The sequence below is a fragment of the Taudactylus pleione genome, unplaced genomic scaffold, assembly GCF_031769625.1.
Source record: "Taudactylus pleione unplaced genomic scaffold, aTauple2 ptg000189l, whole genome shotgun sequence".
Taxonomy (NCBI): Eukaryota; Metazoa; Chordata; class Amphibia; order Anura; family Myobatrachidae; genus Taudactylus; species Taudactylus pleione.
The window spans coordinates 3,919,026-3,991,114 of record NW_028284591.1 but is presented as its reverse complement, the minus strand read 5'-3'; positions in this window follow the sequence as shown (position 1 = coordinate 3,991,114).

Sequence of the window (72,089 nt, the reverse complement as noted above, 5' to 3'; positions counted from 1 at the left end):
TCCAACTTCTTGCCGCTGGACTTTCAAGGGCATTATCCCTCTGACTTTGATATATAAATAAATAACCTCCGTGACTTTACTGGGCATAAGCCCACTGTGTGTGCTCTGTGACTGGGCTATATAAAAGCTCCGTGACTGGGCATATAACTCTGTAACTTTACTGGGCATAAGCCCACGGTGTATACAAGTTCTGTGACTGGGCATAAGCCCACTGTGTGTGCGCTCCGTGACTGGGCTATATAAAAGCTCTGTGATTGGGCATATAACTCATTTTTGGGTGCCACTCCCGGCCCCCCGGAAAGGCAGGCAAGCCTCCCAGAAGCTTGCGACCCTCCCGACCTCCCCCCTAAAAAAAACGGAAACCCCAGCAGCGGGGGGCCCGGTGACGCGATTCGTGCATAATCGCGTCATCGTGGCCCCGCCCCCTGCTTCACAATGCTGAAATTAATGGCATTGTGAAGAGGGGGCGGAGTCACGATGACGCAATCGTGCGGCCCCGCCCCCAGTGTGCCACCAAATGGCAGCCTCCGCCCCCAATGGCCGTCCCCGTCCCCTGCTATTAGCCGACAATCAGCTCCCTCCCGGAAGGCTGGAGCTGATTGTCGGCAAGTATGATACAAGCTCCATGACTGGGCCTAAGCCTGCAGTGTGCATACAAGCTCCATGGCTGGGCATTAGCCCGCAGTGTGTATACAAGCTCTGTGACTGGGCCTAAGCCACAGTGTGTATACAAGCTCCGTGACCTTACTGGGCAGAGCCCACAGTGTGCATACAAGCTCAGTGACTGGGCCTAAGCCCACAGTGTGTATTATACAAGCTCCATGACAGGGCATAGCCCACAGTGTGAATACAAGCTCTGTGACTGGGCATAAGCCCACTGTGTGTATACAAGCTCTGTGACTGGGCATAAGCCCACTGTGTGTATACAAGCTCTGTGACTGGGCATTAGCCCACTGTGTGTATACAAACTCTGTGACTGGGCATAAGCCCACTGTGTGTATACAAGCTCCCTGACTGGGCATTAGCCCACTGTGTGTATACAAGCTCAGTGACTGGGCCTAAGCCCACAGTGTGTATTATACAAGCTCCGTGACAGGGCATAGCCCACAGTGTGTATACAAGCTCTGTTACTGGGCATTAGCCCACTGTGTGTATACAAGCTCCGTGACTGGGCATTAGCCCACTGTGTGTATACAAGCTCAGTGACTGGGCTTAAGCCCACAGTGTGTATTATACAAGCTCCGTGACAGGGCATAGCCCACTGTGTGTATACAAGCTCCGTGACAGGGCATAAGCCCGCTGTGTGTATACAAGCTCCGTGACTGGGCATTAGCCCACTTTGTGTATACAAGCTCCGTGACTGGGCATAAGCCCACTGTGTGTATACAAGCTCCGTGACTGGGCATTAGCCCAATGTGTGTATACAAGCTCCGTGACTGGGCATTAGCCCACTGTGTGTATACAAGCTCCGTGACTGGGCATAAGCCAACTGTGTGTATACAAGCTCCGTGACTGGGCATTAGCCCACTGTGTGTATACAAGCTCCGTGACTGGGCATTAGCCCACTGTGTGTATACAAGCTCCGTGACTGGGCATTAGCCCACTGTGTGTATACAAGCTCCGTGACTGGGCATTAGCCCACTGTGTGTATACAAGCTCCGTGACTGGGCATAAGCCCACTGTGTGTATACAAGCTCCGTGACTGGGCATAAGCCCACTGTGTGTATACAAGTTCCGTGACTGGGCATTAGCCCACTGTGTGTATACAAGCTCCGTGACTGGGCATAAGCCCACTGTGTGTATACAAGTTCCCTGACTGGGCATTAGCCCACTGTGTGTATACAAGCTCCGTGACTGGGCATTAGCCCACTGTGTGTATACAAGCTCCGTGACTGGGCATAAGCCCACTGTGTGTATACAAGCACCGTGACTGGGCATTAGCCCACTGTGTGTATACAAGTTCCGTGAATGGGCATTAGCCCACTGTGTGTATACAAGCTCCGTGACAGGGCATAGCCCACATGTGTATGCAAGCTCCGTGACTGGGCATTAGCCCACTGTGTGTATGCAAGCTCCGTGACTGGGCATAAGCCCACTGTGTGTATGCAAGCTCCGTGACTGGGCATTAGCCCACTGTGTGTATGCAAGCTCCGTGACTGGGCATAAGCCCACTGTGTGTATGCAAGCTCCGTGACTGGGCATAAGCCCACTGTGTGTATGCAAGATCCGTGACTGGGCATTAGCCCACTGTGTGTATGCAAGTTCCGTGACTGGGCATTAGCCCACTGTGTGTATACAAGCTCCGTGACTGGGCATTAGCCCACTGTGTGTATACAAGCTCCGTGACTGGGCATAAGCCCACTGTGTGTATACAAGCTCCGTGACTGGGCATTAGCCCACTGTGTGTATACAAGCTCCGTGACTGGGCATAAGCCCACTGTGTGTATACAAGCTCCGTGACTGGGCATTAGCCCACTGTGTGTATACAAGCTCCGTGACTGGGCATTAGCCCACTGTGTGTATACAAGCTCCGTGACTGGGCATTAGCCCACTGTGTGTATACAAGCTCCGTGACTGGGCATAAGCCCACTGTGTGTATACAAGCTCCGTGTCTGGGCATTAGCCCACTGTGTGTATACAAGCTCCGTGACTGGGCATTAGCCCACTGTGTGTATACAAGCTCCGTGACTGGGCATTAGCCCACTGTGTGTATACAAGCTCCGTGACTGGGCATTAGCCCACTGTGTGTATACAAGCTCCGTGACTGGGCATTAGCCCACTGTGTGTATACAAGTTCCGTGACTGGGCATTAGCCCACTGTGTGTATACAAGCTCCGTGACTGGGCATTAGCCCACTGTGTGTATACAAGCTCCGTGACTGGGCATAAGCCCACTGTGTGTATACAAGTTCTGTGACTGGGCATTAGCCCACTGTGTGTATACAAGCTCCGTGACTGGGCATAAGCCCACTGTGTGTATACAAGTTCCGTGACTGGGCATTAGCCCACTGTGTGTATACAAGCTCCGTGACTGGGCATTAGCCCACTGTGTGTATACAAGCTCCGTGACTGGGCATTAGCCCACTGTGTGTATACAAGTTCCGTGACTGGGCATTAGCCCACTGTGTGTATACAAGCTCCGTGACTGGGCATTAGCCCACTGTGTGTATACAAGCTCCGTGACTGGGCATTAGCCCACTGTGTGTATACAAGTTCCGTGACTGGGCATTAGCCCACTGTGTGTATACAAGTTCCTTGACTGGGCATTAGCCCACTGTGTGTATACAAGCTCCGTGACTGGGCATTAGCCCACTGTGTGTATACAAGCTCCGTGACTGGGCATTAGCCCACTGTGTGTATACAAGCTCCGTGACTGGGCATTAGCCCACTGTGTGTATACAAGCTCCGTGACTGGGCATTAGCCCACTGTGTGTATACAAGTTCCGTGACTGGGCATTAGCCCACTGTGTGTATACAAGCTCCGTGACTGGGCATTAGCCCACTGTGTGTATACAAGTTCCGTGACTGGGCATAAGCCCACTGTGTGTATACAAGTTCCGTGACTGGGCATTAGCCCACTGTGTGTATACATGCTCCGTGACTGGGCATAAGCCCACTGTGTGTATACAAGTTCCGTGACTGGGCATTAGCCCACTGTGTGTATACAAGTTCCGTGACTGGGCATTAGCCCACTGTGTGTATACAAGCTCCGTGACTGGGCATTAGCCCACTGTGTGTATTCAAGCTCCGTGACTGGGCATTAGCCCACTGTGTGTATACAAGCTCCGTGACTGGGCATTAGCCCACTGTGTGTATACAGGTTCCGTGACTGGGCATTAGCCCACTGTGTGTATACAAGCTCCGTGACTGGGCATTAGCCCACTGTGTGTATACAAGCTCCGTGACTGGGCATTAGCCCACTGTGTGTATACAAGCTCCGTGACTGGGCATTAGCCCACTGTGTGTATACAAGCTCCGTGACTGGGCATTAGCCCACTGTGTGTATACAAGCTCCGTGACTGGGCATTAGCCCACTGTGTGTATACAAGCTCCGTGACTGGGCATTAGCCCACTGTGTGTATACAAGCTCCGTGACTGGGCATTAGCCCACTGTGTGTATACAAGCTCCGTGACTGGGCATTAGCCCACTGTGTGTATACAAGCTCTGTGACTGGGCATAAGCCCACTGTGTGTATACAAGCTCCGTGACTGGGCATAAGCCCACTGTGTGTATACAAGCTCCGTGACTGGGCATAAGCCCACTGTGTGTATACAAGCTCCGTGACTGGGCATAAGCCCACTGTGTGTATACAAGCTCCGTGACTGGGCATAAGCCCACTGTGTGTATACAAGCTCCGTGACTGGGCATTAGCCCACTGTGTGTATACAAGCTCCGTGACTGGGCATAAGCCCACTGTGTGTATACAAGCTCCGTGACTGGGCATTAGCCCACTGTGTGTATACAAGCTCCGTGACTGGGCATTAGCCCACTGTGTGTATACAAGCTCTGTGACTGGGCATAAGCCCACTGTGTGTATACAAGCTCTGTGACTGGGCATAAGCCCACTGTGTGTATACAAGCTCCGTGACTGGGCATTAGCCCACTGTGTGTATACAAGCTCTGTGACTGGGCATAAGCCCACTGTGTGTATACAAGCTCCGTGACTGGGCATTAGCCCACTGCTCACAGCAGCCCAGCACACGCTGCTGTATGCTGGGCTGCAGTGGGAGACTGCTCGCGGCTGCTAAGAAGCAACCACAGCAGTCTCCTGTGCCTGTGGGGGGAAGCGATCAAGCTGGTTATGCGCCCCCTACTGGTTATGCGCCGGGCTGTGGGGGCTCACTGTGCCCACCTTGCCAGCGCGTAGCGCCTCTGCAAAACTGTTTTTTTTTTTAACCTAAGGGGAGTGACCACGCCTCCCATGATTAGGCCACACCCCCTTTTATCCGGGCCTGACGCGGCTCTTGGTGGGCCTGGGCGTATAGCGGGTTACACTTACCTGCTTTCAGCTGGGCAGGTCCTCCTCCGGCTTGCTCCGTCACTCCCTCATCCCTCCTCCGGCTTCGGCTGCTGCTCCTACTGTGTTCTCCCGGCAGATCACAGTAAAGTTTTTAAAAAAATATATATATATATTTATATATACTATGTCTAGGTTTATTTTATAAATATTTACTAATATCTATGAATTTTCTATTTTAGCTGTTGTGGTGAAATTTTATCAATGTGGTGTATATATATAATTGTAAATGTATAGTATACATCGCTATTGTAATGTATCATGTATAATCAGCCTTAGTGAAAAAATCCCTGTTCTTTAGAAATACCCATTAAACTATGAGAATTTGAATCTTATAAAATGGCGTCACCCATTGAAACATAATAGGCTTCCAGAAAATGGCCACCGGCTGGTTAGAACTTTACTAGTGGTCATATGGATACTAGAGCACGCACTAACAAAGGCGTGTATGATTCGGAGATCGGTCATGCTGACGATGAAAGAGGTACAGTATACTAAAGCTGGGCATCCACTACACAATTTTCTTTCAGATATCTGTCCAATTTGGCTGGTTGTAATGAAAACCTGGTAATATATGTGAGCAAATGACAGTCAATCATATGGTTTTAAACATTGAAAACAGGACAAAAAAAATGTTTCTAATTGGTTAAATTTGTGTGTTTTAACCAATTTGTCTGAACAACCATTTTTGGCTATTTTCCAGTGTTTGTGAGCAAATGGACGATTGTCATTAACTCCCATACATTACCAGGTTCTCATTCCAACCAGCCAGATTGGACAGATATCTGACAGAAAATTGTATAGTAGATGCCCAGCTTTAGAGATACCTCTGGAACTTGCGTAACATTTACGAGTCCCGCACATGCGCGGTGACTATCAAAATGGCAGTGCCCACCGGACATCAGATCCGGCCATGTATGGGCTTTCTTTAATTTAGTATTAGGGTATATAAGATGGGGATAAGTTCTCTTACACTATCCTCCTGACGAAGTCCAGCTATATTAGCATCAGAGGCGAAACGCGTTGAGGACAGAGTGACCTTTTGCTTACTGACATGGTCAGCTATCAGATAAGCCTATTGAAATTTTATTGAATGTAATTGTGCATTTTTTGTGCATTTTTGTACTTGTAATAAATTGTGTGTACTACTACTACACCATGAGAGTGTTAGTTATATTTCCATATATTGACTGGGTCCTGTGACAACCTTTATACTGAACTATCTGAGGTACCAGAAGGGATATCCTTAAAAGACCACCTATCACATGCTCATGTATTAGGGCAACACGGTACGCTGATTATATATGTGTGTTGCGTGTCACCATTACTATAACGATTTACACTATTGTCCGCTTGTTTCCATCTTTCTATTGTCATATATATATATATATATATATATATATATATATAACAATCCAAATATCCGGCACTCGAGTCTTAGAGCTGTATACTTGCCGGGTGCCCTCCTCAGTCTTACCACAAATAAATGGGGGAAGCTGTATATATCGTTCAAATGGCGGCACTCCGTAGAAAACAGCACACAAGTCAGTGCATAGTATAAGCAACGTTTCAGCGCTTTATTTCGCGCTTCAGCGTCGCTGATGGGTTTGTCTTGTGTATATATACTGGTATGTATAATGTGTTCTTGTATGTTATGTTGGCTTGACAAAAGCGCGAAATAAAGCGCTGAAACGTTGCTTATGCTATGCACTGACTTGTGTGCTGTTTTCTACGGAGTGCCGCCATTTGAACGATATATATATATATATATATTAATATATATATAAAGTCAATATAAGCTGGCACTCCACAGTGTAATCAAGTTATTTGCCCTGGTGCCATCCGAAGGTATGGAAACCCAAAGTCTACAAACAAGCATACAGCGGCACTCACGGGACTTTCAAAGGAAAGAGACTCCTGGACACAGCAGTGTAGTTCAACGTTTCAGTCTTGGCAGACTTTTATCAAGTTCTTGATAAAAGTCTGCCAAGACTGAAACGTTGAACTACACTGCTGTGTCCAGGAGTCTCTTTCCTTTGAAAGTCCCGTGAGTGCTGCTGTATGCTTGTTTATATATATATATATATTATTTTTTTTACTTTACTGTTTTCTCCTCTTCAGACAGGAGGTCGGGGTCCGCGGCTGCAGCGGCCAGGTAGGTGGGGAAGAGGGAGGTGAGCGGAGGGAAGGGGGTTGGGGGGACAGAATTACCGCAGCTATAGGCAGTGCATGAGCCGATTTTGTGAATGTAACGGCGTATGTGATTACAGCTGCGGTAAGTTAGAGTAGAGAGGGAAAAGTATCTATTTTCTGAAAAGCTGTCATTGCAAAAATGACAGCTTTTCGGAATAGATACTGATGGAGAGGAAGAATGATGAATTCCTCCGGTAATTAGGTAGAACTCCATGCCAGTTCTAAACCTAATTACCTCCATCAATTTTTTTAGTGTTGATGAATAGGCCCCATAGTGCACTAAACTCAGAGAGCTGCCATATGACACTGCAGCTGTTAGTGGTATCTCTGTATATAATATACCACAGTTCCGGAGCATCCTCCAAGCTTTGTGCAGTGTAATAACCAAACTACACACACAGCAACAACATGACTGTGCAATTTGCACAGGACCCTGACAGTCAGGGGCGTATCTGTAATGGGTGCAGGGTGTGTTGGGAACATGGGCCCCTCGGTCCAGGGGGGCCCCGCACCGCACACCCTGCACCCATAATATTACTTACCTCTCCGAAGTGCCACGTCGGTGCGGGCGTCCGGCGCAGTAAAACGACTGAAAAATGGCTGCGGCGGCCATTTTCCTGTCGTTTGCGCATGCGCAGTACAGGGAAAATGGCCGCCACGGCCATTTTCCCGGTGACCTGTGAAGACACTATAGACTCTGGGCACACTCTAGTGCCCAGAGTCTATAACTCTGGCGCTGGCCGCGCACAGCTCAGTGCGCTGCCGGCCGCCAGGCGGAGAGGAGGGGGCCTGTGTCGGAGACTGCACACAGGCCCCCTCCTCTCTAGAAACGCCCCCTGCTGACAGTCATCTACTAGCAGGATTTGATATGCATTATAAGGGGCTCGCAGAAAGGTCTGAGGGCATGTAAGGGGTATGTGGGGTGATCTGATGCCATGTGGGGACTCTGAGCGACATTTAGGTTGCATAACATGTGGAGAGGCCCGTGGGGCATTTACAGGACATGTGGAGAAGTCTGTGGGCATATGGGGGACATCTGACAGGCATATAAGGGTGTGACGGCATTCAGCAATTTAGCAGCGATGATAAAATATTCTTGACCTCCCAAACCTAAAGAAATCTCACTAATTTTCCTGTACACCTCTATGGGGAGCATGTGAAACTGGTCACGTTACTGGTCACAAAGTGTCATCACCTGACTGTTCCGGAGACACATCTCAGCCATCGAAGATAATTTCATCCCCCCCCTTCATAGAACATAATTTCTCATAGGAAAGAAACTAACAATGAAATGGAAATAGTTTCTCTGCTATGCAGGGCTGCTGAAAAGGGTGGGGGGTGGGTACTCTTTCCCTGGCTTGTTGGAGTGCAGTCTCTCTCCCCACCCTAGCACACACTGCTGTGTGCTGGGCTGCAGAGTGTCCAGGGTGGCATCATTTTGGGGTATTTATGGTCTTTTACATATTAATATAAAAGAAACACTATTTTGCTATGCTATAGATATATGTGTAAAAGGGAATGGGCTTAATTCAGCGGTGCACACAGTGTCCATGCCACACGCTAGTGGCCAATGTTCTCATTCTGCACATGCGTCCGAGCTGCGGTGGGCATGCGCCCCAATGGTTACCACCGGGAGCTGCAGAACGAATTTGAATGTAGGGAGAGGCGATATCAGTGGGCGCTCCTGTATGGTAACAGGCGGGTGGCTTGCCAGACACAGGCAGGTCACAGGCGTGCCACGGTCAGGGGCACCGAGAAGGGGCGGGGGGGTACTAATTACCCAGGCCTAGGCTGCTGAAGGGGCCCATGGGGGGGGCCAGCTCCGGCGCCGCTCCCCCCCCTCCCTCTTAAATCACAGCAGCCCAGCACACGCTGCTGTGTGCTGGGCTGCAGAGGACCACTGCTCACGGCCGCAGTAGTCTCCCATGCGTGAGGGGGAAGCGATCACGCTGTTATCTCCCCCTGCAGCGGCTTTGCTCATAGTGCCTCCCACCGCTGCGCACAACGGCGCTGCAAAAATCTTTTTTTGTCGAAAATCCTAAGGGGGCGTGACCTGCGATTAGGTAGCGCCCTCTTCACCCGGGCCCGGCTGGCCTCTCTACACCCCTGGTCATGGTCAGTGAATGCATCTCTTGCCTCAGTTGCACTGACACTGGCGGCCATGTTCACCTCAATGGGGCTGGTGTAATATTGGATGGTGCAGCCGATTATCGCCGCAGTCAGTGGGCATCTCTGAATACCATTGGCTGTGGTATTAGCATAAAGGTGCAGTTACGCTGAGTTCAAAGATGCAGGTGTGACTGTAATAGTGTTCTCCTCTACATCAGGACCACTGTGTACAGTCAGAATCTATTGTGATGAAGTAGGTTAGGTTATTGCATTTTCTATCATTGATAATTAGGGAAGTGCTGCAGCAGCTAAGGTTAAAGAAGTATGTTTTGAAGATTGACAAGAGAGACGCAGTTTGCTGGTTACTCATCGTAGAGAATTTTTTATAGGAATTTAGAGCATATTAATATAATTTCATTTGTGCAGAATTATAGGCCATTTGCATGGTAATAATTAATCGCTGCTATGGTCGTTATTGTGTAAAGCTTCCTGTAATCGGACATCTGTGCAACCCTAACATTACTCGGAATGTCCACCACAAGTAAGCTGCCGAGGCCAGTGAATCTGCATCGGAAGACACAATCACTGGCTTTGGCACAACCCCAAAACAGCGACAACACAGCTCCATTTTCTAGAACACTCCCCCAAAAATGTCAATCAGTGTGTAAGTAGCACAGCAGTGGGCCTGAAGCAGCAAACACCATCGGCGCACGTGTGCACTGTGGCACCGATGCATGCACAGAAAACATTGGGTCATTTGCAGTGCCGGATTTTGCCTAGGGGCTGCGAGGCTGCAGCCCCTCCTAGTAAAATCCACCACCTCAGTGTAGTCAGTGCAGTCCGTTCCTATTGGAAGTGCCACCTGCCAGTCACGTATACAACAGGCAGCCCCAGGGGGAGTTGTCTCCTCCCCCTGGGACTGCCAGTCCGGGCTGCTATTAGCAGAGAACGGCTTCCAGGAGGAAGCCGCTACTCTGCATTTCCGCAAGCCCTAACCGGTTCCTAAGCGCCGCCTAGAGATTTTGTTACCAGCGGGCGCCCTGGGGCTCCCTCCCTGCAGCCGGAGGCTGGAGCTCACTCCTGAGCTCCTCCTTCTGGCTCTCCCAGTGGGTGTTGGGTGAGATGTCATGATGTCTCTCCCGCAGTGCCCTGCTCAAGGAGCTGTTGGACAGTGGCGGGCACAGGAGTGGGGCTGTTTGTGTGTGTGTATGTCATTATGTGTAAGAGGCACTACTAGTATGGTCATTGTATAGGGGGCACTACAAGGGGCACTACATCTGTGGGCAATGTATAGGGGACACTACTACAAGGGGCACTGCTACTGTGGGCATTGTATAGGGGGCAGTACTACAAGGGGCACCACTACTGCGGGCAATGTATAGGGGGCACTAATACAAGGGGCACTACTACTGTGGGCATTGTATAAGTGGCACTATTACTGTGGGCATTGGATAGGGAGCACTATTATTGTGGGCATTGCATAGGGAGCACTATTACTGTGGGCATTGCATAAGGGGCTCTATACAGTGTGGGCATTGTATAAGGGGCAATACTACTGTGGGCATTGTATAGGGGGAACTAGTACTGTGGGCATTGCATAGGGGGAACTACTACGGGCATTGTATAAGGGGCACTACTGTGGTTATTGCATAAGGGGCACTACTATGGTGGGAATTGCATAGGGGCACTACTACTGTGGGCATTGCATAAGTGACACTACTACTGTGGGCATTATATAGGGGGTACTATACTGTGGTCATTGTATAAGGTGCACTACTATTGTGTGGCATAATGTGTATAAGGGCACACCCCTAATGAGTGACCACACCCTTTTTGTCGTGCGCATAAGTGCTACCTAAGATTTTCCATACCCCCACTTCAAAATTTCTACTTCGACCACTGCTGCAACATATGAGAATAAAGTGGATATTGGAAATTTGATATTTATTAATCAGTGAGGATTATACTGCTGGCTAGAAGGAGTTGCAAGGTAGGTGAAGCAGCAGCTTACTTCTTGGCAGATTTGCCCAGGAAATGTAAAGTTTAAATGCAAAACACATTTGAGTTTTGCACTTCTGCTCCAAATGGCCGCTGTGACAGTCTCAAGGCATTTGTTACCACTATTAACCCTGTTTCCAAATAAACCCACCATCCTGGTTAAGGACATCTGTGTAAACTAACATCCATTTCACATTCTGCTGATACCTATTGTAACCAAACAGGTTCTACCAATAGGTTATAGGCCCAGCATCCCGAGTATGAAGAATACAGGAAAGTCATTTTTTTTAATAAAGACAGAAAATTCAAATTTCATTAGCAAGCATGTGCTTTGTAAAACTGAGAGGCTCAGAGAATTACACCATGTGGAAATTCGCCATAGAGATGCAGCTAAAGCAAGACAAGTTGTGGAAGATCACAAAACAATCCAGGTGACAATCCAAAACCTGATGAAGTGGATAGATCCATGGAAACCATTGGCCTAGTTGTAGAACAGTGAATGCATTGCATAATTCACCAGAAAGTGTCAGCACATGACATATGGATAGCCCTGCAGGCAGCGTATGAAGATAAAAATCTGATGAGGAGGATAAACCTGTGGTGTAAACTGCACAGTACCAAACTCAGTGCATGCAGAGACATGGATGAGTACATAGACAAGAAATTATCCACATCTCAACAATTTACATCTGTAGGCGTTCAGGTGGATGACGAGGAGGATTCAGTGGATGCAAAATCTGAAGCCTGAATTTAATGTTTTGGTAGTTGCTTTGGGCGTGCAGCAAGTTGGACAACAGGGGACAATGGGAGAGGAATAGGAAGGAAGTAGGAGGAGCCCAGGAGGAGGATGAGCACCCGCACCTGCGAATCACAATGTGAGCCAGTGTTTGACTTGGGAAGGGTGGAAGGATGTCAGTGGGCTGGGCTTCGGCAGGACGGCTGCTGTAACAGCACAGCAGCTGTTTAAAAAGTATTAATAGGTGCTGCTGCCCCGTTTTTTCTGTTCCTGGTCCTCGTGCCCCTCTGATCCTTGGGGCCCAGCATGGGTCCCCCCTTTGTCGCCGGGCCTGCCAGACCATGCACTTGAATTATACATTATTACTCTATTAGAGGGTCAGTTACATGGTAGAGTCGGAATATGCAAGAATATGGGTGCTTGGCTTGTCCTCTCTAATGGTTGGCCATGCCATGGTGGTGGTTGGCAACAACCTTTGTGGTGACTGGCCACAACCCTTAAGCATGGGCCTCTGCTTTTGCAGTCATGCCCCAGACCAACACTGCTGTTACCTACCACCATGTTACTTTGATGTTCCCGATGTATACGCAGGATTGCAAAGTATTACGGATGTGCGAAAGTGGTAGTGGGCATCTCTATGCTGGCTTTGGGCATCTCTATGGTAGCTTTGCGATTGTAGTCATTAGCATATTATTGCAGCAGACCTGCGTGCGTAATCGCAACTGCGATCGTAATAGCGATCCGCAATGAATCAGGCCCTAAATATAGTACTGTTAAGACTAATGAGATGTAATTTCCCTTTAATAAGTCTGAGGCAATCACGCTGGCCTCAGGAGACTCAGGAGAACGAGACGTGTCACATCCTACGCAATCCTGCTGATGCCTTTCTTTTTTTTTTTTACCAGATAAAAAAGTATTTTATTTGTTTTATTCTTGGACCACCGGACCCTGCAAAGGTCAAAGCCGCCTCCCAAACGCTTTCAGTAGAGAAAGTGGCCGGGAGTTCATCAGACTATAACCTAACGTTCTTTGGATTTCTTTCCTTAAACAAACTAGAGATAACGGGACATCAGAGATAGCCGTGTGTGGTGCACCTTACCCCAGCTTCTCGCAGATAACGGGCTTTGCACCCAGATGTATTCTGTATTGTACTGTGTCAGACATTTCCATTCATAGCTGATCTACAGACTCCTGAAATAAAAGTCTCGGCAATAACAGGGGGATCATTGAGGAGAACTCAAGGGAATACAAGTGATGGGCTCTAACACCTAGGTGACTTCGGGTAAGGTTAGGGCATCGCAAGGATCAGTGAAGGCCCTGGCCTAAAATCTCAGCAATATGCCCCACATGACTATGAGTTAGAGCTGTCCGCTATGCCGATATTTACGCATCTCAGCAATTATCGGTAAACTGCGCATGCGTCAAGGTACATTACCGTAAGTCGCTCGCAGCGACTTTTTACTCACAGTGTGATTGACTGTCAGGGAGTGTTTGGGAGATATAACATGGAGTGGAGGCAAAGAACGCAGGCGTGTTGCAACCATTTTGGGGGCATGTCACAGGCTGCGTCTGCGAACACGTAATCAGTGAAGATGGCTCTGGTGTCTCGGTTCCCGCTAACATTTTGTGCGACCAGAGGGTTCTTCAGAAGACCGACTATCGTATGATCGGTGACCGATGCTGTCAGTGCGCGGGATGCTTGGATTTGCAAAGCTGCAGGTCGGCGTCTCAATACAAATTCTGGCTTCTGCAACATTTGCGTATTTCCACACACCAGCTGCGGCATTAGCGTACAACTGTGGAACCGGCACTATATACTGTAGAACCTGCTGTATTGTGATGCTCAGGGGCAGAACTAGCGGCGGTGCAACCGGTGCCTTGCAGCCGGGGCCTATAGCCCCTGCATCCGACAGTGCCGCTGCCCGCCGACCCTGTCCCCATTAAGTAAATAGATGGAGCCAGAACTGTCCCGCTCCAGCCACTCCGTCTCCACCAACATGACAAACACCCGCTGCGGCCCGGCCCTTGTTTTGACTAGGGATGTGCGCCGGAACATTTTTGCCGGATTTGGATTTGGTTCTAATTCGTCGTCCGGATTTGGATTTGAATTTGCCAAACTGCGGTGACTGACTTTGGATTTGGATTTGGATTTTTTTATAAAAATTTACAAAAAAAGCTAAAATCACATAAATTGGTCTTTTTTTTCTTCCTAGAGTATTATTAACCTCAATAACATTAATTTCCAGTCAATTAAGACCATATAACAGCTTATAATATTGTTTTCAACATTATTGGCCAAAGGTTGCAGTGAGCTGACTGTTACTAAGCGACAAAGCAGCGGCACAGACACCACAGTAGAGACCCCAATACACAAAGCCCACAGTAGTAATGCCTCTTATACAATGCTCACAGCAATAGTGTCCCTTACACAATGCCCCCAGCAGCCATAGGCAAACGCAGGGGGGGTTCCGTCTGCCTGGAAACCCCCCTCCCCAGCCCACACTATGACCACAATAGAAATAGTAACATAATAGATTGTTACTAGGGATGTGCAGTGCTGCATGTTCTTCTCTGTATCACAAATTAAATAATTAGCACCACCTGTGGATCTTTTAACATGTATCAGCCAGTAATAAATAACCTGTGCACCAACTACAAGATCTGGAAAACATGCACTGCTATAGAGCGCAATATGTACATATACAGTATGTCCAGGGCAGTGCTAGGTTCTCCTGCTGCTCCTCCAGGCTCCCAGACTTGCTCTAATACTCTGGAATGGTGCCCACATCTAAAATAAATACGTTCAGCTCAGGCAGGATGGCCCTACTGCCACATCTAATGGCTTACTGTGATCACTGGTCCTGTATATGCTGGAATTATTACACACAATACACTTTGTATGATGCTTATTAAAGCTGGTTAAGTACTAATTCTGCCCTCTTCATTGACAGGCCACACCCGCTCTAAAATAAAGCATTTGGAAACCCCCCTCTGGAAATCCTGCGTTTGCCACTGAGCAGTGGTGTCCTTTACACAATGCCCCCAGTAGTGGTGCCCCCTATTCAGTCCTCTTAGTAGTAGGGCCCCTATGCAGTGCCCCCAGTAGTAGTATGCCCCCCAGTAGTATGCCCCCCCAGTAGTATGCCCCCATAAGCAGGCCCCCCATTAGCTGGCCCCCAGTAGTATGCCCCCTTAAGCAGGACCCCAGTAGTATGCCCCCCATTAGCTGGCCCCCAGTAGTATGCCCCCATAAGCAGGCCCCCAGTAGTATGCCCCCCATTAGCTGGCCCCCAGTAGTATGCCCCCATAAGCAGGCCCCCAGTAATATGCACCCCCCAGTAGCAGGCCCCCTGTAGTATGCCCCCCAGTAGTAGCCCCCCCCAGTAGTAGGCCCCTCCATTAGCAGGCCCCCATACAGACATAAAAAAAAGTAAAAAAAAAAACCTGTATCCCCGCTCCAGCCGCCGTCCGCTCTGCTGCCACGCGACAAGGAGAGAGCCGGAAGACGGAGCTCCTGAGTGAGCTCCAGCCACCTCCCTCCGTGCAGCAGCCAATGAGAGTCTGTGTGACTCTCATTGGCTGCTGTAACAAACACACAGCTGCCGCTGGCGGCTGTGTGTTTGTTCTGTGTAGGGCAGACTGCTATCACAGCGGTCTGCCCTACACTCGAGGAGCCCTGATGTCGCATTCTCTAGCAAGAATCCGACATCAGGCGGCCGCCGTTTGGCCCCGAACAGGGATCCGAGTCAGACGGGGAACACCCGAACAGGGTTCGGGTGGACTCGGATCCCCTATGTTCGGAGCGGTTCGGATTCCACAGAATCCGAACCGCTCATCTCTAGTTTTGACACGGCGCGTGTGACGTCATGATGTCACGCACGCGTGTGATGTCATGTCATGCACGCTGCCAGAGGGAGAGGTAAGAGCTGCGGATCGAGAGGAGCAGCACCAGGGAAGAAGCAGACTCTGACAAGAAGAAGCCAAAGGAAACAAGGTAAGTGCAAGTGGTTAAAAAAAAAAAAAAGGCTGGGTAGCAATAGTCAGGACAGACACTGGATTTAACAACTGGGGGGGAGTGAGGTGGTGAAAAGAAAAGACTTGTTTTTCTTCTGTGGGTTTGTGTCAGATGTTGGGGTGCGGGGTGCCAGGAATGGCGGGGGAGGCCCAAAGCATATTCCTGCACCTGGGCCCACCACTCTCCAATTCCACCACTGGTGCCTTAACCGTGTGTTACATTGGAAATCATTCTACCTGGTTAATAAACCAATACCTGGCCAAGTTGTTCATCGTGTGAACTGACCTCCATTATGCTGGCACCTATTTCAACACCTATAGGATCTGCCATTATATGCCTCATGAATGTAGATTTCTGTTTAGGACATAGCTAGGGGCAAATTTACGAAAGTGAGAGTTTTCAGAAAAGGAGATGTTGCCCATAGCAACTAATCAGGTTCTACTTAACATTTAACCAGCACCTTCTAGAAGATAATAGCTAGAATCTGTTTGGTTGCTATGGGCAACATCTCCACTTCTAAAAACTCTCCCTTTAGTACATTTACCCCCTAGAGTGTATAGCACAATATTGCGATTAAAAAATAGGGACAAATAACACCACCACATGATCTGTCCAGGCCATGCCACCAATGAAATTATGAAATTAACACACACACTTGCCTACTTTTGGTAATATTTCTCTGGGAGAGTCCCTGCCGTGGCAGATATATCGGAAGTGAAGGGGGCATAGCATCACAATTGCTTCATCCTGGTTCCAACCCCTGCTGTTCAAATCCACTATTCGTCACATTGTACAGCAGGGGGGACTCGACCACAAAGACACCGGGCCTGATTCACTATGGATCGCTATTCTGCTTATACGCACGTAACGCAGTTGCTAATATCAGCGGTGATATGTAGATGTTTGCATTCGCATTGCAATCGCAGCCTGACATAAGGACGCCCACTTCCCCTAACTCACATCCGCCAACATAGCGAAACAAACGGTCACATCGAACCCATACGCACAGTTCAGGCAGGTCAGACCTCACTCAGGACTTGCTTACTTCAGCACACGCTATGAGGCCTCAGGCTGCGTAGGGCATCGCAGTGGCTAATTTAGGCACGCCCCTGAAATGCCGCCCCAACGCACTGGCACGCCTGTGTTTCCCCAACCACCCCCCCCCCGTCACCACCCATTAAGGCACTTCCTGTCAATCACTCTGCCATGAGACTGTGTAGCCTCTGCGATCACAGTCCCCATCGCAGTGGCTAGTTCGCGCACGCACACTGTGACAGGGCCGCAACTAGGGGGGGGCTAAGGGTGCACGTGCACCGGGTGCCGGAGGGGGTGACAGGACGAAAGAGGGGAGTGGCGGAGTCTCTCCAGACCAGGAAGCAGTGCAGTGTGCGCAGGACACAGACAGAGCGGCATGACGGTCGCTGCTGTGATCGGGATGATAAGCGCTCTGAGGGCTGTTGGTGACTCTGGCTCAGTAGCATGAAGGTGGTGAGCGGGTGATGTGGGGCCTCGAACACCCCGGCGGCGTATCTACAGTCCCTGCAGCCCCGCGGTGGCTTGGGGGCTGCACCGAATGAGGGCTCCTCCGGCCTCATTGAAGTGAGGGGAGAGCAGCACTAGTGACTGTGCTGCCGCCATCACTGACTGTCAGACGGACTGCGGGCACGTGGTAGCTGGTCAATCACCGGCCGGGGGTGATACAGGGCTGCATAGCGGCTGCTTCATCTATTCAGCGAGAGCTGAGCTGCCCTGAGGTGAGGACTGTGTGTGGCCTGCGGGGACAGGTAGGCGGTGCTGGGCACAGTAAAAAGTCAGTGGGCTGCAGTGCTGGCCGCTGGGCACTCGCACATAGAAGGGAAAGAGAGGCGGCTGGTAGAGTAAGATACGGGGTGGTAGGGATAAGACAGTAGAAGATGGCAAGAGGGCAGAAGAGAGGAGGGTGGAAAAAAAAAGCCTGACAATGCTGGTCACAAGCTAGTGCCCACCTCCCTGGCAAGTGAAAGGCCATCAAAACTAGTATTGTAATATTTGCTAAAGAAGTTGCTTATATGGTAGAAAATAATATGCTGTATATATAACATTAGACTGGTCGGTGTTCCCTATAGTTTTGTCCTACACAATATGATTAGCGTTCACCTTTCTAAATTGCAATAAGTCGTTCCATTATCAATTTCTCATGCAATCAGATGCATATCATACTTCTTTCAACTGTAGCTTCATCAAACTTTACATTTTTATGATGGTTTCTTTATATCTCTAGTTGATATCATATCATGTTTGAGTGTGCATTAAAACTTTCTCCTTAAGACATTTTAAACATCATCACCTGAGAGGGACGGGGGGGGATTCCACATTAGTGTCTTGCCCCTGGTGACAAAAATCCTAGTTTCGGCCCTGACTGTGATTCATATGCAGGACGCAACAATTGGCCGATTGCGTGCGTATAAGCAACTGCAATCCTTGCTGAATCAGGCCCACAGTTCAATGCAAAGCACATCATCAAACATGCAGGTTTCCCCACTTTACCTGAACACAAAGTCACAAACACACCTGTCGTGAGATTATGGATCCTAAGAAGCCTTCAGAATGTGCAATCTGAATGGGACATTTGCGCCAGGAAAAAAAACATAAATTTCTGTTGAGTTTCTTTTGCAGTGTTCTCCCCAGGATGTTTTTTGAGGGTGCACCACCCGGTAAGAAACAGCCTACTACCCGGCACTTTGGGAGCCTGCAAGTGGGGGCAGTATTTGGGAGCTGTATAAAAAGGACCAGATCCTACAGACTTTGCAGCTTTTTCATAATCAGAAGACTGGGCCTCTAATAAACTTTCTATCGTCAGATGATAGATGTGACCCATAAACTTAAACTAAACTTAACTAAAATAAACACAGGAGACCAAGTTATGCCGTTTAAATTAATTGGTCAGCTTTATTTGGTTACAAAGGTAGACATGGTGGCAGGAGAAAGAACGGCAACTAACCCGCGTCCGCTTGTCTTAGGCCGGAAGTAAATCACAACTTGTGAGGGCCAACTATCCCAGACAAGGGTAGGGTGATCTTAAAAACTTGCAAAGGGCCAACTATCCCTTTCAGAGCAAGTGATGCGGCCCCAACACCCATGCCAATGCACCATACATCCTGCTCGGTCGAGAGGTGCCGCTGACCCCAATAGGGTGAAATCAGCCTATCAGTGCATTGAAGGGGTGCGCACCGCTATTACTGCTGCAAGATGGACACTTCAATATTGCCGGTCTTTCCCGCCACAGCGGCTCTCAGGAGAGAAGCAGCCCGCCACCATGCCAACCAACCAAACCCTTAAAAACTGCAAAAATATCTTCTAGAAACAAAAAATTACCCTCCTCAGTAAGATGAACTCCATCCCTGCGGAAAAGGTGGGCATCCTGAATCCGAATTAAAGGATGGTGCACCACTAGCCCTCCCATTTCCAGCACGTGCCTAGCCACCCATTTGTTAACCTTCCTCCTGGACCTGTCCAAAGCCACACTATTATAGCAATAGCGCCAGGAAAGCCTGGCGATGATAGGGGACCACACCAAAAGGCAGTTAGGCAATAACCGAACCACCTCTCTCAAGTCACGAACAATCGCATGGCGCAACTCTAAGGACGTTTGCTGACCCAAATCGTTGCCCCCGAGATGGATAATTAACACTAAAGGGGGACCAAATTCAGCTACTGCCCTGTGCAAGTTGCGCAACAAAGCTTCCCACAGCATGCCCCTCTGCCCCAACCACCTAACACTCTCCCAACGTGGGAACACGGAGGCATCTTCAGCAAAGCGCGACTGCCCGGCCCAAAAAATAAAAGAGTGACCAATCAACCAAATGGGCCTAGCGTCCTGGAAACCTGCAAATATACAGAAATATAATAGATAAGTATATATGCAACATGTAAATCACGAAGGAGGAGTGGGAGGGGGGGAGGAAGACTTGACCCGAGGTGAAAACCTACAAAAAACCTGCTGGATCTTTTCTATATTTCATTCGTTCACATTAATATTATTTTAAGCTAAACGATCAATGTCCAAAGCAGGGCAAAAAACAGGGCAAAATCTCTCGGGACCCACACCGGAAAGGCAGCGAGTTGGCCAAGGCACTCAAGTCCAAACGAATAAAGTATAACAATTTATGATTCCAGACGAACATAACTTCTGTAAGCATTGGACTTCCATCTTCCGAGAGCCTGGATCTCCTGTGAAGAAAGACCCGAGGAGGCCGCAAAAGTGGCGGCACCTATTCTAAAAGAATGGGTGCCGCAATCCGAAGGGGAAAGCCCGAGGTGCCGTATGCAGCGATGGAAGACCGATCTAAATTGGAATTTAGTCAAAGGACTTCCGTCCTCGTGCATAAGCCAAGCCCCCGGCCGCATTGGCCTGCAAAGAGTATATTGGGAGGCTAAGTGAACCGGACAAATCCCGTCATCAGGACAGGACTTCAGGGACACCCAGCGACCTCTACCCATCTGATCGGTCTTGGAACGCCGAATACGGCACAGCAGCGTATCACGCAGCAAAATGTGACAACGAAGCAGAGGGGGCTGAGCGCGGCGCGAAGACGCTACCAGCTCGCTGATGCGAAACGCCCCATGAAAGGCCATCGCAAAAGCGAGTCGGAATAACAGAACCTCGAATTGCGAAGAACAAATGCCCGTCAAACTTTCACCTAGACGCGCTAACAAATCAGGACCAATAGGACGACGTCGGTCATCCGCGGCAGGCCTGACGCGAGACCAACCCCTAAGGGCCCTTTGTATTAAAAAACCCTTAGTTATGTCCCTCCGCCCCGCTAGGCGCAAAAAGAACGAAATCCCAGCAAGCCTCTGGGCAACATAAGCCCGCGACCTTCCGGAATCGAACAAGAAACAAACAAAAGCAACCATATTAGTATCACGAAATTTACCTGACGAACTCCGCCCTTGCAAAAACTTCTCCCACTGTTGCCAAGATGTCTGGTAGGCCGTCAACGTCCGTGGGGCCACGGACCGACGTGCGAGATCTTCCATTCTGGTTTGATGATCTGCCAGCAATGAAATGGACAAAGCTCACCTTTTAATGCCGCGTACGGGGCCAATTCGCGGAACCGTCGCCAATCCTGTCTGGAGAGCGCATCAGCAATGGAATTATCAGTACCCGGCACATGACGAGCTGTGAACAATATGTTAAACTGCAAAGCGCGCAGAACCAGCCAAGCAAGAAGCCGCAACACTGGCAGCGATGACGATCTTTGGTTATTGATCGCATGTACTACCCCCAGGTTATCGCACCAAAAAACTATGGAACGATCGCGCAACCGCTGACACCATAGCTCTAATGCCACCACTATGGGAAACAGCTCCAGTAGGAGCAAGTTCTTGGTCAATCCTGCCTGCACCCATTCCGCCGGCCAAACTGAAAAACACCAATCTCCTCCCAAAAAAGATCCGAAACCTGATGATCCAGCAGCATCCGTGAAGAGCTGCAGGCAAGCATTAGGCTGAGGATCCGCAGGCCAGACGTGCACTACATTAAAATCGACCAAAAAAACGTCCCAAACCGCCAGGTCCAGCTTTAGCTCAGACGACAGTCGCAGAAAATGGTGCGGGTGACGCAGCCCTACCAAAGCCCTCTGTAGCTTCCGACAGAAAATCTTCCCCATCGGGATAACTCGACACGCGAAGTTAAACAGCCCGAGCAGGGATTGACCTTGACGAAGAGTTACCTTTCCTCCTGCCAACGCTAGGAGGATAGCATCCTGCAAGCGACGAATCTTGTCCGGCGGCAGCCGGCAAAGACCCTCCAAGGTATCAATTTCAATACCCAAGAAAACCAGCTTAGTGGCTGGGCCCTCAGTTTTATCTTGCGCAATAGGTACTCCAAATTCCGAGAAGAGTGCTTGCAATGAAAAAAGGAGACGATTGCAGCGACGCGAGCCAGCTGGACCTACGCACAAGAAGTCATCCAAGTAATGGGCTATGCTCGTCTCCCCAGACCCCACCGCGACACACCAATGGAGAAAGGAACTGAAACGCTCGAAGAACGCGCAGGAAATAGAACAACCCATCGGAAGACATTTGTCCAGGTAATAGCCATCCGTCAACCGAAACCCCATGAAACGAAATGATTCAGGATGCAGGGGCAACAATCTGAAGGCGGACTCAATGTCCACTTTCGCCATGAAAGAACCCGGACCCACTGCGCGAACCAAGGCTAACGCAGATTCGAATGACTGGTACTGTACGCGGCAGACCTCAACATCTATGGCGTCGTTAACCGACGTGCCTGACGGATGTGACAGGTGCTGAATTAAACGGTAACTCCCGGGGGCCTTCTTGGGGACAACACCCACAGGGGAAAGGACCAGATCGGGTATCGGAGGCTGCGGGAAAGGTTCCAATCATGCGACCCAGCCCTACCTCCTTCATAACCTTATCCTTTAGTACGTGAGGTAAATCGAAGGCCGAGCGTAAATTCCTAGGGGACCCGGAACTGACAGGCCTTATTATTGGAAGCGAAAATCCTTCTGCAAAACCCTTACGCAAAAAGGCGGCGGCGTCCCGCACAGGATACCAGTCTAACCATTTTGCCATGGCATCTAGATGAATGGGGGTCAACGCTTTACTTTGAAGTCCCGGCCCCTGACCGTTTGGCAGAGGGTACTGCAGAGGAGGCCTGAGCTGGGGTGTGCCGCACCGCAGCGGAGGCACTGGTGTCGAAAGCGACACCTGTTACCAAGGGTACAATTCCCATTGTTGTATGCGTAACACTTCCGCTTGTTTTGCCCTCCATTGGCTGTCCTTGGTGCCGAGGGGGACGAGGGTTGAACTGGCCGCCCAGGGGACTGATCAGCAAGGACGCGTGTAGGCTGTGTCACCTCCATCCACACTTCAACATCTTTACAACCCAATTCCATGACCTTAACCCGATCTTGCTTCCGACGAAACTGTTCGTCGTATTGGCGCCACGCCGTACTGCGTGAGGCCTTGAATAGGCCATGTATCAGGTGTAAATATCGTATAACATTAAGGTACTCGGAAGGCCTGGTTTTTAGATAGCAAGTTGAGAACACGCAGAACCCAGATAGCTAATTCGTGTAAGACTTAAAGGCCTCCAGACCAATACCCCCTTTTGTCTTTGCGGTCGCAGCAGCTTTCTTCGCCGTAGCTGTAAGGGTGAACATATCCACGTAGCGCCCTTTTTTGATCCGCTGCTTAACCCTGGTACGCATACCTCGAGTGACAGCTGTATTAGCGCAGTGTACAACATCCTCCGGACCTGCTCCGCGATCTACACTGGTACTACTGCCAGAGGACCGTTCGCTAGAATGCCTATGACGACGTGAGCGACGTCTGCGAGACCTCCTTGCCCTTTTATGCCTAGCCTTCTGCGAACTATCGCTTGAAGAGGAGGAGGAAATGGAAGTAGACCCGCAGTCAGATGTACTGTCACACTCACCAGAAGCACTGGCAAGGGCATTGGTAACTCCAGCGCCTGCGTTAGCTCCGACTTCCGCTGTCGCACTTCTGGTCGGGGCTGCGACCACTGTTAACTCCTCCAGACTGTCGTCTGTAAAAGAAGAGACTGAGGCGGCATCGTGCGCATTGTCTGTGTCCGTAGCCTGAGTGGGCTGAGGAAGGGAGATGGCAGAGGGAGAGAAAGAAACGGAAGGAGCTGCGGGCATGGGAGCGAGGGAAAGACCGCAAATCCTGCCTAATTGCTGCACCAGAGGGCCAAGCTGCGTCTGCACGGCGGACGCCGCCAACGCAGAAGGGCCTCCAGTGTCAGTGTTTCCAGGCTGCTGGGTCAAAAGCGGTGTCAGTGCACCCACCACAGACACCAGCAGTCCGGCTATGGCACCAGCATCCAGCAACGGAGCACTCCCTGGTGTCGCAGGCCCTGCAGGCATAGCAGACGCCTGAGCAGCTGCCACCCCCGTAGGCCTGGAGGAGCTGGCAACTGCAGACATGGGGGACCCCATGTGTGCATCATTATGAACAGAATGCAGCAGAAGAGGGGGCGGATTAACCTGCCTGTCACTATGCAGGCGTTGGCTCCGCCCCCTTCGTCTCCGCCCCCCGCCTGTAGGAATATTGGCCTGCGTGCAAGCCGGCGCCATGACAGGCATCCGGCCTGCACGCTTATGTGGCCGCTTCCGCCGCCCTTCCCCCCGGACTTCAGCCGGCTCACTCTGAGCGGCCATTGGGGGAGAAGGGCCGGGCGGTGTAACTGCCCGCTGCTGGCCGCGTGAACAGCCGGAGCGCGCACCCGCTACATGCGCGGGCGCTGTATTATGCCCGGCCGCCGATCCCCGCCTGCCCTGGTCCCCCGTTGCACTAGTACTGGCGACCAGCGGGGAACCAGGGGCAGGCGGAGGCAGCAACTGCGGCGTTTCGCGGGACCACCGCGTCCGCGTGCACGGGACCGCAGCGTCACCAGAGAAGGGGGCCGCTGTACCTGACCCTCCCGAACGCCGGGAGGGTAGGACCTGAGGGGGATAAAGCGCGCCGGGCCCGACACCGTCTGACAGACGGGCGGGTACCGAGCGCGCGCTGGGGGCGGCTCATAGTGCTAATGCACGGCAAGGGATAGAACAAAGAAAGAGAAAGAAAAGTTAGATAAGAAAAAAGAGTGTAGATATAGGGAGAGTATGGAGAAGAGAGTAGGGAAAGATATAAAGTAGGGAAAAAGAAAGTAGGGATGTACAAACGATTATCCCAACAGACAGATCTGCTAATAAGGAACTGTACTTTCCTGGTCGCAGATCAATTCAAAAGAGGCAGATTTTACCACAGTAGATTCTCTACACCCTATCACTAACTCCGCCCCTAACCCAACGTCCTATCGCATCTGCCTATAACTGTAAACAAACATTTTTAACTTTATTAACCCCTCTATCCCTGACTAGAAGTTTATGTGCCGTCGGCTCTATTCCTAACCTCCGTTATATTAAGATAAGAGGAGAATTAATACTGTATGTAAAATGTTATTTCAAGTTTAAATCATTATAAGATCAGGATTTAAAACATTTTATTTTTGCGAAGGCCACACCCGGCTACTTCTTGATGCCACCCGGCTGGAAACATTTTCTGCGGAGAACACTGCTTTTGCATTTTCCAGGCATGAAAAACATGTCACAAAGTGTAAAAAGTCCATAACTCTGCATCCCTTTCTTCCACCTTTCCTACATAGGTTGTTAAAATATTACGGAGCCAGGCCATGCAAATTTGTGGGACAACCCCAATGCTTATGAATCAACGAAGGTGATGTCTTCAGGTAAACGAGTGTGGTCTTTTAGTACTGGGAGGGGCCGTCAGATTGGGTGCCGGTCTTAAGATCGACAGTAAAAAGTTAGACAATGTCTAGATAGACACCAGATGTTAGTCAGTCAATAGGTCGACAGGGACAAAACACTTCTATTTTTGAGAGTATTCTTACTTTGCAGCATTTTTTCCACACCTGCCTAAAACTTTTGCACAGTATTGTATATAAGATATGTTCCACCTTTAAACCCATCATATGTGTGGGAGTGGTGATCCCTATTTACCTGGACAAGGTAAACTAGTGTCATCCAGGTGCTAGGAGCCTACTTCTTGGGAGGAGTTGGTGATGGTGCCGATTACATGATTTATTAGAGCTTGAATCTGAAAAAACAGGAAGGAACAAGTGGATTTCCTAGTGAGTATTCTCCTTTTGTGTTCCCCCTGAGTAATATCCAGTGTAGGCTGGGTGAGTGCTCCATAGTCGATAAAAGGATGTCTGAGATGCTAGTGCTAGTGATGTACTAACACCCAGGGAGAGATGTATCAAGCCTTGGAGAGAGATAACATGGAGCAGTTGCCCAATGCAACCAATCAGCTTCTAACTGTCATTTCGTAGACTATGCTAGATAATTGACAGTTAGAAGCTGATTGGTTGTTTTGGGCAACTTCTCCACTTTATCTCTCTCCAAAGCTTGATTCATCTACCCTCCAACCTGGTGAACCAGCTTGTGTGGTCCCGGTTGTAAGTGACATGCACTGAGGGGTCTATTTACTAAGCAGTGTTAGGAGACAGAGTGAAAAGTGATAAGGTGCCAGCCAATCAGCTCTCAACTGTCATTTTTCAAACACAGGCTGTGAGATTACAGTTAGGAGCTGATTGGCTGGCACCTTATCACTTTTCACTCTGTCTCCTAACACTGCTTAGTAAATAGACCCCTTATTTAGTCTGACGCGCTTTTCTTTTCACAGAGTAGAGAAGTACACAGACTCCCATGTTTTGGTTTTGATAAAATCACCCTCAAGTGGTTTGCTTTGATAAAAACTGCTAAAATCATGTAACTTGGACCCGTTTATGTCCCTATAGTATTATTACTACCAATTACATTAATTTACAGTCAATTCTAACCACTTTGGCACCTGAAACCACTAGGGAGGGCCTTAAATGCAATTTCGGGAATACCAGAGCCGGGACTCAGTTTCAGTTGGAACCCCATAGGTCGAGTTTGTTCGTTTTTCAGCAAAACTGAGCCGCTCATCTCTAGTCAAACGGCCAGCATTACAGGATTGCCTGCCAGACATCCAGCATCCTGAAGGAGAGATCGGGTAAAGGTGCCGACACACTAGACGATATTTTGACGCATCGGAACGACAAATCGTATAGAATATGTCCAAATCGTAAGATCTGCCAATCTCGTACACGATTTTGTGCAGATCGTATGTGTGTTTGCAGTCACGATTTATGGCACGATCTATCATCCATTCCGTCACTTGACTGACATATCCCTTTACACATATAACAAAAAAAGAAACAGGAGATACACAAATAGGCGCTGTAGCAAATGTATACTTAAAGTATTAGGTCAAGAACGTCCCTTTAGGAGTGTTCAATATGTCTTCTTGATTGATTTCTTCCTTTTAAGCCTCAAATCTTTAGCTCCAGGGAATTGAGTACATAAAAGAGGAACAACATACACAGTTTTACTGTTATGTAACACAATCGAGATAATGCTTTAGAACGAGTTCACACGTAGGGATATCAAAATAAGGTATAGGGCATACCCCGACTCACAGAAAGAACACCGTGTTGACTCCCATAAATGTATCTTTACAAAGGTAAGAATTTCACCAATTAGCGTGTCAAACAGAAGAGGGTACTGCGTACCATAAACTCACTATAGAGTAGATAAAACAGACAAATGAAAGGTTTCTTTCATATGGGCGTACCCCACTCAAGCAAATAAACTAGTAAACTTCTGGAAATCCGTTTTTTCCGAAATTGTAAAAAAAGTATTAAATGCAAGGGATTGGAGAAATAAAACACCAATATGAAAATGGGAGAAAAGGTGGAAAATTCCAGATACATATAACAAACCTTTGGATTATAGACCTAATAGGGATAGAAGAACAAATCGACTACATACCCATAATAAATATCAACGAAAATATTTTGACTCTGTAAGAGAAAATAACGAACAATTACCACTTAGGAATAGATTTCTACCACTATAGCGAGGATGATTCCCATTTTTAGTGAACAGTCCATGAAATCAATATTATATATAACCCCTAAATACAGAGGAAAAAGGGGAGGGAAAAAGAAGAATAGGAAACACAAATTTGACGTAGAGGGAAAAAAGGTGGTAAAAAGAGAAAATATAAAAAGAAAAAGCCTGTACATCCTCTTTGTAGGGAGGATACAATTAAGGAGGATAATCAGTCTAAAGTAAAAAATTTTAACCTTAACGCTCACATTCTCCAAAAAGATGAAATTTCGCTCCTAGAAAAGGGTCTGAAATATGCCCCCAGCAATCACCTTAATTTATTCAATGTCTTTGTCGATATCCAAAAATTGGCCATAAAAAAGTTTTTTCTTAAAAATCCTAATCAGGATTTGGACAGAGAGGAAGAGGTGTCGACACTCTTTTCCGTCCTAAATCCATTTTTTATCCTCAGCATGTTAAGGGTCCTTTCCTTGAAACTTTTAGTTCACTGGTAGTAGAGGACATTGAAAGACTCAATACCAATATGAACAATAAAAATAACAAAAAAAGAACTATGAATTTAATGTTCAAAGAAAGAAAAGCCCTAAAGGACCTTAGAGAAAATAAAAAATTGATCATCAAGCCATCAGATAAGGGGGGGGGTATAGTCCTCTTAGATATAGAAAAATATGAGAAAGAAGACTACCATCAGTTACAAGACGTAAACACATATAAGAGACTGAGAGGAGATCCCACCAAATCGACACTGGTCAAATTTAAAAATATGATAGACAACTATAGGAAGAAGGGTACTATTACACAAAAAGAGGCTCAGTTCCTGTTTAATGAACATCCTACAGTCCCAGTGATCTATATACTCCCAAAAGTTCATAAGGACACCGGGGAGACCTATTATCTCCGGTGTTGATGGTATTACTTCAAATCTATCTGAGTTTATAGACTACTGGTGGGATGTAATAAATCTCATTTAAAGGATACTAGAGATTTCCTATTGTGTTTGGAAGATCTAACTTGGATAGAGGGAGATTTGTTAGTGACATCTGATGTTAGCTCGTTATACACCATTATTGAGCATATAGTGGGCATTGAAGCCACTAAATATTTTTTGGAGAAATCAGATCTCTCCAAGGATCTACAAAGTTTTATCCTAGAGGGTATTGAATTTATCCTTAATAATAATTTTTTCTTGTTTAAAGAGATTTCTTTCTACAAAAGAGGGGTACTGCGATGGGCACCAGGTTCGCCCCAAGTTACGCCAATCTCTTCATGGGATTGTGGGAGATGGAGGCCATTTGGAGTGGCATACATCTCGGGGGGAGCCTGGTGACCTATCGCAGATATATTGACAATATATTTTTCATCTGGAGAGGTGGTAGGACCAGTTTAGACTCTTTTTGTAAATTTCTTAACACCAATAATAAAAATATTGTGCTAACATTCGATATCAGTGATGTCAGTATTAATTTCCTAGACATCACTGTATACATCAAAGAAAATAGAATTTGCACAAAAAATTACACTAATCCAACTGATTCAGGTACTTTCATTGGGGCAAATAGTTGCCATCATATGAATTGGCTCAACCTATGGGCCAACTAAAAAGATTAAAAAGAAACTGTACGGGGGGTGTGGCCTGACTGCAGACCTGAGTGGCAGCACTGTATGGGAGCTCCGTCAGAGGAAGCCTGTAAACCCCTTCCTCAGCATATAAAGGGGCTTCTTCTCCCCCCATATACTGGCTATAGTGGAGCTAAGTGCAGGGGAAGTGAAATTAGCCTCCCCGGAATCGTTGGTGCGGAGGCGGGAGACCAGCGGCCTTCTCGCGCCAGAAGCCGCGGCCTAAATTTTGGATCAACTGCCCGCAGCGGATCGTGGAGTGCCGCGTGGCTTGACGAAACTCCCCACGGGGCTATCCTACAGCCGCTGTCCCCCACCGGCCGACCTAATACCTCTGAGTGGATCTACTCACCACCCGGGTGCCGCGGATCGTGGCCTGGGGCTCCGGTGGGGTCCCGCGTGGCGCTGCTGTAACGGGCGCTGCCCGGCACTCCTGGTCGCGGTGAGTGCGTCCCCTGGCCTCTACTTTCCTCAGCTGTGCCGGTTCTCTCCTCTCCCAGGGCTGCTGATAACCAGACTCCATTAGACGCCTCTGAGGAGGCCGAGGGCGCCATTTTGGATCAGGGCTACACGCCCATAACATACTTGCTTCTTGCTGGTTCTGCTCTTATCAACTTTCTGTATGCCCTATTCATTCCAATACTACAATCCCCCTATTGGATGAACATTGCATTCCTCTATATCTTCCTCATACCAGCATACATTGCTGCCATGTTTTTTCAGTGATTTACTTTCACATCCCTATGAGACCTCCACAGCCCATATTTACCTAATACTACACTGTTGGTAACAGTAACCATCTATCTTCTCATATTTGCTATACGAAGACGCCAGTATGCCCAACAAAAGAGGCAAGTTGTCTACTCTTGCGCGTCCTATTAAATTTGTAGCACAGAAAACCACCGATTCTTCCTCTACTGGGAAATCTCCGCTGACAACTAAGGTTGTTCCTTCTCCTGGCCCTGACGTCAACCTTGATATTTCTGCTGATGCTCCGCTTACTGTCCGCACTCTTCACCAAATGCTTCAGGCATTCCGCACGGACCTTACCTCTGACTTTCAAGTGTCTATTAAGCAACTCACTACTGAAGTGACAGGTGTTGGAGATCGCACGAATAACTTGGAGACTAAGATGCAAGAACTAGTCTCTTCGCATAATGACCTTCTAACCTCTCACAATTCGGTAATCACGGAGTTGACGGCTGTCAAAAACAAATTGGCAGACTTAGAAGATAGATCCTGGAGGAACAACGTTAAAATTAGAGGCGTCCCGGAATCGGTATCGAATTCAGAACTCCAGTCCTTTGCTTTAAATATCTTTCAGAAACTATTGCCATCTGTAGAAGTTTGTGATTTATTGATCTACCGTATTCATCGCCTACCTAAGCCCCACTCAGCTCCAGCAGGTGCTCCCAGAGACGTTCTCCTGAGGCTTCACTTCTTTCACATCAAGGAAGAGATACTCAGGGCGGCACGTGATTCGACAGATGTGGAAGTCCTTAATAACCTACAGTTGTTTCCTGATTTCTCGATCCATACTATAAATACACGGAGGACATTCCAACCTCTTACGAAGGCGCTTCGGGATAACGACATCCAGTATAGGTGGGGGTTCCCGGTGAAGCTCCTAGTACGAAAAGATGGCTCGACATTTGTAATCTCTTCCCCGGAAGCTGGCGTTAAATTGTTAGCAGAATGGGAGATTCCGGTCTCGATCCCTACACCTTCACAAGCTCTCCCTATCCAATCGGAGTGGTCTCGAGTGGGATGAAGCCGATTTTTGCTGCCTTTTCTGAAATCCTTTCCATTTTTCTCTTTTTTTTTCCCAACATCAGAACTCTGTTTCTTCCATAGATACAGATTTGGATTTCTTTTGCAGTCGTTTCATGTTATGTCGTTTCATAAGAATTTACTGGTGTAAGGTCTGTTGTTTATTTACAACTTCTGTGTATTGTTCTGTTTAAAATAAGTGGTTTACTGTTTGACTAAAATAATCCCTTTCCCCTCCTCCTATCCTCTTTTCCATCATAATATGTATTGGGATTATCTCCCTGTTGTTAGGGTGGACAGGGGTAGGTAAATATGTTATATCATTATATGTTTATATTATGTTTCATAATAGGTCTCAGGGATGGGTATTGTCATGACCCGCCCCACATGTTAACCATGTTGCCGTATTGTTTTCTCACGGCAACTACTGTGGCCCGATATACCGGGCCTTTTGGGTTCTCTATTTTTCTTTTTTACCTTGGTTTTTTATTTTTCTCCTTTTTTCTTATGTACATCTGTAACCTTTCTTTTTTGTTTTGCTGCTGTCTGACATATATACTTGGAGGAGCTTACATTATGCACTGTTTTCAATGTCCCAATGGTTAAGGTTCTTTCGCTAAATGTCAAGGGGCTTAATTCCCCACAAAAGAGACGCTTGGCTCTTTCTACTTTTCATCATCATAAGGCCAATATTGTAGCTCTCCAGGAGACGCACTTCTCATCCTCAGCCCCCCCCCGTATTTAAGGATCATAGATACCCTGTATGCTATACTGCTAATAGCCCTCTCAAACGTAATGGAGTTGCTATACTGTTTCATGTTAACACCCCATTTGAGTTACATAGGAAAGTGGAAGATGGGAATGGCAGGTTTCTTATTCTCATTGGGAAAGTTGAGGAGACTTTAGTCACTTTGGTATCTCTATATGCCCCCAATTCCCGACAGGTTCCCTTTTTACGAGACACCTTTGAGGAAATATCTAAAGTTAGACAAGGTGCTCTCATTTTGCTGGGCGACTTTAATTTAGTCCTCGATCCTAAACTAGACAGGTCCGCGCCGCAGGGACATTCCTCTTCCCCTCGTGAAACGGGCCCTTCGTTGGCCTTTAAGAAATTATTGGCGGAATATGATTTGTATGACGCTTGGCGTACGTATCTACCTGATGAGAGGGATTATACCTTTTACTCTTCGGTCCACAATAGTTACTCCAGAATCGATCTAGTCCTTCTAGATAAATGAACTCTACAATCTACTAAAAAGGTTAAAATCCTCCCTATTGCTTGGTCTGACCACGCGCCTGTCCTGTGGATTTGGAGTATAGGCCAACACATTTCCTCTAAGCGTCCCTGGCGCCTTCCTGAGTATCAATTAAAAGACTCAGAGACTCTGCAGGCCCTAACTGATTCTCTTAAATTATATATTCAGACTAATTCCCCTACCGATACTTCTGTTTTCACACATTGGTGTGCCTTAAAAGCAGTACTCCGTGGTACTTCCATTCAAAAAGGAGCTCAATTTAAGGCTCGCTCTCGTGAATTACAGAATAATCTGGAAACATCCCTTCGGTCCTTAGAGTCCCAAAATCAAACTCATCCCACTAGAGCATTGCGCAAACAACTCCAAGAAGTGCGAACACAACTCCAAAAGCTCTTTATGTCACGTATGCAGGCAGCTTTTTCGTGTTTACGACATAAATTCTATACGGCCGGCAATAAAGCCTCCCGCCTATTAGCCCGGAAGCTGAGGGGCCAGCAAGCTCGCAATAGAATTAAATGTTTATTAACCCCCTCGGGAACGAAATGCCTTAATCCTCTTGACATTGCTAATTTATTTTCGGATTATTATGCGAAATTATATAATCTACGAGAGGATCCCTCAATCCCCCAACCTTCAGCTACTGTTATATCCTCTTTCTTAGATAACCTATCTTTTCCCTCCCTAGATGCGGACGACCTGGAGTCCCTGAACGCCCCTTGGTCCTTGAAGGAAATTCAGGAAGTCATTCAGAAACTACCCAGGGGCAAAGCCCCTGGTCCTGATGGCTTTTCAAACTCCTTTTACTCTGTATTTACTGAAGCCCTCTCCCCAATTTTGCTAAATTTATTTACGGAAGCTTCCGATATTGGATCCTTCCCACCCGAAATGGTAGAAGCACAAATTGTCACCATCCCGAAGCCTGGTAAAGACCCCTCTGAGAGTAAAAATTATAGACCCATCGCGCTCCTTAATACGGATGTGAAAATTTTTGCTAAATTAATCGCCAATCGTTTAAACCCACTGCTCCCCCGTCTGATACATCCTGATCAAGTTGGGTTTGTCCATGGGCGCCAGGCTCCTGATAACACCCGGAGGGTTTTGGATTTAGTGGAATGGGTATCGTTCAATAAGGGACAATGCCTTCTTTTATCCCTTGACGCTGAGAAGGCGTTTGATCGGCTTCACTGGGATTATATGCGTCAGGTTTTACATCGGTATGGATTTCGGGGCGATATTCTCCGATCCATTAATGCCCTTTATTCTGATCCCTCTGCTCGTGTCTTTAGTAACGGATTTCTCTCCTCACCCTTCTCAATCTCTAACGGCACAAGACAGGGGTGCCCACTTTCTCCACTAATATACGTGTTGGCCATAGAACCTCTTGCTCAAAAGATTCGACAATCATCTGAGTTCCCAGGGCTCTCTGTTTATGATACCTCCCATAAACTATGTCTGTTTGCAGATGATGTTTTGTTGTTTGTCACCGACCCGGAGATTTCGCTGCCATCGCTCCAAGGCATTTTAGATTCTTACAGCGCAGCATCCTATTATAAATTGAATGTTACAAAAACTGAAGCTTTACCTATTAATATCTCACCTTCTTATTTACGATCATTAAAGAGTCGTTATCCTTTTACTTGGAAGCAGTCTTCCCTATCCTATTTGGGAATTAATATACCTTCCTCTATTGATGGTGTCTTTACTGAAAATTATGCTCCCCTTTTGCTGCAATTGTCCTCTCTAGCCACTGCCTGGATGAGCCACGAGATCTCCTGGTTGGGCCGTATAGCGGCGTTCAAAATGATGCTCTTACCAAAACTGATGTACCTATTCCGTGGTATTCCATATGTTGTCCCAGGGAGGCTACTGCAACAGATGCGCCGCTTGATGGTTTCATATGTCTGGAAAGGCAAAGCTCATAAAATGGCTTATAGTCGCATGGTTCGTCCTAAACCTCAGGGAGGTCTTAATCTCCCTGACCTGACTAGATATCATGAAGCGGCCCTTCTTTCTCAAATATGTGACTGGTCTCTCCCTCCTGCAGTCAAACCCTGGGTTGATCTGGAGCATGCACTCCTGCGGCACTTTCCCCTCCCTGACCTTTTATGGATACCTCATAGATTGCGAGACTCCTACCGTATTTCAGACTCCACCACATCTAATTCTAAGTAAACTTAATAACCCCTCCTCTAGGGGTGCAATATCTTTTTGGTATTCCATACTCTCCCCCATAGCCCCGACGGTTAAGTCCCCTGCTCAGCTCCGGTGGGAGGCAGATCTTCAACGTACCTTTACCTTCTCACAATGGGAGACTATCTATCTCTCTACCTTCTCTATATCTAAATGCACTAACCATATTGAAATGTATGTAAAACTTTTAAATAGATTATATTTTACACCCTCTAGATTGCATAAAATTTGGCCTACAGTCTCAAAGTTCTGTTGGCGTCTCTGTCATTCTGAAGGATCTATTTTTCATGTCTTCTGGGATTGCCCTGTAATACGCCCCTTTTGGGAGGAAGTGTTCAACCTTATTAAAGATGTCCTCGGTCTCACCTTAATCCCAGATCCTTCCCTCGCCCTTCTCCAGTGGTACCCAATCTCTGTACCCAAATCTGACCGATATGTTCTTGGCCATATTCTGATTTATGCTAAAGCTACTATCGCTCAGAGTTGGAAATCCCCTTCCCCTCCCCCATTTGCCAAAGTCATAACTAAAACACAATCCCATTTTGAAATGGAGACGGGGGAGGTTCCTCACTCTATGACTATTTCATCCCCTACTGTAAAATGGTATCCTTGGTATCTGTATGTCACAAATGGGGGAGCGCCACCCCTATCCCTACCCTCTCCGGTTCCTCAGGGTGCCTCTCCTTTTGATCTAAATGAGACTCCAGAGCGGGACTAGCACATCTAAGTACATGTTCAGGCAGCTATGGTTTCTTTATTGGTTCTTTTTTTTTTTTTTTTTTTTTTGATGTCTTCAAGTGTACTGTCACATCCTTTTATTTTATGTATGTTCCCCCCCTTTTTTTTCTTTCTGTACCCCATAAAAATTTTGTACTATATTCAATAAAAATTTATTGATGAAAAAAAAAAAAAAAAAGAAACTGTACGGAAGAACAAGAGTTTATAACTCAGGCAAAGAGATTAGAAGGTAGATTCTTGGCCTGTGGTTATGATGAAAAAAAGTGGGTGAATCCTCCAAGACAGTAAGAGAGAATGACTGTAAGGACCTAATGAAATTAAGCAGAAGGAGAGACAGAATAATGACAATTATCAATGGGCATTTATCACTGAGTTTACTGACCAACACAGGGAAATAGAAAAAATTTTGAAAAAGCATTGGGGATTATTAAAAAAGACCCAGTTTTGGGAACTGTAATCCCAGAGAGACCCATACACATTTATCGTAAGGCACCTAATTTAAGGTCTAAATTAGTTTCTAGTACATTACCCTCAACTATGAAAAACCCACCACCATTGTATCTAAGGGTTTTTATAGATGTGGTGGGTGTATGGGATGTAGAACAATTAAAAGTGAGGGCAAAATCAAAAATGTTGAAATTAATAGAATAAATGTACAAATTTGTGATTTTATAACGTGTGACAGTAAGAATGTGATCTATGCTATCAAATGCACGTGTAATAAAGTTTATGTGGGTCGTACATCAAAACCCCTAAAGATCGATTGGGGGAGCACATACGCAATATCAAAAAAGGCCTCTAAACCCACTCCTTATCTTCAAATTTTAAGGAGGTGCATAGGTGCTCCCCTATCGAGATAAAGGGGTTCTATGGCTTAAAGTCTATAAAGCCCAGTTTAAGATCTTCTGATACCTCTTCATGATTAGCTAAGCCTGAAATTAATTTTATTTATACACATAAAACTCTGATGCCTAATGGTCTAAATAAGGATTTTGAGGTCAAATGGTTCCTGTGAGAAAAACAAATTATTGTTTCATTTTAGATTTTACTTCTATATGCTATTTAAATTAATATATGGACTTCCGTTGGATCAAACCAAACTAAAAACATCATCCTGGTCTACAACCTATCCTGAACTGTGGAAATAAAGAAGACTCCAAATTGAAGAAATTATTTTAATATGTTCTTTAGTGTTTCACATTTTATAATGTTCTTATATTTTCTATTTTTGATTGTATTTCATTGTTTTTTATGTTGCATTTTTAAGTTTATGTATTGCTTTATATTTTTTTTTTTGTATTTTTGTCCGGTTTCCATGGAAACGAGTCTATTGATATGGTTGTCCCCGCCCTGTCTGATTTTGACCAAGATGGAACCTATGTAAGAGTGGGTTTTGTCTTGGGAGGTCTTTGATTGGAGAGACCATATCCACTTCCGTGGAGTGACGCCGGGACATCACGTCCGGTATACGAGTGTGACTCTATTGTGGGCCTTTCTTTGGATGCCCCCGATCGGTGGTCACTACTTCCGCTGATACCAACAGGCGGTGGTGCGTCATGTCCGGTGGAGGACCCGAGGGAAGTGGGAATCTCGGGGATGACCACTCGGGCACTTGGTTGTGACGATTTCCGGTATGCAACACAAAGATGTCGCATCCGGTTGTATTTAGTATCTGGCATATTTCATACAGGTTACTGGTCTATGGTTAGACCTATAGTAACCTAGATTATGTATATACTATCACATTTGGGCCGGAATTTCGAACCACTATGATTGGACCTAGTCAGTATAAATAATGGATCACTACACACAGTTCCTTTATGTCTTGATAAAGGCTCCCATGAGAGCAGAAAAGCGTCTACCATAAGGAAGTGTGTTTTACTTTACCTGATCCAGAGGTATGTCATCTGTGGAAATTTGCATTTAATACTTTTTTACAATTTTGGAAAAAACGGATTTCCAGAAGTTTACTAGTTTATTTGCTTACATTTTTCCCCTCTGTGATCAGTACATGACTTATTTTTTGTATTCTCATTGTATATAATATTTTTTATCTTGGATTTTATCTTTGGGATGAACCCATTATTTTTGGAGTATTAATTGTTTTATGGATTGTTCATAAATAAATATTTTTGGCAACATTTTGGACTATCATATCCCTTACTCTTGGGGCATATTGTGCAAGTGGATCTTAAAGCTATGGATTCTATCTAAAGAAACCGAGATGTGCAAGGCTAATATACGACACTGAGTGAGTGGGGTATGCCCATATGAAAGAAACCTTTTATATGTCTGTTTCATCTACTCTATAGTGAGTTTATGGTACGCAGTACCCTCTTCTGTTTGACACACTAATTGGTGAAATTCTTACCTTTGTAAAGATACCTTTATGGGAGTCAACACGGTGATCTTTCTGTGAGTCGGGGTATGCCCTATACCTTATTTTGATATTCCTAGGTGTGAACTCATTCTAAAGCATTATCTCGATTGTGTTACATAACAGTAACACTGTGTATGCTGTTCCTCTTGTATGTACTCAACTCCCTGGAGCGAAAGATTTGAGGCTTAAAAGGAAGAAATCAATCAAGAAGACATATTGAAAACTCCTTAAGGGACGTTCTTGACCTAATATTTTAAGTATATATTTGCTACAGCGCCTATTTGTGTATCTGCTGTTTCGTTTTTTTGTCATATATGTATTTGTTTGGATTAGGTGTTTCCATATTTTAGAATCAGGAGGTCCTTTTGGCTGCTATAAAAGCGCATATAATTTGTAACCCTACTTATTTTATCATTATATCCCTTTACACGCCTAGTCTCAGTTTTGTGCAGCATCGTGACTTCAAGCAATCAGTCCTTCAGCTGATTGCATGGACATCTATTTTGGTGAGTATAGTGCTGCTGAGCAGTGCAAACCTTGACCACCATTGTGTATAATGCATGACCCACTGACCACCAATGTGTATAATGCATGACCCACTGACTACCAATGTGTATAATGCATGACCCACCCACTGACCACCAATGTGTATAATGCATGACCCACTGACTACCAATGTGTATAATGCATGACCCACCCACTGACCACCAATGTGTATAATGCATCACCCATCCACCCACTGACCACCAATGTGTATAATGCATGACTCACTGACCACCAATGTGTATAATGCATGACCCACCCACTGACCACCAATGTGTATAATGCATCACCCATCCACCCACTGACCACCAATGTGTATAATGCATCACCCATCCACCCACTGACCACCAATGTGTATAATGCATCACCCATCCACCCACTGACCACCAATGTGTATAATCCATGACCCACCCGCTGACCACCAATGTGTATAATGCATCACCCATCCACCCACTGACCACCAATGTGTATAATGCATCACCCATCCACCCACTGACCACCAATTTGTATAATGCATCACCCACCAATGTGTATAATGCATAACCCACCCATCCACTGACCACCAATGTGTATAATGCATAACCCACCCATCCACTGACCACCAATGTGTATAATGCATAACCCACCCACTGACCACCATTCGTGCCTAGCCCTATTGTGTATACATATATATATATATATATATATATATATATATTTAATTCATATTATGAACATAATAAAATAACGAAATGATTATAAAAACTTTATTAAAAGTGCAAACAGAAAAAAATTAACTTTAAAACACCATAACAACAAAACCAAAAACATTTTTGCGTCATTTAGCTCTGCCCCCTACATACGAGTCACTGCAATTATGCCGTGATTCCCGGCATTTATCTCCCCATCCTGCCCACTTCACTAGGAAGTGGGCGGGATGCGGGAGATGTGAGTACTCTTCCGGGGTTGCAGGGAGCCTCCTAACACTTCCGGGAGAGTAGGTAAGTATGTCTAAGATACTGTATAAGCTCTTTTCAGTTCCTGTCTGCTGCAGCTTCCGTGCCTGTTGCAGTACCAGAAACTCTAATGGATGAGCCCCCTTTTAGCTATTTATGAAAATCACCAGCAATAGATGTATTCCCCATGAGGCCTGTAAGATGAACACTCTTGCTTCCCATATAATGGATATTTACAGTAGCCAAATGACACTTGTTGTCCAGGTATTGATTCATCTTCTGGTTACTGTTTAACATTTGTACACAGTGTGAAGTTTTATCTTTTGTTTAGAGATAGATTTCCCTTTCAGGACATGTTCCCCTGATTATCTTATAGTGATAGCAGACTCCACCGTCTATTTGCTGCACGTTGGAAGTTATATTTAATAAGCTGCAATAATTCTGATTGATGTTAGTCTGGAACATGGTGTATTAACCTGAACTAAAAGTTAATAAAAATAACTGCTGGTTGGTTCATCAAAACATTCGGTCCACAAGATAAAAAAACCCATGAATATTGAGGCATTTCCCATCGGTTATAATAAGAGCGGATGTGATGGTATATGTTTTTGAGACAGAATGTAACTTAGAGTGTTTTGCCTTCATTTTCTTGCTCCTTACTTTTAATTAGCATATAACCACCCCAAAACCACTGTATACTGTATATGGAAAAGGTATTTGTCATAAGAGAAGAATAAGGCGTGTCAAGGGGATAGTTTCTACCTTCTATTAGAGTCTGAGAGGGATGAATATCAAAATATATAAAAATTGCACCATTTTACTGATGCCTTCAGTAGCAGCCGGACCATTCCTATACCTTGTGTGGTACGGACAGGTCCGGCTCCAGGGGTCGGAGCACCCTGTGCTGGTCCCCTTCAGCGTGCCCTATTACCATAGGCCACGCCCCCCTACGTTACGTTATCAGGAGGCGTGTCCGCCTCCAAGTAACATCAGGCTGGGAGGAGCCTCACTAGCTGGGCTTCCCTTAACCCTCTCCCGTCACTGAATGGATGCCGCACGCATGCGCGCAGCATCCATTCAGAGTCTCTGGGGTCTGGCACCGCCGCACAGCTGCGGCAGTGGGGGTCCCCAACCTCCCGATTTAACCGCGGGCCATTTAACCACCCGCTGAAATCGGGATATTGGGGAGGGGTGCGCCCTCTATGGGTGGCGCCCCTGTGCGACCGCTCAGGTCGAACACCCCTAGAGCCGGCCCTGGGTACGCAAGTTTTTTTTTTCAGAAAATAAGTAGTCCCAGCAAATTTGGATACTTTAAAATGGGGGTGAGCATATTTAAAAGTTGCTACAGTGAAGTTTTAAAAAACGTGAAAAATCCACCTGCCGCAAACACCTGCAATGAAAAAAACACCTGGGGCATACTTGGGGACCCCCCTAGATTGTAGTTCGCTAGTTTTTAACTTTGTACCTCCCTTATTTTTTTTCGCCCCCAAAATGAAAGTGCTTTTTTGGGGGTCTTCTGAGGTATTTATTTTTTTAATTTTTTGACCCAGTTTACCTTTGGGGGACTGTCTGAAGGTTGCAGGGTGGTTTCCGAAATGTTGCACCCCAAAACCCCAATTCTGCACTTTTTTTCACCACCCATTCCTTGGTGATATTTTTTCGCAGGGTCGAATGCAATATACTTTTCGCACCGGCGAAAAGTTTTCAAATGGAATACGTGTAAAAGTAAAAGCGGCGAAAATGACGTCATCTGAGCGAAAACATCGCAGAAACTGAGTTTTCGCTCCATATTGAATAGCCCTATATGGTGCAAAACTGGACCATGAACCAACAAATTTGAATGCAGATTTAGGTAGAGGCCATGGTTCCTCCTGAAACATCTCACAGGCTACTGGGAACCACCAACGCTATAATCAGAAGGGGAGAATTGTAGCACTTTTCCTTTATACGATCTTGCTCAGCATGTGAAAGACGAGAGGGAATGGCATAAGCTATCTGAAAAGGATTGACGATGCATCCTCCAGTTCTGTCCTTAGAATTTTAATACTATGAAGTTCTGGTCAGTTGCCATAATGTCCGTTAGAGGAAGACTGACTCTTTCTGGCAGTAGCTGGAAGTGCTCCTGATGTAGAGATACCATTTGCATGAAACCAGTTGCCTCCAGCTCAGGTCATTGGTGACTGCATTCTACTTGCCTGTGACATGAAACGCTGAGGGGTGCTTTAGTGTTCTTCTGGCCCAAGATATCACTTTTACTACCTCCACGATTCCAGCTTTGCCTCTGATGCCTCCCTGGTGATCTGTGAAGACCACCACTTTTTATTTGCCTGAGAATACTCTGAGCTGTTGATGAAAGCATTGGCCTGCCCTGTAGAACTGGAATCCATCATCTGTATTAGCCATTCCAGATCTAAAGTCCCGTACACACTGGACGATATCCATGAATGATAACGATATCGTAGAACGATATATTGTTCGTATCGTCCAGTGTGTATGCACTCACCGACGAATAATGCACGCTCCCGTGGGTCGTTAACGATATCCCCTTACATGCAGCCCAATCTGGGGATATCGTTAATGACGCCATGCTGCCGAATGCAGCATGGCCCCGCTCCCACCCTTGTTGTTAGTCGTTGCCAGCATTGCCCCATGCACACATCGTCTAGTGTGTACATGGATTTAGTATGATATTCCCTGTGTCTTTAGTCCTGGGTGAGAGACTTCCTGCAGGTTCTGGATAATCTGATGTTGTCATCTACAGAGTCTTGCTTGTGATCTAACCAGATAAGCAATTCTATCTGAAGGCTACACATTGGCCATCTTGACCGGAGAGGCACCCCTGTGGCGGATGGAGCATTTTCTTTACTGCTGTACTTGATTGCAAAGTGCTGTATTTTGAGACCCCTTTCCTGGGACAGAGTTACTTTTAGTGTTGTGTACAGTATTATTTGTACACCTAGGAATTCTATTTGCTTTGAGGGAATGAGACGACTCTGTGTCCTGTTCACAATCCAGCCATGCTCCTGCAAAAAGGTCACCTGTTTTATCTTGGCATTGACAGCATGTTCTGTCCTTCCTATAACCAGGATGTTGTCCAAACATGGCGATGACTTGGCCTGCTGCTTTCTTAGCTTCGTTACTAATGTCACCAGTTCTTTAGTAAGATTCTTGGAGATGTTGCCAGGCGGAAAGGAAGGAGAATTGGGAATGTTGTGCCATGATGAACTGCAACTAGAATATGAGAGTTAGCATCCTGCAGATCTTTATTTTTTTTTTGCCAACAAGGAATAGTCTGGAATAAAACTTTTACAGGAATTAGCACCATTGCTCTGACTTTCATTAGGTTTTGAAGACTCTTTTTTGCAAAGTTCCAATTCTGCTGAGTCTAATGGAGTCCTGAACTGTACAAACACATTTCCCTTTGCATAATGATGTAATGTTATTCTGTATCCATGGGGTATATTAATCAGGCGGTGATAACCCCTTTTTTCGGGTGCATATCGCCATCTGACGATGACTTCCCTGTCGACCTATTGACTATCTAACATCTGGTGTCTATCTAGATATTGTCTTCCTTTTTACTGTCTATCTGTTAATCCACACCCGTTAAATTGCGGGGGGATCTGTACTGTGTGACATAATGTGTATGGAGGGCAGGGGTGTTTTAAGAGAGGAAGGGGCCCGTGTGCAGATTCAGAGTGGGCCCCCTACTCTCTCCAGCGGTGCCACAGTAAAGTAGACCACAGCACACCTGCCACCTTACCTTGCTCTGCCCTGGTGACCACGGCTGCGGCGCTCCCTTCCCTGGACCCTTCCCCAATCCTGGCTTGTCCTTGGTGGCACTGGCACTTTGAAATCAGTGCTGGCCGTGAGCAAATGACAGCTCGTGGACCGTCAGCCAATCAGGGGCTGCCCCTGACTGGCTGACGGTCCACAAGCCATGATTGGCTCATGGCCGGAGCCAAATTTAAACATGCAGCCGCTTGGTGACCGGCGCTGGGACAGTGACAGTCCTAATGGCGAACGAGTGCAAATATGCCACCGGCTGCCCCTGACTGGCCAAATTTAAATAAGCAGCTGCATGTTGACCGGTGCTGGGACAGTGCCAGTCCCAGCGCCGGACAGGTGCAGAAGTGAAGTGCAAGTATGACATACCATTTCATACTGGCACACTTTGAGCAGTGGTGTAGGATGTGCAGTGTGGGCCCCTCTGGACCTAGGGGCCCGTGTGCACCGCACACCCTGCACCCATTTGATAGATATGCCCCTGAAGGGGAAGGATTTGTACTGTGTGCATAATGTGTAATGGGGGGGGGGGATTTGTACTGTGTTCATAATGTGTAATGGGGGAGATTTGTGCTCTGGGCTTAATGTGTAAGGGGCATTACTACTGTGTGGCATAATGTGCAAGGGGCACTACAATGTGGATACTACTATGTGGTGTAATGTGAACAAGGGACACTACTTGTGGAGTAATGTGAATTGGGGGTACTATAGTATGGCCATGCCCTTTCCCTATGAGACCATGCCCCTTTTTTGGCCAGCGTGCCTGTGGCACGCACTGTCCTTGTTTACGATGGGGGTGGGGGCACCAAAGCTATTTCTGGCACAGGGCACCAAAATGTCTAGTTACGGCTCTGGTGTGGCGTATGTCAGTGGCGTAACTCCCGGAGACAATGCCGCCGGGCGTCAGCCCTGAAGGGGGCACCTGGCTCCATTGTCGCCAGAAGCTGCATGGAGAAGGAGCGCCGCTGATCGGCGCTCCACCTCCATTGGCGTAACTACGGAGGGTGCAAGGGGTGCAGTCGCACCCCTGCACCCTCCATTTGCCGGGCGCCCGCTGAGTATGTTACCAGCGGGCGCCCGGCTCCTATTCAAACCCCTGGCAGCAGCCGGAGGACGGAGCTCCCTCCGTCTTCCGGGTCCCACAGTGTACTATGGGAGTGATGCCATAACGTCACTCCCATAGTGCCGAGGAGCGGACGCCGGGGACGGAGCTCAGGAGTGAGCTCCGTCGTCTGGGTCCCGCAGTGCACTATGGGAGTGACGTAATGACATCAGGGGTCTCACTACTGGGGGCAACTACAGGGGCTCACTACAGGGGGCTCACTGCTGCGTGCAACTACAGGGGCCTCACTACTGGGGGCAACTACAGGGGCTTCACTACTGGGGGCAACTGCAGGGTGCTCACTACTGGGGCAACTACAGGGGTCTCACTTCTGGGGGCAACTACAGAGGCCTCACTACTGGGGCAACTACAGGGGCCTCACTACTGGGGGCAACTACAGGGGTCTCACTACTGGGGGCAACTACAGGGGCCTCACTACTGGGGGCAACTACAGGGGCCTCACTACTGGGGGCAACTACAGGGGGCTCACTACTGGGAGCAACTACCGGGGGCTCACTACTGCAGGTACTGCATAGGGGGACCATTACTGGGGAGCACTACATAGGCGGGCACTGCTTAGGGGGACCACTACTGGGGGCATTATATAAAAGGAACTGCATAAGGGGGGTGGCGGCAGCTGGGGCTGGGGGGTGGTACATTTTAGTTTGGGGGGGGGCACCAACATTTATCTTGCCTCCGGGCACCTGGGATGAAGCTATGCCACTGGCGTGTGTACTTGTGGCAGTACAATGTAGTAGACCAGGGGTAGCCAACCTCGGTCCTCGAGAGCTACTAACAGTTATCACTTTCCAGACCACCTAGCTGGTGCACAGGTGTACTCATTACTCACTAACACATTTGAAAAGATCCACAGGTGGAGCTAATTATTTCACTGGTGATTCTGTGAGGAGACCTGGAAAACATGCATTGTTAGTAGCTCCCGAGGACCAGGGTTGGCTACCCCTGTGGTAGACTATAATATGACATAATATGTACTGGCTGCACTGTATGTTATAATGTGAAATAGGGCACTATGATGGGGCATAACATGAACTTGGGCACCACTATCATTCAGAATAACGGAGGGCTCGGATGAACCAGGAGTGGCTTAAACCAGAAGTCCGGGGGCTGGCTTGGGTGATGATCACATGCAGTCAGTTAACCTATTACACAGTTAGGGGTGTGGTTTTTGCAGAGTTTATTTAAGTTCTGGATGACAGGCTTTAGGCCTCTTTCCTGAAGAAATGTTTCCAGGAAGGTGGTCTGTACTAAGCATTTAACACTTTATTGTGTACTACTTACTCTGACTATTTCTCTATTCCTTTTTTCTCTGCCTATACTGGCTGTCTAACTTTTCCTTAGTCCTGGTTCAAACTCTCTCCTCTGTCATTTCAGCATTCCTTTCCTCCTTCACCTCTCTCTTATGCCTGGTGCCCTGCTTTGTCTCCTGCATCCCTGTGTTATTTCCCATTACACCGTCATGCCCCACCCCCCCCCTCCTCACAGGTGGCACTGGTGACCGCGGCCATGTCTGCTCCTTATCCCATTCAGTCTCCATCAGCGGAGATCACAGGTTGCGCTGGCCATGACGTCACACACCATGGCCTGCTCGCGCCTGCTACTAGGTGCCGGGCGCAGCGTTTTCCCCAGCATTCTAATGCTGCAAGTGCATACCTCCCAACATGACCCTCTCCAGGAGGGACACAATGCTCTGGTCCTGGACTTCCCTGGTAAGAGGCAGGGCTGCAGCACTGTTCAAAAGTCAAATAGGGGAGTCACACCAACTGTCATTTCACACACTGCCAAACATCACTGGCTGGGACTCACTGGCAGTTGGTGTGACTCCCCTATTTCAATTTTGGACTGTACTGCAGCCCCGCCTCTGGAGCCGCCACCAATCATAAATTACCAGGGAAGTCCAGGACCAGAGCATTGTGTCCCTCCTGTCATGTTGGGAGGTATGCAAGTGCAGCATCCACTAGTAGTGTTCCTGGGCTCTTTCCTCCGGGGGGTTGAATAAGGGATATTAGTGGCCCTGGCTCCATTATCAGGTGAGGCAGGCGCCGTATTAGGAGTCAGCTTGGGGCGGAGCTTACACAGCCAGTTCTTGCAGGCTCATCCCTGTCACTGCCTGGGACTGCTAGTGCAGCCCAGGCTAATTCGCCCTCTTCATTAACCCTGTCATTGCTGTGGCTCCATAGATTTCTACTGCTGCTGGGCGATCTGTACACTTAGCCGGCTCATCTGTGTCGCCAGCTCTGGACCCAGCTGCCCTGATGGGCTTTTTATATCTAATAATTGCCACTGTATTTGCCCCTGTGTTGACGGCTTTGCTCCCTACTGCTGCGCAATCCCCATCGCCAGCCCCTATTGCTCCTTCTGGCCACTAGCCTTGTACAGGGGTTTGCGTCCGTGGCTGGTTTGCCTGCTTTAGCTTTCCCTTCCAATGACACTTCAATTGGTTCCGGTGCTCAGGAGTAGCTTCAGGGGCTGCACCTGTGGGCATTGCAGCTGGGGCTCTATCTGGTGCGGAGAGTTCACGCCCTGTCTCGGCCTTGTAGATTTAGACAACCCTTGGTAGGAAGCTGACGATGAGGAGGCCAGAGGAATTCGCAGCTGGGTTTATCCAAGGATTCTCCAGCTCAGGTTTCAGGTGGGCTGTTATTGAGCTCTCATTCCAGCTTTAGCAGTCAGTTCTTCTACTTTGGATGAGTCTACTGACTCCAGGCCCTCTCATTGGATGTGTACGGCGCCCCGGCGTGCGGCATAGTTTGCTATGCTGTAGGCCGATAAGCGGGATCAGCAGATGCGGCACCTTCGCTCGACAGGCCATGATTGAAAGGCTCCTGCCGATAGCACTGATGCTGGGGTTGTCTGCTTTGCTAATACAGTGGTCCTGCGTGGGCTGCGACCTAGCATTAGGGACAAGATTCATAAGAGACGATATGTTGTTGTGTTCTCCCTCAAGGAGAAAATGAGGAAAGATTTGCATGCTGCGAAACGCAAGGGCGGTATAGGTATATGCATGCTATTTGGAGACTCGTCCTGCAAAGCACCCGAATATCATCAAATATTTCCATCTTATTCATAGCATGTATCGGTCTCGTAGGCGAGCATGGCGTGTTTATGACAAAGAGTTTAATTGCAGGCAGGACAAGCTCGCTCATACTGACTTTGGGTGTAAAGACGTGCAGGTGTGGCTTGAGGTTTTCTCCTGCCGTGGTTAATCAGTGTCGCAAATTAGGAGCAAGTCACCCTGCACCCTCTCTCAGCAATAGGGCAAATGCTTCGCATTTAACTCTGCTCAGTGTCCATTTTGGCAGTGGTGTCATTTTCCACACCTCTGCATTAAATGTGGAGAAGGCCACCCCGCTTCCAGCTGCACTGAGGACACCCCTGCACTGCCGACACAGTCAGCAAACATGCACTGAGGACACCGCCAGCAACCCCAGCACTGTCAACACAGCCAGCAAACCTGCACTAAAGACACCGCTGGCACCCCCGCACTGCCAACACAGCCAGCAAACCTGCACTTAAGACACCGCTGGCACCCCCGCACTGCCGACATCACCGGTACCCTTCACTGAGGATACTGCCAGCACCGCAGCACTGCCATTCCATGTACTGAGGACACCGTCAGCAACCCCGCTCTGTCGACACTGCTGTCACAGTAAGTGCACTATTGGTGTATCCAACCCACACTGTATAACACACTGAACTGCCACATTTTAGTGCCGCCCACTGTGTCACTTAGCTTAGTCAGCCAGCTAGTTGGATGCAACCTTTTGGCCTTAACTAGATGAAACAAATAATATTGCGAGGTGGTCAAAATTGATCGGAAATTACTGGAAATAAATGTTATTGAGGTTAATTATACTGTAGGAACAAAAACAGGCCCATTTTATGTGATTTTAGCTGTTTTTATGATTTTTTAAGAAAAAATCCAGCACGAAACAAAACACAGAGGTGAGGTTTTGGCAAAACCAATCCAGATCCAAAACCAGGGGGGATCCAGATCCAAAACCAAAACACGAGGGTCAGCGCACATCTCTACTCAAAACCAGTTGCTGCCCCTGCATCCCGGAAGCCAAATGTATCAGGGGCTGCTAGCTAATGCTTTTTCCCTAGTTAATTTGGTTGCCATGGCCTAGTGGTTGGCATGGTGTCCAAACAGAGTTGAAGCCCAATTTTTGCGCGGTGGTTTTGAGTTTGGTTTTTCTTAGCCAGTAGAATCTTAGGTGCCAGTTAGTTTTCCAGGGAACTTTTGCTCAGCAAGGGAGCTACTGCTCATTGCTGAGCAACTAGGTTGTATGATTGGTCCCTTCTCTGCTCCACCTCTTGTAGAATGGTGTTGCCTCCCGTTGTGTTGTCCCTAAGAAGATGCCAGGGTCTTTTAGGATCATTCAGCATCTATCTTGCCCATCAGGAAGATAGGTTAATGATGCCATCTCGCAGGTCATTTCTCTGTGGCCTATCAGTCATTGAACGGGCGCTGAAGCTTGTCCGGGCCAATGGTCCTGTGCTTTGATGGGTTAGGTAGATGTTTGAATCGGCTTCTGTTTTCCTGCCCTTGCACCCTGATTCATTCAGTTTTAGGGGTTTTTTCTTGGATGACGGATACTACATAGACAAGTGCTTACCTATGGGTGTTCCGTGTCCTGTGTCTTTTTTGAAAATTCTGCATTTTTTCTGCATTGGTGTTTTGAGTCTGGGTCTGTGGGTCATGGTATCGCTCACTATATACTGTAGATGATTTTCTTTGTGTTGGTCTACTTGGGTATCGAAATCGATACCCTGCATAGGTGTTGTCGCCTGTCGGTGGACTAGATCCTCAAGTTGAAAGATACCACTCAGGTTTGCTTGGCCGCTGGGAAAGTTACACTACATCTGGCTCAGTCTCTTTTGGGCTTGCTTAATTTCACCTGCCGAGTTATTCCCATAGGTAGGGCTTTTCTCCCGTAAACTCAAGAGTGCCGCTGCGGGCATTCGTAGGTCACACCATTTTTATTCGGCTCTCTGCCTAGATCAAAAGGGACTTCTCCATTTGGCTCTCTTTTTTGTTCTCCTGTGGTTGCCCCCAGCAGTCCCCAGCTCTCAATTGCAGTTGTTCCTCTGTGTTCGGTTGCTGCCTGTAAGGGGCCTGGTGCACCGGCCCCTTGGCCTGTGGAGTTGTTTTCCAGAGGCCTCACTAGAAATCTATTGCTGCTGGAACTGTTTCCCATAATGGTGTTGTTGAAGTTGCGCAATAGGAGCATTACCTTTAGATGTGCTATCCTGTGAGTGTTACATGCTATTAACGGGCAGCAGGCCTCCTTGCTTCCGACACTGCATTTGCTTGCTCAGATAGTGTTGCGCTGCCTGCGGTTTAATATTGTTTTTCGGGCGCTACATGTTCCGGGTGCTAAACCGCGATTGCCGGTCACTTTCAGTGGGACGAGTTTAAGGTTCTTTCACCCGAGGCTTGTTTTTGGCAGGTGAGCTTTGCCTTCCTTATGTTTGGCAGGTCATTGAGCCGGCATGGAGGGCCTAGTTGAGCGGTCCCTCGCTCTTGCAATGCTGCGATCCTATCAGAATGCTTGTAATGAATGGGAAGGTCACATCCAGCACCGCAGACATAGAGGTGAGAGCAAGCATCGCTCAATGCTGTCTTTGTCTCCGGTTGATCACGGGCTGTTATCGCCTGGATTCTGGCTGGTGTATTTTTCTTTACTCATTTACAGGGGCACCCTGACCTTACTCAGTTTTATCATTGTTAGGACTATTAAGAGTTGGGCTCTCGACATCCCTCATCCGGTCGATAAAAGACGTCCAAGTTGTCTCGCCGCTTTTTGCATCGGTTGCTGGCAGTGGTCCCTGTTATTGTAGCTTCTGATTTTAAAGGTTGCCTTTTCGATGGCACCTTTAGAGTGTCAGAGCTAGTTGCTCCAGCTAAATTAGCGTTGCCTGCCATGCTCTGCTCGGTCGTTTGTAACGGGGAAGGTGCAGTGTTGTGCAAGGCGCTCTAAGACTGACCAGCCTGGTCGTGGCCATTGGGTCTCCCTGATGGCTTGCACAGATGTGCGTATTTGTCCAGTCTCCCTGGAGAAAGTTTATTTAATTTACCGGTCGCCTATGGGTGGAGCATGGCTAATGCATGCTGCTGGTACACCACTAACCAAATACCTCTTTGGTTTTGTTCTTGGGCACTGTTTGGTCTGCATTGGCCTTTCCCAGAGCGATTACGGCACGCACTCATTCAGAATTGGTGCTGCTGCGTCCGCTGACTTGTCGGTTCCACAGATCATGACTCTTGGTCGGTGGAAATCGGGCTGGTTGATGTTTTTGTTTTTCACTCATTTTAAGGTCTGTATTGTGTCCTCTTGGTCTGTCTGCATGTTTGTCTTGTCGTTTTGTCTCCCCTGTCCATCCTACTCAGGTAATTCTTCCCACTTTCCACAGTGGGGGTCTTGAGGGATTTTTATTTTTAACTGACTAGACCGACTTAGTTCGACCCAACCATACAGTCCCTCAGCAGGTTTTTGTTTTTACCTCTTGACGAGTTATTGTGTTTTTCCCTGATCTACCCTCCCCCCTTTTCCCCATTCTTATTGTCCCTCACTCCCCTCCCTCACTCCTTTTTTTCCTGTCTTTCCCTTCTTGTTCTCTACTGTTGTTAGGTTCCTTATTAAATTAAAGTGACTAATTAAAAGTTTGTTGTTTTTCAATGGCTAATTTAGAACACTGTTTTTCTGCTCGACTAAAATTAAAATGTTTTTCAATTTTAGTATAATTTAAAATTTAATATAACCTGCCTAATAACATTCTTTAATATAACCTACCTAATAACATTCTTTAATATAACCTACCTAATAACATTCGTTAATATAACCTGCCTAATAACATTCTTTAATATAACCTACCTAATAACATTCGTTAATATAACCTGCCTAATAACATTCTTTAATATAACCTACCTAATAACATTCTTTAATATAACCTACCTAATAACATTCTTTAATATAACCTACCTAATAACATTCGTTAATATAACCTGCCTAATAACATTCTTTAATATAACCTACCTAATAACTAGGGGTGTGCACCGGCCACTTTTCGTGTTTTGTGTTTTGGTTTTGGATCTGGATCTTTCTTCGTGTTTTGGATCTGGATTGGTTTTGCCAAAACCACCCTTCCGTGTTTTGGGATCTGGGTTTTGTGTTTTGGATCTGTATTTTTTTTTTAAAAAGCATAAAAACAGCTAAAATCACAGAATTTGTTGGTTTCTCTGCTCCTATGCTATTATTAACCTCAATAACCTTAATTTCCACTCATTTCCAGTCTATTCTGAACACCTCACACCTCACAATAGTGTTTTCATGTCCAAAAGGTTGCACCGAGGTAGCTGGATGACTATGCTAAGCGACACGAGTGGGCGGCACAAACACGTGACCCATCTAGGAGTGACACTGCAGTGGCAGACAGGATGGCAGTTAGAAAAACTAGGCCCCAAACTGTACATAATGCAAAGAAAAAAAAGAAGTGCAAGATGGAATTGTCCTTGGGCCCTCCCACCCACCCTTATGTTGTATAAACAGGACATGCACACTTTAACAAATCAATCATTTCAGCGCCAGGGTCTGCCACACAACTGTGGCTGAAATGATTGGTTAGTTTGGGCCCCCACAAAACAAGCTGGCAATTAATGTGTCCCTGCACAAACTGGCTCTACGGAGGCAAGATGTCATCCTCATCCTCCTCATCCACCGATTCCTCACCCTCTTCAGTGTGTACATCCTCATCCTCACAAAGTATTAACTCGTCCCCACTTGAATCCACCACCACAGGTCCCTCTGTACCTTCTGGAGGCTGGTCTCCCTGGAAGAGCTGATAATTCATTTTGATGAACATCATCTTCTCCACATTCTGTGGAAGCAACCTCCTACGCCTTTCGCTGACAAGGTTCCCGGCTGCACTAAACACTCTTTCGGAGTACACACTGGAGGGGGGGCAACTCAGGTAAAATAGAGCCAGCTTGTACAGGGGCCTCCAAATTGCCTCTTTTTCCTGCCAGTACAGGTATGGACTGTCTGACATGCCTACTTGGATGCTGTCACCGATGTAATCCTCCACCATTCTGTCAATGGTGACAGTATCATATGCAGTGACAGTAGACATGTCAGAAATTGTTGCCACGTCCTTCAGTCCGGACCAGATGTCCAAACTTGGTCCTGCCTGCCCTGCATCACCGCCAGCGGGTTGCTTAGGATACCTAAGTTTTTTCCTGGCAGCCCCAGTTGCGGGAGAAAATGAAGAAGGAGCCGTTGACGTGTCACGTTCCGCTTCAGCTGACAGTGTGTTCACCAGCAGGTCTTTGCACCTCTGCAGGCTTGTGTCGGCCGGAAAGAGAGACACCACATAGGCTTTAAACCTAGGATCAAGCACGGTGGCCAAAATGTAGTGGTCTGATTTCAACAGATTGACCACCCTGGAATCCTGGCAAAGCGAATGAAGGGCTTCATCCACAAGTCCCACATGCCGAGCGGAATCGCTCCGTCTTAGCTCCTCCTTCACTTTCTCCAGCTGCTTCTGCAAAAGCCTGATGAGGGGAATGACCTGACTCAAGCTGGCTGTGTCTGAACTGACTTCACGTGTGGCAAGTTCGAAGGGCTGGAGAACCTTGCACAACACGGAAATCATTCTCCACTGCGCTTGAGTCAGGTGCATACCCCCTCCTTTGCCTATGTCATAGGTGGATGTATAGGCTTGTATGGCCTTTTGCTGCTCCTCCATCCTCTGAAGCATATAGAGGGTTGAGTTCCACCGCGTCACAACCTCTTGCTTCAGGTGATGGCGGGGCAGATTCAAGAGTGTTTGCTGGCGCTCCAGTCTTCGGCACGCAGTCGCTGAATGGCGAAAGTGGCCAGAAATTTTTCGGGCCACCCAAAGCGTCTCCTGCACGCCCCTGTCGCTTTTCAGAAAATTCTGCACCACCAAGTTTATTGTGTGAGCAAAACATGGGACGTGCTGGAATTTGCCCAGATGTAATGCCCGCACAATATTGGTGGCGTTGTCAGATATCACAAATCCCCAGGAGAGTCTAAGTGGGGTAAGCCACTGGGCGATGATTTCCCTCAGTTTCTCTAAGAGGTTGTCGGCGGTGTGCCTCTTACTGAAACCGGTGATACACAGCGTAGCCTGCCTTGTAACGAGCTGGCGTTTCTGAGATGCTGCTACTGGTGACGCTGCTGCTGTTGCTGCGTAAGGTGATACATCTACCCAGTGGGCTGTCACAGTCATATAGTCCTTAGTCTGCCCTGTTCCACTTGTCCACATGTCCGTGGTTAAGTGGACATTGTGTACAACGGCATTTTTCAGGACACTGAGGACACTTTTTCTGACGTTTCTGTACAGTCTCGGTATCGCCTGCCTAGTGAAGTGGAATCTAGACGGGATTTGGAACCGGGGACACACTACCTCCATCAATTGTCTAAATCCCACTGCACTAATGGCGGATACCGGACGCACGTCTAACACCAACATAGCAGTCAAGGCCTCAGTTATACGTTTTGCTTCAGGATGACTGCTGTCGTACTTCATCCTCCTCGCTAAGGACTGTTGGAGGGTCAATTGTTTAGTAAAAGTAGTGGTGTTCCTACTTCCTCTCTGGGATGATGAACGACTCCCAGCAGCAGCAACAGCAGCAGCGGCAGCAGTAGGCGTAGCAATGCAGGATCCTCCAGAGGAATCCCGGATAGGAGAGTCAGTCATGCCAGTGACATGGCCTTCAGGACTACTTCCGATCCTGACTAAGGAGGAAATTGACGAGGAGGGAGTTGACGGTGTGGTTTGCAGGCGCTTGGATACAACAGGACAACGGGATTTAGGTGTCCCTGGACTGCTTACGGTCTTAGCCAAAGTTTCTGAACTTGACAGTAACTTTTTATGAACGCGCTGCAGGTGCCGTATAAGGGAGGATGTTCCTAGGTGGTTGACGTCCCTACCCCTACTTATTTCACCTTTACATATGGTACATATGGCAAGACAGTTGTTGTCCGGATTTGGATAGAAATATTGCCAGACCAAAGAGGTGGAATGTTTGGTCTTCTGCCCAGGCATGACCGTGATGGGCTTTTTCATCCCACGGACAACAACTGTCTCCCCCGGAGCCTGATTTAAACAAACCACATCACCATCAGAATCCTCCTCGCCAACTTCCTCCTCAGCGCCAGCTACACCAGTATCCTCATCCTGTTGTACTTCAACAGTGACATCTTCAATTTGCATATCAGCAAGTGGACTGTGGGTGCTCCTTTCAGCACTTGCAGGGGGCGTGCAAATGGTGGAAAGAGCCACCTCTTCCCGTCCAGTGCTGGGAAGGTCAGGCATCGCAACCACCACCACACTTGGACTCTCCTTGGGGATTTGTGATATCTTCTTAGAAAGCACAGTTCTTCGCTGTGCTTTTGCCAGCTTAACTCTTTTGATTTTTTTAGTGGGAGGAGGGCTTCCATCGTCATGTGAAGCTGAACCACTAGTCATGAACATACTAGGGATCGACCTTAGCCGTTCCTTGCCACTCCGTGTCGTAAATGGCATATTGGCAAGTTTACGTTTCTCTTCAGCTGATTTAAATGTCTTTTTCAAGGTCATTTTCCTGAACTTTGCCATTTGGGATTGTATGTGCCCTCTACTATGACATTGGGCATCGGCCTTGGCAGACGACGTTGATGGCATGTTATCGTCTATGTCATGACTAGTGGCAGCAGCTTCAGCACTAGGAGGAAGTGGTTCTTGATCTTTCTCTATTTTATTTTTATCGGAGAAAGTTTGGTCCTCCATTTATGTTATATCGATTTGATATATACGTGCGGCTAAACACAGAAAATAATTTTTTTTTTGGTTTGGACTGGAGTGTACTTTGTGGGTTACAGCACCCTTTAACGGTCAAGCCAGCCGGCCCTTTACTTATGACACAGGCGCACTCTTGGCACTACTTTGTTGATGCACGTGCGGCTACTGCGCACACAATTCACAAACACAGAAAATAATTTTTTTTTGGTTTGGACTGGAGTGTACTTTCGGGGGTTACAGCACCCTTAACGGTCAAGCCAGCCGGCCCTTTACTTATGACACAGGCGCACGCTTGGCACTACTTTGTTGATGCACGTGCGGCTACTGCGCACACAATTCACAAACACAGAAAATAATTTTTTTTTGGTTTGGACTGGAGTGTACTTTCGGGGGTTACAGCACCCTTTAACGGTCAAGCCAGCCGGCCCTTTACTTATGACACAGGCGCACGCTTGGCACTACTTTGTTGATGCACGTGCGGCTGCTGCGCACACAATTCACAAACACAGAAAATAATTTTTTTTTTGGTTTGGACTGGAGTGTACTTTGGGGGTTACAGCACCCTTTAACGGTCAAGCCAGCCGGCCCTTTACTTATGACACAGGCGCACGCTTGGCACTACTTTGTTGATGCACGTGCGGCTACTGCGCACACAATTCACAAACACAGAAAATAATTTTTTTTTGGTTTGGACTGGAGTGTACTTTCGGGGGTTACAGCACCCTTTAACGGTCAAGCCAGCCGGCCCTTTACTTATGACACAGGCGCACGCTTGGCACTACTTTGTTGATGCACGTGCGGCTACTGCGCACACAATTCACAAACACAGAAAATAATTTTTTTTTTGGTTTGGACTGGAGTGTACTTTGGGGGTTACAGCACCCTTTAACGGTCAAGCCAGCCGGCCCTTTACTTATGACACAGGCGCACGCTTGGCACTACTTTGTTGATGCACGTGCGGCTACTGCGCACACAATTCACAAACACAGAAAATAATTTTTTTTTTGGTTTGGACTGGAGTGTACTTTGGGGGTTACAGCACCCTTTAACGGTCAAGCCAGCCGGCCCTTTACTTATGACACAGGCGCACGCTTGGCACTACTTTGTTGATGCACGTGCGGCTACTGCGCACACAATTCACAAACACAGAAAATTATTTTTTTTTTGGTTTGGACTGGAGTGTACTTTGGGGGTTACAGCACCCTTTAACGGTCAAGCCAGCCGGCCCTTTACTTATGACACAGGCGCACGCTTGGCACTACTTTGTTGATGCACGTGCGGCTACTGCGCACACAATTCACAAACACAGAAAATAATTTTTTTTTTGGTTTGGACTGGAGTGTACTTTGGGGGTTACAGCACCCTTTAACGGTCAAGCCAGCCGGCCCTTTACTTATGACACAGGCGCATGCTTGGCACTACTTTGTTGATGCACGTGCGGCTACTGCGCACACAATTCACAAACACAGAAAATAATTTTTTTTTTGGTTTGGACTGGAGTGTACTTTGGGGGTTACAGCACCCTTTAACGGTCAAGCCAGCCGGCCCTTTACTTATGACACAGGCGCACGCTTGGCACTACTTTGTTGATGCACGTGCGGCTACTGCGCACACAATTCACAAACACAGAAAATAATTTTTTTTTGGTTTGGACTGGAGTGTACTTTCGGGGGTTACAGCACCCTTTAACGGTCAAGCCAGCCGGCCCTTTACTTATGACACAGGCGCACGCTTGGCACTACTTTGTTGATGCACGTGCGGCTACTGCGCACACAATTCACAAACACAGAAAATAATTTTTTTTTTGGTTTGGACTGGAGTGTACTTTGGGGGTTACAGCACCCTTTAACGGTCAAGCCAGCCGGCCCTTTACTTATAACACAGGCGCACGCTTGGCACTACTTTGTTGATGCACGTGCGGCTACTGCGCACACAATTCACAAACACAGAAAATAATTTTTTTTTGGTTTGGACTGGAGTGTACTTTCGGGGGTTACAGCACCCTTAACGGTCAAGCCAGCCGGCCCTTTACTTATGACACAGGTGCACGCTTGGCACTACTTTGTTGATGCACGTGCGGCTACTGCGCACACAATTCACAAACACAGAATATAATTTTTTTTTTGGTTTGGACTGGAGTGTTCTTTCGGGGGTTACAGCACCCTTAACGGTCAAGCCAGCCGGCCCTTTACTTATGACACAGGCGCACGCTTGGCACTACTTTGTTGATGCACGTGCGGCTACTGCGCACACAATTCACAAACACAGAAAATAATTTTTTTTTTGGTTTGGACTGGAGTGTACTTTCGGGGGTTACAGCACCCTTAACGGTCAAGCCAGCCGGCCCTTTACTTATGACACAGGCGCACGCTTGGCACTACTTTGTTGATGCACGTGCGGCTACTGCGCACACAATTCACAAACACAGAAAATAATTTTTTTTTGGTTTGGACTGGAGTGTACTTTCGGGGGTTACAGCACCCTTTAACGGTCAAGCCAGCCGGCCCTTTACTTATGACACAGGCGCACGCTTGGCACTACTTTGTTAATGCACGTGCGGCTACTGCGCACACAATTCACAAACACAGAAAATATATTATTTTTTTAGCACTTGGGGGGAGCACCCCTGATGGACAGAGCACCCCCTGGACAACACTACAGCACTCCTTTAGGACTGGGACACTGCACAGGACTTTGGAGTGGACACAGCCCCTATGGAGAACTGACTGCACAACACAGTCCAGCCAGCCCCTATGGACTTTGAAGTAGTGGACACAGCCCCTATTAACAACAGCAGCACAGCACAACACAGCCAGCCCCTATGGACTTTGAAGTAGTGGACAACAGCAGCACTACACTACACTACACTACACAGCCCTAACTCCCACCCTCCCTCTTCACTGTCCACAGCCGAGTGAGAAAATGGCGCCGACGCAGGTACCTTATATAGGATCCAAAACCCGTGAGACTCGGAAGGCGGGATGATGACGTTTTGCCTCGATTTCAGATCCGAGTCAGGCGGGAAAAGTCGAGCCTGACTCGGATCGGGGGGGCTCGGGGGGGTTCGGATTTCAGAAATCCGAACCCGCTCACCCCTACTAATAACATTCGTTAATATAACCTGCCTAATAACATTCTTTAATATAACCTACCTAATAACATTCTTTAATATAACCTGCCTAATAACATTCTTTAATATAACCTACCTAATAACATTCTTTAATAAAACCTACCTAATAACATTCTTTAATATAACCTGCCTAATAACATTATTTAATATAACCTGCCTAATAACATTCTTTAATATAACCTACCTAATAACATTCTTTAATATAACCTACCTAATAACATTCGTTAATATAACCTGCCTAATAACATTCTTTAATATAACCTACCTAATAACATTCGTTAATATAACCTGCCTAATAACATTCTTTAATATAACCTACCTAATAACAGTCGTTAATATAACCTACCTAATAACATTCTTTAATATAACCTACCTAATAACATTCGTTAATATAACCTGCCTAATAACATTCTTTAATATAACCTGCCTAATAACATTCTTTAATATAACCTACCTAATAACATTATTTAATATAACCTACCTAATAACATTCTTTAATATAACCTACCTAATAACATTCTTTAATATAACCTACCTAATAACATTCTTTAATATAACCTACCTAATAACATTCTTTAATATAACCTACCTAATAACATTCGTTAATATAACCTACCTAATAACATTATTTAATATAACCTACCTAATAACATTCGTTAATATAACCTACCTAATAACATTCGTTAATATAACCTACCTAATAACATTATTTAATGCATTATGGATGATCTTTCTAATGTCTTCCCCGCCCTCCGTTATAGGTTTGATGTGCGATGTTAAGGATATGTGGATTGTGGCTCATTCATTGGTATTTTGGGTGGCTCGCTGCGCCACGGTTAGAGAGCGGCTGCAATGTACTTTGTCAGCCAGGATTCATGGCTGGGTTTCAGAGGCCTTCGTTGGGAATTCCTGAAACCCAGGTTGTTAGTGGCTGCGTGGCAGTTTGGTGTCCCCAAAGTGATGGTAATCCATCTGGGTGGGAATGACCTTGGCTCTAGGATAGCTCTTGAATTACACCTTAACATCGTGTCTGACCTCCTACTTATAATGGGTGCTTGGCCATTCTGTACAGTACTGTGGTCTTGCATTACTCCTAGGCAGCAGTGGCGTGGTGCCCGTTGTCCAAGGGCTTTAGAAGAGGCTAGAACATGATTAATGCTGCTGTGGCTACTTTTGTGCTGGCGCATGGTGGTTTTGTGGTGACGCATCCTTTGATCTATTTCCGTGATAGGCATCTCTATAGGCCTGATGTGGTGCATTTGAGGGAGGAGTGTTTGGTCTTGTTTGCGGATAGTTTGTTCGCTAGCATAGGTCAGGTGGAATAGTCTTGTACGGTGGCGGGCTGCGTTTCTGTTAGGCAGAAACCAGCATTGTACGGCTTATCATCAGCCTGGGTGCAGTTGGTGTATTGGGTGCACTCACCTTCTAGTAATTGTGGAAAAGTACTGTACCACCTTTACGGGGGCAGTATGGCCATCTCCGAATGGGATTGGGAGAGATGAAGGTTTGTGCTTAGTACCCTAGTGATTGTTTTTTGCATTCACTGGCCAGACACCGCCCGCAATGCAGTGTTTGGTTGTTTGGTTTGCATTGTTTGGCTGCTTTGTGTAGGGGCCGTCCTTTCTAGCTACCATACAATATTTTAAAATTAAAATGAAATTCTTCAAATAAATAGCTGACATTTTTTAATTCCATTTCTGTCTCCGTGTGTTTATTTTCGTTCAGTTTTGGTTATGTTTGATGATCACACACCCATGACACACCTCAGCCGTTACTAGGTTTATAAATTAAACTAGGGCACTACTATGGGGCATATAATGAACAACTGCTGTGGAGAGAGGTGTCTCTCTAGAAGGGGTAAGGAGCCCCTTCAAAGTGTTGCTATGGGGCACACAAAATTCTGGATACGCCCCTGCCCACAACCCAAACATAGCTACCGCTATTATGCTAGGACTACAGCAAGATGGCTGCCTCAGCACATAATCTCTTCAAGGGTTAACACCGGCCAGCAAAATGACATTAGTCTGCTTTCACAGAGCTTCCTTAGCTAAATGCCAGCTCAAAGGGAATGTCAGCCAGCACTGCAATAAGTTAGATTGTGTTTTACCTCTGAAGTGATGAGGCTCAGTGAATCTGAAGCAATGTTTATACAGCGAGAGATAATTAACTGACATGTGAGTTCCCATTTAAGCAGAGTGATTAATGAAGGCTGATCAGGAATGAAAATGGTTTTATATTTTAGATGTGGAAAAAGCTTTGCGCAAGCAATAAATGCCGCTTGAGATTTCCCAAGACGCCAAATGTAAGAGCAGATTTTTATAGAGAATGCCAAATCCGTCATTGCAATTACACTCCTTTACAAAACCTGGTCCGGCCTTACAACGGGAGCGGATGGAAAGCATCTGTAGCAACTAATGTGTACAAAGAGTTTGCTGCACATTGTTTTTTAGTATTGGTGAAGTGTAGTGAGAAGAAAGTCTATTTATTACTAGGGGTGTGCACCGGCCACTTTTCGTGTTTTGTGTTTTGGTTTTGGATCTGGATCTTTCTTCGTGTTTTGGATCTGGATTGGTTTTGCCAAAACCACCCTTCCGTGTTTTGGGTTCTGGGTTTTGTGTTTTGGATCTGTATTTTTTTGAAAAAAAAGCATAAAAACAGCTAAAATCACAGAATTTGTAGGTTTTTCTGCTCCTATGCTATTATTAACCTCAATAACCTTAATTTCCACTCATTTCCAGTCTATTCTGAACACCTCACACCTCACAATAGTGTTTTTATGTCCAAAAGGTTGCACCGAGGTAGCTGGATGACTATGCTAAGCGACACGAGTGGGTGGCACAAACATGTGACCCATCTAGGCGTGAAACTGTAGTGGCAGACAGGATGGCAGTTTGAAAAACTAGGCCCCAAACTGTACATAATGCAAAGAAAAAAAAGAGGTGCAAGATGGAATTGTCCTTGGGCCCTCCCACCCACCCTTATGTTGTATAAACAGGACATGCACACTTTAACAAACCAATCATTTCAGCGCCAGGGTCTGCCACACAACTGTGGCTGAAATGATTGGTTCGTTTGGGCCCCCACAAAACAAGCTGGCAATTAATCTGTCCCTGCACAAACTGGCTCTACGGAGGCAAGATGTCATCCTCATCCTCCTCATCCACCGATTCCTCACCCTCTTCAGTGTGTACATCCTCATCCTCACAGAGTATTAATTCGTCCCTGCTGGAACCACAGGTCCCTCTGTATGTTCAGGAGGCTGGTCTCCCTGGAAGAGTTGATAATTCATTTTATGAACATCATCTTCTCCACATTTTGTGGAAGCAACCTCCTATGCCTTTCGCTGACAAGGTTCCCGGCTGCACTAAACACTCTTTCGGAGTACACACTGGAGGGGGGGCAACTCAGGTAAAATAGAGCCAGTTTGTACAGGGACCTCCAAATTGCTTCTTTTTCCTGCCAGTACAGGTACGGACTGTCTGACATGCCTACTTGGATGCTGTCACTGATGTAATCCTTTAACAGACAGACGCACGCTTGTCGCTGCTGCTTTGAGGATGCAAGTGCGGCTACAGCCCACACAATTCACAAAGACAGAAAAAAGAAGAAGAATATTTTTATTGTTTGTGTAGCACACTTTGAGGGTGTCACCACCCTTTAACAGACAGACGCACGCTTGTCGCTGCTGCTTTAAGGATGCAGGTGCGGCTACAGCCCACACATTTCACAAAGACTGAAAAAAAAAGAACAATATTTTAATTGTTTGTGTAGCACACTTTGAGGGTGTCACCACCCTTTAACAGACAGACGCACGCTTGTCGCTGCTGCTTTAAGGATGCAGGTGCGGCTACAGCCCACACAATTCACAAAGACAGAAAAAAGAAGAATATTTTTATTGTTTGTGTAGCACACTTTGAGGGTGTCACCACCCTTTAACAGACAGACGCACGCTTGTTGCTGCTGCTTTGAGGATGCAAGTGCGGCTACATCGCACACAAGTCACAAACACATTAAAAAAATAGTTTTTTATTTTTTGGAGCACTTTGAGAGTTACACCACCCTTTAACAGACAGACGCACGCTTGTCGCTGCTGCTTTAAGGATGCAGGTGCGGCTACAGCCCACACATTTCACAAAGACCGAAAAAAAAGAACAATATTTTAATTGTTTGTGTAGCACACTTTGAGGGTGTCACCACCCTTTAACAGACAGACGCACGCTTGTCGCTGCTGCTTTAAGGATGCAGGTACGGCTACAGCCCACACAATTCACAAAGACAGAAAAAAGAAGAAGAATATTTTTATTGTTTGTGTAGCACACTTTGAGGGTGTCACCACCCTTTAACAGTCAGACGCACGCTTGTCGCTGCTGCTTTGAGGATGCAAGTGCGGCTACATCGCACACAAGTCACAAACACCTTTAAAAAATGTTTTATTTTTTGGAGCACTTTGAGGGTTACACCACCCTTTAACAGACAGACGCACGCTTGTCGCTGCTGCTTTGAGGATGCAAGTGCGGCTACAGCCCACACAATTCACAAAGACAGAAAAAAAAAGAACAATATTTTAATTGTTTGTGTAGCACACTTTGAGGGTGTCACCACCCTTTAACAGACAGATGCACGCTTGTCGCTGCTGCTTTAAGGATGCAGGTGCGGCTACAGCCCACACATTTCACAAAGACAGAAAAAAAAAGAACAATATTTTAATTGTTTGTGTAGCACACTTTGAGGGTGTCACCACCCTTTAACAGACAGACGCACGCTTGTCGCTGCTGCTTTGAGGATGCAGGTGGAATCTAGACGGGATTTGGAACCGAGGACACACTACCTCCATCAATTGTCTAAATCCCACTGCACTAATGGCGGATACCGGACGCACGTCTAACACCAACATAGCAGTCAAGGCCTCAGTTATACGTTTTGCTTCAGGATGACTGCTGTCGTACTTCATCCTCATCACTAGGGACTGTTGGAGGGTCAATTGTTTAGTAAAAGTAGTGATGTTCCTACTTCCTCTCTGGGATGATGAACAACTCCCAGCAGCAGCAACAGCACTAGGAGGAAGTGGTTCTTGATCTTTCCCTATTTTATTTTTATCGGAGAAAGTTTGGTCCTCCATTTATGTTATATTGATATATACGTGCGGCTAAAGCGTACACAAACACAGAAAATATTTTTTTATTTTTGCTGGAGAGTAGTGCACTTTGTGGGTTACACCACCCTTTAAGAAATGAGCCAGCCGTCTCTTTACTTATGGGACACAGGCGCACGCTTGGCGCTGCTCCTTTGTTGATGCACGTGCAGCCACAGTGCACACAAGTCACAAACACAGAAAATATATATTTTTTTGTTTTGGAGTGTACTTTGGGGGTTACAGAACCCTTTAACGGTCAAGCCAGCCGGCCCTTTACTTATGACACAGGCGCACGCTTGGCACTACTTTGTTGATGCACATGCGGCTACTGCGCACACAATTCACAAACACAGAAAATAATTTTTTTTTTGGTTTGGACTGGAGTGTACTTTCGGGGGTTACAGCACCCTTTAACGGTCAAGCCAGCCGGCCCTTTACTTATGACACAGGCGCACGCTTGGCACTACTTTGTTGATGCAAGTGCGGCTACTGCGCACACAATTCACAAACACAGAAAATAATTTTTTTTTGGTTTGGACTGGAGTGTACTTTCGGGGGTTACAGCACCCTTTAACGGTCAAGCCAGCCGGCCCTTTACTTATGACACAGGCGCACGCTTGGCACTACTTTGTTGATGCACGTGCGGCTACTGCGCACACAATTCACAAACACAGAAAATAATTTTTTTTTGGTTTGGACTGGAGTGTACTTTCGGGGGTTACAGCACCCTTTAATGGTCAAGCCAGCCGGCCCTTTACTTATGACACAGGCGCACGCTTGGCACTACTTTGTTGATGCACGTGCGGCTACTGCGCACACAATTCACAAACACAGAAAATAATTTTTTTTTGGTTTGGACTGGAGTGTACTTTCGGGGGTTACAGCACCCTTTAACGGTCAAGCCAGCCGGCCCTTTACTTATGACACAGGCGCACGCTTGGCACTACTTTGTTGATGCACGTGCGGCTACTGCGCACACAATTCACAAACACAGAAAATAATTTTTTTTTTGGTTTGGACTGGAGTGTACTTTGGGGGTTACAGCACCCTTTAACGGTCAAGCCAGCCGGCCCTTTACTTATGACACAGGCGCACGCTTGGCACTACTTTGTTGATGCACGTGCGGCTACTGCGCACACAATTCACAAACACAGAAAATAATTTTTTTTTTGGTTTGGACTGGAGTGTACTTTCGGGGGTTACAGCACCCTTAACGGTCAAGCCAGCCGGCCCTTTACTTATGACACAGGTGCACGCTTGGCACTACTTTGTTGATGCACGTGCGGCTACTGCGCACACAATTCACAAACACAGAAAATAATTTTTTTTTGGTTTGGACTGGAGTGTACTTTCGGGGGTTACAGCACCCTTTAACGGTCAAGCCAGCCGGCCCTTTACTTATGACACAGGCGCACGCTTGGCACTACTTTGTTGATGCACGTGCGGCTACTGCGCACACAATTCACAAACACAGAAAATAATTTTTTTTTTGGTTTGGACTGGAGTGTACTTTGGGGGTTACAGCACCCTTTAACGGTCAAGCCAGCCGGCCCTTTACTTATGACACAGGCGCACGCTTGGCACTACTTTGTTGATGCACGTGCGGCTACTGCGCACACAATTCACAAACACAGAAAATAATTTTTTTTTTGGTTTGGACTGGAGTGTACTTTCGGGGGTTACAGCACCCTTAACGGTCAAGCCAGCCGGCCCTTTACTTATGACACAGGTGCACGCTTGGCACTACTTTGTTGATGCACGTGCTGCTACTGCGCACACAATTCACAAACACAGAAAATATATATTTTTTTGGTTTGGACTGGAGTGTACTTTCGGGGGTTACAGCACCCTTAACGGTCAAGCCAGCCGGCCCTTTACTTATGACACAGGCGCACGCTTGGCACTACTTTGTTGATGCACGTGCGGCTACTGCGCACACAATTCACAAACACAGAAAATTATTTTTTTTTTGGTTTGGACTGGAGTGTACTTTCGGGGGTTACAGCACCCTTAACGGTCAAGCCAGCCGGCCCTTTACTTATGACACAGGCGCACGCTTGGCACTACTTTGTTGATGCACGTGCGGCTACTGCGCACACAATTCACAAACACAGAAAATAATTTTTTTTGGGTTTGGACTGGAGTGTACTTTCGGGGGTTACAGCACCCTTTAACGGTCAAGCCAGCCGGCCCTTTACTTATGACACAGGCGCACGCTTGGCACTACTTTGTTGATGCACGTGCGGCTACTGCGCACACAATTCACAAACACAGAAAATATATTATTTTTTTAGCACTTGGGGGGAGCACCCCTGATGGACAGAGCACCCCCTGGACAACACTACGGCACTCCTTTAGGACTGGGACACTGCACAGGACTTTGGAGTGGACACAGCCCCTATGGAGAACTGACTGCACAACACAGTCCAGCCAGCCCCTATGGACTTTGAAGTAGTGGACACAGCCCCTATTAACAACAGCAGCACAGCACAACACAGCCAGCCCCTATGGACTTTGAAGTAGTGGACAACAGCAGCACTACACTACACTACACTACACTACACAGCCCTAACTCCCACCCTCCCTCTTCACTGTCCACAGCCGAGTGAGAAAATGGCGCCGACGCAGGTACCTTATATAGGATCCAAAACCCGCGAGACTCGGAAGGCGGGATGATGACGTTTTGCCTCGATTTCAGATCCGAGTCAGGCGGGAAAAGTCGAGCCTGACTCGGATCGGACTCGGATCGGGGGGGCTCGGGGGGGTTCGGATTTCAGAAATCCGAACCCGCTCACCCCTATTTATTACAGTTATCGTTCTGAGATCCGAAAATGGCAGGAAGATCGAAGGCAAAACCGAACTGCTCATCTCAAAGTAAAACCATGCTGCACTGCAAAAATATTATGATTTGGGAGGGGCATGTCAAAATAAAGCAGTCCACCATATGTGGTCTACATGCAAAAGCAGCTAGTATTTACTCTGCATGCAAAAACAATAAATGTATATGTACCCCTTTTGCATTGTACCATGGTTTGTCCAGGTGCAAAGTTACTTATTACCCACCCCTGCTTTAGAGGGTGCAGTATTAGATGAAATGTAGGGAGGGGGATGTCATATCATTCTGGGAAAATATACAGCTGCAACTTTTTGGTATTTCTGAAGCTATAAGACCTGCACATAAACCACTTAGTGGATATATTTCTTTTTATCTACCTTTAAGCACTTTTCTGTTTTTCAAAACGTCCTTTAGGCAGATGCAGGATGTGATGCACTAAGGTATAGTGTGGTGTAATGGCGTTTCAGCTTCATATATAGGGGTCTATTCCTAAAAAACATGAAGTGGATCACATCACGATAAATATCAATATCACTTTCTGTTTCTTTATGAATCGCACTCATCATACAAAAGTATGGTGATGCGATTTATCCATGGAACGGGGGGAACAACCTTCTCCACAGTAACTGGCTCCATGAATAGCACGAAGCAAAGAGGAGCCCTGATTTCAGCTAAACAGGGCTCTTCTCTGCTTCATGAATAGACCCCATAGAAAGAGATGGCTGGCGCTGCCCTGCAGTCAGGAACCCATTAGTAGCGCTTCCCGTATTCCTGTACTCTGGATCACAGCTCAGTACTTTTGAGCCATGATAATATTGCTTAATGAACAGTTCAAACAGTGAAAGGGCAGACGAGGTGGGTCAGGGTCTCTTGCCCTGACAGTCACTTGCCTGGAAATAGCCCTACATGATTAAACTGCAGTCTGCAATCTGAGTCCCCAGCAGCCAGATAGCTGAATAATGGCGTTTTTATATAGGGAGCCCAGTACTTAGTGTTTAGAAGTAGCTCCTACAAAAGTAACATACTTATGTTGACGGTTAAATTGGCTCTTCAAGAGGGACAAACTAAATGTAATTTTGCCAATTGTAAGTTAATGCCAGGGAAGACAGGACTGGGGAATCACAAACCGGTTAGCAGAAGCCCTTCTATAAATAAATTGTGCAGACTCATAAATGCCAATTTGATGCACAGTATATCCAGGTAGCTGCATTATCTGTTCAGTATATACAGAGGGAGAACATTTCATTTAACCAAACAGCACAATCCAGTGCCAGCTGGGGTGCACATCGATATCGCCACACCGCCTATATCCCATTGGAATAGAAAAGCCGGAGAGAAATTTTGTTGCAGTCTAGAATATAATATATACTGTGTTTAAATTAGGGGTGAGCAGGTTCGGATTTCTGAAATCCGAACCCCCCCGAGCCCCCCGATCCGAGGCCGATCCAAGTCAGGCTCGACTTTTCCCGCCTGACTCGGATCTGAAATCGAGGCAAAACGTCATCATCCCACCTTCCGGGTCTCGCGGGTTTTGGATTCTATATAAGGTACCCGTGTCGGCGCCATTTTCTCACTCGGCTGTGGACAGTGAAGAGGGAGGGTGGGAGTTAGGGCTGGCTGGGCTGTGTAGTGTAGGGTAGTGTAGTGTTGCGCTGTGCTGCTTTTGTCCATAGGGGTTGTGTCCACTCCTCCAATGTCCATAGGGGCTGGCTGTGTTGTGCTGTGCTGCTGTTGTCCATAGGGGCTGTGTCCACTCCTCCAAAGTCCTTAGGGGCTGGCTGTGTTGTGCTGTGCTGCTGTTGTCCATAGGGGCTGTGTCCACTCCTCCAAAGTCCATAGGGGCTGGCTGTGTTGTGCTGTGCTGCTGTTGTCCATAGGGGCTATGTCCACTCCTCCAAAGTCCATAGGGGCTGGCTGGACTGTGTTGTGCAGTCAGTTGTCCATAGGGGCTGCATCCACTCCAAAGTCCTGTGCAGTGTCCCAGTCCTAAAGGGGTGCTGTAGTGTTGTCCAGGGGGTGCTCTGTCCATCAGGGGTGCTCCCTCCAAGTGCAAAAAAATAAATATTTATAAATATATATAGTGTTTGTGAATTGTGTGCGCAGTAGCCGCACGTGCATCAACAAAGTAGTGCCAAGCGTGCGCCTGTGTCATAAGTAAAGGGCCGGCTGGCTTGACCGTTAAAGGGTGCTGTATCCCCCAAAGTGCACTCCAAACAAAATAAAAAAATATTTTCTGTATTTGTGAATTGTGTGCACTGTGGCTGCACGTGCATCAACAAAGGAGCAGCGCCAAGCGTGCGCCTGTATCCCATAAGAGGGCCGGCTGGCTTGTCCGTTAAAGGGTGCTGTAACCCCCAAAGTGCACTCCAAACAAAATAAAAAAATATATATTTTTGTGTTTGTGAATTGTGTGCGCAGGAGCCGCACGTGCATCAACAAAGTAGTGCCAAGCGTGCGCCTGTGTCATAAGTAAAGGGCCGGCTGGCTTGACCGTTAAAGGGTGCTGTAACCCCGAAAGTGCACTCCAAACAAAATAAAATAATATTTTTTGTGTTTGTGAATTGTGTGCACTGTGGCTGCACATGCATCAACAAAGGAGCAGCGCCAAGCGTGCGCCTGTGTCCCATAAGTAAAGGGCCGGCTTGCTTGTCCGTTAAAGGGTGCTGTAACCCCCAACGGGCACTCCATACAAAATAAAAAAATATTTTTTTTTGTGTTTGTGAATTGTGTGCGCAGTAGCCGCACGTGCATCAACAAAGTAGCGCCAAGCGTGCGCCTGTGTAAATCCAGACAACAACTGTCTTGCCATATGTACCATATGTAAAGGTGAAATAAGTAGGGGTAGGGACGTTAACCACCTAGGAACATCCTCCCTTCTACGGCACCTGCAGCGCGTTCATAAAAAGTTACTGTGAAGTTCAGAAACTTTGGCTAAGACCGTAAGCAGTCCAGGGACACCTAAATCCCATTGTCCTGTTGTATCCAAGCGCCTGCAAACCACACCGTCAACTCCCTCCTCGTCAATTTCCTCCTTAGTCAGGATCGGAAGTAGTCCTGCAGGCCATGTCACTGGCATGACTGACTCTCTCTCCTATCCGGGATTCCTCCGGAGGATCCTGTATTGCTACGCCTCCTGCTGCTGCTGCTGGGAGTCGTTCATCATCCTAGAGAGGAAGTAGGAACACTACTACTTTTATTAAACAATTGACCCTCCAACAGTCCTTAGCGAGGAGGATGAAGTACGACAGCAGTCATCCTGAAGCAAAACGTATAACTGAGGCCTTGACTGCTATGTTGGTGTTAGACGTGCGTCCGGTATCTGCCATTAGTGCAGTGAGATTTAGACAATTGATGGAGGTAGTGTGTCCCCGGTTTCAAATCCCGTCTAGATTCCACTTCACTAGGCAGGCGATACCGAGACTGTGCAGAAACGTCAGAAAAAGTGTCCTCAGTGTCCTGAAAAATGCGGTTGTACCCAATGTCCACTTAACCACGGACATGTGGACAAGTGGAACAGGGCAAACTAAGGACTATATGACTGTGACAGCCCACTGGGTAGATGTATCACCTTACACAGCAACAACAGCAGTGTCACCAGTAGCAGCATCTCAGAAACGCCAGCTCATTACAAGGCAGGCTACGCTGTGTATCACCGGTTTCAGTAAGAGGCACACCGCCGACAACCTCTTAGAGAAACTGAGGGAAATCATCGCCCAGTGGCTTACCCCACTTAGACTCTCCTGGGGATTTGTGATATCTGACAACGCCACCAATATTGTGCGGGCATTACATCTGGGCAAACTCCAGCACGTCCCATGTTTTGCTCACACAATAAACTTGGTGGTGCAGAATTTTCTGAAAAGCGACAGGGGCGTGCAGGAGACGCTTTGGGTGGCCAGAAAAATTTCTGGCCATTTTCGCCATTCAGCGACTGCGTGCCGAAGACTGGAGCGCCAGCAAACACTCTTGAACCTGTCCCGTCATCACCTGAAGCAAGAGGTTGTGACGCGGTGGAACTCAACCCTCTATATGCTTCAGAGGATGGAGGAGCAGCAAAAGGCCATTCAAGCCTATACATCCACCTATGACATAGGCAAAGGAGGGGGTATGCACCTGACTCAAGCGCAGTGGAGAATGATTTCCGTGTTGTGCAAGGTTCTCCAGCCCTTCGATTCCGCTCGGCATGTGGGACTTGTGGATGAAGCCCTTCATTCGCTTTTCCTGGATTCCAGGTTGGTCAATCTGTTGAAATCAGACCACTACATTTTGGCCACCGTGCTCGATCCTAGTTTTAAAGCCTATGTGGTGTCTCTCTTTAAGGCCAACACAAGCCTGCAGAGGTGCAAAGACCTGCTGGTGAAAACACTGTCAGCTGAAGCGGAACGTGACACGTCAACAGCTCCTTCTTCATTTTCTCCCGCAACTGGGGCTGCCAGGAAAAAACTTAGGTATCCTAAACAACCCGCTGGCGGTGATGCAGGGCAGGCAGGACCAAGTTTGGACATCTGGTCCGGACTGAAGGACCTGGCAACAATTTCTGACATGTCTACTGTCACTGCATATGATACTGTCACCATTGACAGAATGGTGGAGGATTACATCGGTGACAGCATCCAAGTAGGCATGTCAGACAGTCCGTACCTGTACTGGCAGGAAAAAGAGGCAATTTGGAGGCCCCTGTACAAACTGGCTCTATTTTACCTGAGTTGCCCCCCCTCCAGTGTGTACTCCGAAAGAGTGTTTAGTGCAGCCAGGAACCTCGTCAGCGAAAGACGTAGGAGGTTGCTTCCACAAAATGTGGAGAAGATGATGTTCATAAAAATGAATTATCAACTCTTCCAGGGAGACCAGCCTCCAGAACGTACAGAGGGACCTGTGGTGGTGGATTCCAGTGGGGACGAGTTAATACTCTGTGAGGATGAGGATGTACACAAGACTGAAGAGGGTGAGGAATCGGTGGATGAGGAGGATGAGGATGACATCTTGCTTCCGTAGAGCCAGTTTGTGCAGGGACAAATTAATTGCCAGCTTGTTTTGTGGGGGCCCAAACGAACCAATCATTTCAGCCACAGTTGTGTGGCAGACCCTGGCGCTGAAATGATTGGTTTGTTAAAGTGTGCATGTCCTGTTTATACAACATAAGGGTGGGTGGGAGGGCCCAAGGACAATTCCATCTTGGACCTCTTTTTTTTCTTTGCATTATGTACTGTTTGGGGCCTAGTTTTTCAAACTGCCATCCTGTCTGCCACTGCAGTGCCACTCCTAGATGGGCCACGTGTTTGTGCCACCCACTCGTGTCGCTTATCATAGCCTTTTGGACATAAAAACACTATTGTGAGGGGTTCAGAATAGACTGGAAATGAGTGGAAATTAAGGTTATTGGGGTTAATAATAGCATAGGAGCAGAAAAACCAACACATTCTGTGATTTTAGCTGTTTTTATTTTTTTTTTTTTAAAAATACAGATCCAAAACACAAAACCCAGAACCCAAAACACGGAAGGGTGGTTTTGGCAAAACCAATCCAGATCCAAAACACGAAGAAAGACCCAGATCCAAAACCAAAACACGAAAAGTGGCCGGTGCACACCCCTAGTTTAAATATACAGTATATCTATTATTCAAAAATTGGACCTTTGTTTAAATTATGTCATCACATAAGACGGCAGACGCACACTGCGCACGTTTGGTCTAATGTGCACAGGGTGCATCTGCCGTCGCACTCTATTAACATGCAGATCCAGCAGCAGGTCCCTGCAGCGGGTCCCTGCAGCCAAACCAGCAGCGGGTCCCTGCAGCCAAACCAGCAGCGGGTCCCTGCAGCCAAACCAGCAGCGGGTCCCTGCAGCCAAACCAGCAGCGGGTCCCTGCAGCCAAACCAGCAGCGAGTCACTGCAGCCAAACCAGCAGCGGGTCCCTGCAGCCAAACCAGCAGCGGATCCCTTATTAAAATAACAGAGAGGGAATGGGGGGAACAGCGAGAGAGGAAAGTAGTGAGAGTAAGTTGTGGGAGAGAAAGAAAATGAGCAATACATAAAAGAGGGATAGAAAAAAGGGAAAAAGTCTCAGAGGGAGAAAAGGTTAGACACTGGATGAAGAAGATAGTGAAGGGGGGAGAGAGAGGGGGTCACTGAAGAGAGAGAGTGCACACATATATATATATATTAGGGGTGAGCGGGTTCGGATTTCTAAAATCCGAACCCCCCCCCGATCCGAGTCAGGCTCGACTTCTCCCGCCTGACTCGGATATGAAATCGAGGCAAAACGTTATCATCCCGCCTTCCGGGTCTCGCGGGTTTTG